At 40.0% G+C, this 72,089-nt stretch overlaps 1 protein-coding gene across 1 annotated transcript; it reads left to right on the top strand.

Annotated features, from left to right (window-relative positions):
• Nucleotides 1-27,507: 27,507 nt before the first annotated feature.
• LOC121444989 (E3 ubiquitin-protein ligase RLIM-like) lies at nucleotides 27,508-33,053 on the top strand. The gene is made up of 2 exons (XM_041646956.1): nucleotides 27,508-28,563; nucleotides 32,460-33,053. Exons 1-2 carry the CDS (start codon nucleotides 27,508-27,510, stop codon nucleotides 33,051-33,053), a joined length of 1,650 nt encoding a protein of 549 aa, XP_041502890.1.
• The last annotated feature ends 39,036 nt before the right edge of the window (nucleotides 33,054-72,089 follow it).

Genomic DNA, 72,089 nt, shown 5'->3' on the forward strand with positions numbered 1-72,089 from the left:
CAGAGATCTGTTTGTTCCTGACTTCTAGGCACTGGGATTAAAGGTGTTTGCTACCACACCTTGAAGTCACAGAGGTCAATCTCCCTCTGCCTCCCAAGTGTTGGGATTAAAGGTGTGTACTACCACACCCAACAACTCTCTTTCATTTTTTACTTTTAAGAACTTTTAACTTTTATCTTGCATACATTTTTAACACACTGTAAACCATTTAGAAATTTTCTTTGTCTTTGAATCTCTCTTTTTCTGACCACATGAGTCTTTAATTTACCAAGCAATCTCAGTAGGACTAAAGCCGTGGCTTTGCCAGCTAGTTCCAGTCCATTCCTTAGCTTTCCAGCCTCATGGCTGAGGTACTGGCTGTAGCCATGTTTACTGCCACAACTCTATGGCATTTCAAGGTCCCTGCCAGCAAGTGAGCTTCAGCAGCCTGTGCTTGCAAACCGCATGAACCGCCTGCGTAAAAGAGTCAGCGTTTGCCCTGGCAGGACAGCCCAGAAAGCCGGCATTTTTAAACGGCGCAGCTTTTTTCCTGCTATGGCTGAAAACCGAAAAGCATGCGTTCAGCTTTTCGTCAACACCATTTAAGTGTTTCGTGGCAGGACCTCTTAATGAGCTGCAGGGTTTTGCAGCTAAAGCTGAGTCAGGAAGCTTCTCTTAGATGAGAGTACTTGCTTGCCTCTAGCAAGCAGAGTGCCACAAATGCTTTAAAGCCAGACTTCACGCTGGCAGCACAGCCCCAAGAAGCTGCACTTTAAAATGACACAGCGTTTTTTCTGCTGCTGTTGCCGAATCAGGAAATCTCTCTACAGCACGCCACCAACAAACAGCAAAAATCTGTGTTAAACTCTCTCTCCCAGGCCAGACGCACAGAGGTGGTGGTGCGGCGGCCAGACCCAAGGGCGGGGACAGGCGGGCAATAAGGAGAGCAGATCGCCCTACTACAATTAAATCAAAGAGGTAGGCCTTTGGTTGGCCAGGTCACTGGCACACGGGGACCCTGGTCCTGTCCTGAAGACTCTTCAGAGGGGTGCGAGGGTTCTTGGCCTGCGGCAGGAACCAGGAAACAGAGCGAGGGCATTTTGTAAGCGGAGCCCTTGGCCAGCAAGGAAACCTGATCTGGTTTTTAAAAGACCCATTAGATAGGATCAATAGGAGGAGTTGGGCAGGCACCAAGGCAAGAATTCACCCAATAATCTGAAAAACAACATGAAAACACCAGAACCCAATGATCTTACAACAGAAGTATTTGAACAACCTAACACAGAAGAAGTGGAAAAAATTGACTTTATGAAGGCAATAGACTCCCTTAAACAACATGTAAAAAATGCCCTTATAGAAATGGATTAGAAGTATAACAAAAAGTTTGAAGAAATGAGTAAATACGTACACGATACCCTGGGAAACCAAGGAAAAACGATCAAACAGGTAATGGAAACAGTTCAAGAACTGAAAACTGAAATGAAGGCAAGGAAGAAAATACAAACTGAGGACCAGCTGGATATGGAAAATCGAGGTCAATGAGCAGAGTCTACAGAAACAAGCATAATCAATAAAATACAAGAGGTAGAAGAAAGAATCTCAGATGCTGAGGACACCATAGAGAAAATAAACGAACAGATCAAAGAAAACAGCAAAGCCATCAAATTCTCAACACAAAACATTCAGGAAATATGGGACACAATAAAAAAAAACCAAACATAAGAATAATAGGAATAGAAGAAGGAGAAGAGTCACAGCTCAAAGGCCCAGAAAATATTTTCAACAAAATTATGGAAGAAAACTTTCCCAACTTAAAGAAAGATATTCATTTAAATATTCAAGAAGCATACAGAACACCAAACAGACTGGATCAAAGAAAAACATCTCCTCGCCATATAATAATCAAAACACAAAATGTACAGGTTAAAGGAAGAATATTAAGAGCTGCAAAGGAAAAAGGGCAAGTAACTTATAAAGGTAAACTGATCAGACTTACACCTGACTTCTCTATGGAAACTATGAAAGCCAGAAGGTCCTGGATAGATGTACTGCAGAAGCTAAGAGAGGATGGATGCAAACCCAAACTACTATTCCCAGCCAAGCTATCGTTCATTATCAATGGAGAAAACAAGACATTCCAGGATAAGAACAAATTTAAACAATACGTAGCCACAAATCCAGCCCTACAGAAAGCAATAGAAGGAAAATCGCAACCTAAGGAATCCAACACTGACAACACTGCCTACAATAACCCAGGCATCTAGTGACCCTTCACCAGCACATCTCAAAGAAGGGAGACACACAATCTCTACTACCAAAAGCAATAAGAATAAATAGAGTAAACAACCATTGGTAATTAATATCACTTAATATTAATGGGCTCAATTCACTTATATAAAGGCACAGGCTAAAAGATTGGATACGAAAACAGGATCCAACATTCTGCTGTTTGCAAGAAACACATCTCAACCACAAAGACAGGCACCAACTCAGAGTAAAGGGTTGGGAAAAGGTGTTTCAAGCAAATGGTCCTAAGAAAAAAGCAGGTGTGGCCATAATAATTCCTAACAAAACTGACTTCAAACTAAAATCAATCAGAAGAGACCGAGATGGTCACTTTATACTCATAACAGGAACAATTCATCAGGATGACGTCTCAATCCTGAATATCTACGCCCCTAATATAAAAGCACCTACTTATGTAAAAGAAATTTTACTAGAACTCAAGGCAGACATCAAACCACACACACTAGTAGTAGGAGACTTCAACACACCTCTCTCTCCAAGGGACAGGTCAATCAGACAGAAACCTAATAGAGAATTAAAAGAATTATTGGAGGTAATGAAGCAAATGGACTTAACAGACATCTATAGAACATTCCACCCAAATAGGAAAGAATATACCTTCTTCTCTGCAGCTCATGGAACCTTCTCAAAAATTGACCACATACTTGGAAACAAAGGAAACCTCCACAGATACAAAAAAATATCAGTGTCCACCTGTGTCTTATCAGATCACCACGGATTAAAGTTAGAAGGCAACAACCACGCTACCCCCAAAAAACCAACAAACTCATGGAAACTGAACAGTCAACTACTGAACCACACCTGGGTCAAGGAAGAAATCAAGAAAGAAATTAAAGTCTTCCTTGAATTTAATAAAAATAAAGGGACAACATACTCAAACCTATGGGACACAATGAAAGCAGTCCTAATAGGAAAGTTCATAGCACTAAGTGCCCACTTAAAGAAAACGGAGAATGCATACATTGGGAACTTAACAACACAACTGAAAGCTCTAGAAAAAAAAGAAGCAGACGCGCCCAGGAGAAGTAGAAGACTGGAAATAATAGAACTGAGGGCTGAAATCAACAAAATAGACACACAGAAAACAGTCCAAAGAATCAATGAAACAAAAAGCTGGTTCTTGGAGAAAATCAACAAGATCGACAAACCCCTATCCAAACTAATTAAACGACAGAGAGAGAACACGCAAATAAATAAGATCAGAAATGAAAAGGGGGACATAACCACAGACACAGAGGAAATTCAGAGAGTCATTAGATCTTACTACAAAAGCCTGTATGCCACAAAACTGGAAAATACAAAAGAAATGGACATTTTTTAAAATAAGTACCATATACCAAAGCTAAACCAAGACCAGGTGAATGATCTAAATAGACCAGTTACTTGCGAAGAATTAGAAACGGTTATCAAAAACCTCCCTTCGAAAAAAAGCCCAGGACCAGATGGTTTCAATGCAGAATTCTACCAAAACTTCCAAGTAGAACTAATACCTATACTCCTTAATGTATTTCACAATATAGAAACAGAAGAGTCATTTCCAAATTCCTTTGATGAAGCTACAGTTACCCTGATACCAAAACCACACAAAGTCCCAACCAAGAAAGAGAATTACAGACCTATCTCCCTCATCAACATCGACGCAAAAATTCTCAATAAAATACTGGCAAACTGAATCCAAGAACACATAAGAAAAATTATCCATTATGATCAAGTAGGCTTCATCCCAGAGATGCAGGGCTGGTTCAACATACACAAATCTATCAATGTTATTCACCATATAAATAAACTGAAAGAAAAAAACCATATGATCATTTCATTAGATGCTGAAAAAGCATTTGACAAAATTCAACACCCCTTTATGATAAAGGTCTTGGAGAGAATAGGGATACAAGGGTCCTACCTAAATATAATAAAAGCTATTTACAGCAAGCCAACAGCTAACATTAAATTAAACGTAGAAAAACTCAAAGCCATCCCACTAAAATCAGGAACACGACAAGTATGTCCACTCTCTCCATACCTCTTCAATATAGTGCTTGAAGTTCTAGCAATAGCAATAAGACAACATAAGGAGATCAAGGGGATTCGTATTGGAAAGGAAGAAGTTAAGCTTTCGTTATTTGCAGATGATATGATAGTATACATAAGCGACCCCAAAAATTCTACCAAAGAACTCCTACAGCTGATAAACACCTTTAGTAATGTGGCAGGATACAAGATCAACTCCAAAAAATTAGTTGCCTTCCTATACACTAAGGATAAGGAAGCAGAGAGGGAAATCAGAGAAGCATCACCTTTCACGATAGCCACAAATAGCATAAAATATCTTGGGGTAACTCTGACCAAGGAAGTGAAAGATTTATTTGACAAGAACTATAAGTCTTTGAAGAAAGAAATTGAAGAAGACACCAGAAAATGGATGGACCTCCCTTGCTCTTGGATTGGGATGATCAACATAGTAAAAATGGCAATTCTACCAAAAGCAATCTATAGATTCAATGCAATCCCCACCAAAATCCCATCAGAATTCTTCACAGATCTGGAGAAAACAATAATCAACTTTATATGGAAAAACAAAAAAACCCAGGATAGCCAAAACAATCTTTTACAATAAAGGATTGTCTGGAGGCATTACCATCCCTGACTTCAAACTCTATTACAGAGCTACAGTATTGAAAACACCTTGGTATTGGCATAAAAACAGAGAATTCGACCAATGAAATCGAATAGAAGACCCTGACTTTAACCCACAAAGCTATGAACAGCTGATTTTCGATAAAGGACCTAAAAGTATACAATGGAAAAAAGAGAGCATCTTCAACAAATTGTGCTGGCAAAACTGGATGTCAATCTGTAGAAGAATGAAAATAGATCCATATCTATCACCATGCACAAAACTCAAGTCCAAATGGATTAAAGACCTCAATATCAGTCTGAACACACTGAACCTGATAGAAAAGAAAGTGGAAGTACTCTACAACACATGGGCACAGGAGACCACTTCCTACGAATAACCCCAACAGCATAGACACTAGGGGCATCATTGAATAAATGGGACCTCCTGAGGCTGAGAAGTTTCTGTAAAGCAAAGGACACTGTCACTAAGACAAAAAGGCAACCCACTTACTGGGAGAAGATTTTCACCAACCCCGCAACTGACAAAGGTCTGATCTCCAAAATATATAAAGAAATCAAGAAACTAGACCATAAAAGGCTAATCAACCCAATTATAAAATGGGGCATTGAGCTGAACAGAGAATTCTCAACAGAAGAACTTCAAATGGCCAAAAGACACTTAAGGTCATGCTCAACTTCCTTTGAAATCAGGGAAATGCAAATCAACACAACTTTAAGATACCATCTTACACCTGTCACAGTGGCTAAAATAAAAAACACCAATGATAGCCTTTGATGGAGAGGTTGTGGAGAAAGGGGTACACTCACCCATTGCTGGTGGGAATGCAAACTTGTGCAACCACTCTGGAAAGCAGTGTTTCGGTTTCTCAGGAAATTCGGGATCAACCTACCCCTGGATCCAGAAATACCACTCTTGGGTATCATACAACAAAAGTATATGCTCACCTATGTTCATGGCAGCATTGTTTGTAATAGCCAGGACCTGGAAACAACCTAGATGCCCTTCAACGGAAGAATCGATGAAGAAAGTATGGAATATATACATATTAGAGTATTACTCAGCAGTAAAAAACAAGGACTTCTTGAATTTTGCATACAAATTGATGGAAATAGAAAACACTATCCTGAGTGAGGTTAGCCAGACCCAAAAAGAGGAACATGGGATGTACTCACTCATATTTGGTTTCTAGCCATAAATAAAGGACATTGAGCTCATATTTCATGTTCCTAGAGAAGCTAAATAAGAAGGTGAATCCAAAGACAAACACATAGGCATCCTCATGAATATTAACCTTCATCAGGCGATGAAAGGAGACAGAGACAGAGACCCACATGGGAGCACCTGACAGAAATCTCAAGGTCCAAATCAGGAGCAGAAGGAGACGGAGCACGAGCAAGGAACTCAGGACCACGAGGGGTGCACCCACACACTGAGACAATGGGGATGTTCTATCAGGAACTCACCAAGGCTAGCTGGCCTAAGTCTGAAAAAGCATGGGATAAATCTGGACTAGCTGAACATAGCGGACAATGAGGAATACTGAGAACTCAAGAACAATCGCAGTGGGTTTTTGATCCTACTGCACGTACTGGCTTTGGGGGAGCCTAGGCAGTTTGGATGCTCACCTTACGAGACCTGGATAGAGGTGGGCGGTCCTTGGGCTTCCCACAGGTCAGGGAACCCTGATTGCTCTTCGAGCTGATGAGGTAGGGGGACTTGATCGGGGGAGGGGTAGGGAAATGGGAAGCGGTTGCGGGCAGGAGGCAGAAATCCTTAATAAATAAATAAATTAAAAAAATAAAATAAAATAAAAGAAAAAAAACCCTCTCTCTCCCTTATTTTTAAGCCTTCTCAGGTTTTTTAAGTGGGTTTAGTCCATCACATCGCGCGCCCTTTTTAGTAATAGGAGCGGCGGAGCTGCATTCCCAGCACCCAGGCCACCTGGCTAGCTTATGCCCAGAAATAATTACACGGACACTGTATTCTTTTAATCACTGCTTGGCCCATTTCTATCTAGCCTCTTCTAGGCTAACTCTCGCACCTGGACTAGCCCATTTCTAATCATCTGTGTAGTGCCCCTAGGTGCACTTACCGGGAAGATTCTAGACTATGTCCATCCTGGGTCGGAACTTCATCCTGTGTGTCTGCCCAGGATCCAGGAGCATGGCGTCTCTCTGAGGCGTCTGCTCCCGAGAGGAGAGCTGTGGATTCTGAGCTCACTTCCTCTTCCTCCCTGCATTCTGTTCTGTTTACTCCTCCCACCTATCTTCTAACCAATGAGGACCAAGCAGTTTCTTTTTATTTAACCAATGTCCTTCCTCCATCATTGGACTTGCTGTTTTCTTTGATCAGTGCGTTTATTTTCTCTATGTTATCTTCAGAATCTGAGATTCTTTCTTCTATCTCTTGTATTCTGCTGGTTATGCTTGTTTCTGTAGTCTCTATTCATTTACCTAGATATTCCATGTCCAGCCGGCCCTATGTTTGTGTTTTCTTCTTTGCCTCCATTTCAGTTTTCAAGTCTTGAACTGTTTCCATTATCTGCTTGATTGTTTTTCCTTGGTTTCCTAGGGTATCATTCACTGATTTACTCAATTCCTCAAACTTTCTGTTATACTTCTCATCCATTTCTATAAGGGCATTTATTACATGCTGTTTAAGGGTGTCAATCACTTTCATGAAGTCAGTTTTTTCTACTTCTTCTTGATTAAGGTGTTCATGTCCTCCTGTTGTGAGGTCGCTGTCTTCTGGTGGTTTCACGTTGTTTTTCAGATTGTTGGGTCAATTCTTGCATTGGCGTCTGCCCATCTCTTCCTCCCAATACTCCCCTATGGATGGATCTTCTTTTACAGGATCAGGTCTTCTTGCCCACTGATGTACCTTCCCAGTGATGTCACTCCCCAGTGATGGGTCTCCTGGTCTCCAGATCGGATCTCCGTGCTGCTTGGGTAGCTCGCAAACAAAGGGCCCACCCTGCTTGCTGCAGGCAGGCTATGGAGACAAAGGAACTACCACCCTCCCTTTTGCCCTCCCGATTCGGGTTCAGTCCCAGCGCCCTAGCAGGCTGAGCTGGGAGGTGCTATGCCACCAAAGAGGGGAGTGAGGGAGTGAGGGAGAAAGACAGGGGGTAGGGGGTTCTGGATGTAAGCTGGATGGGATAGGAAGAGAGAGGAGGTATCGGGCAGTATAGCCCCTGCAGCATGACCAGGAAGTCTCTGCCCTGATTCTGACCTAAATTTTTTGACAAAAACACTGTCACAGAGCAATTAAACTAATTGCCTGTCCCATTGTTCTCTGTTTAGTGTCTTGTGTGTTAGAGGTTAGATGGCTGTTTTAGATTCTCTAAAACAGCATTCTCCCTGTGTTACAGATGTGTACATGGTTTCTTGCCCCTAAAGGGAATGACACTTCTTTTTTTTTCTTCATTTTTCGGTGTCGATTCAGATGTCAAGAGTCGGACACACCAATGGGCAGTTTATTTTAGACCTATTGAAGCACGCCACCATTTTGAGAAAAGGCTTCCTGGTGATAGATAATTAACACAGTTGCATGTGTACCACAAAGCTTTAGATTTATTTCTATTGAAACTCTTTGCAAAGTGCAAGATGGGTTCCCCTGGCTGAGAAACACTTCTCATGCACCTAGGGTGGCCTCACTCATCCTGTGTGTGGTATCGCTCGATGGAACCCTTCTCATCTGGCACCTGAGATTCTCAGAAAACACAGAAATTTACTTGAATGTCCATGAGAGTAGCCACTGAATTCAACGTAAAGGTCTGAAGGAGTCAGGTGTGGCCAGGCCCTTCAGGGAGCCCAGAGGTGACCTAGGCACTGCACCCTTTGTAAAGTAGAGGTGACATCTTCCCCCCCAGAGCGATGGGTTCTATAGGCTGAGAAACTGTGCTCAAGACAAAGGCCTTGGGGGGCAGGAGAGCCTGGGAAAAGCACAATAGTCCATGACATTTATGTGTGGCCAGGCCCTACAGGGAGCACACAGGTCACCTAGGCTCTGCTCCCTTTGTAAGGTACAGGTGACATCTCTCCATAAGGATGAGGTCTGACTGAGAAGCAGTCAGTGCTCAAGACAAAGGCCTTGAGAGGGAGAGTCTGGAACCAACACAATAGTCCAGGGCATTCAAGCTAAGCTAGGTCCTCGAGATAGCTCAGGCAACTTTTCTTTTAGCTACATCAATTCCTCGACTTCTGGGTTGGGGTGGGGGTGGGGTGGGTGGAGGTGTGGGGCAGAAGTAACAAGTATCCATCGCTTCAGTTTTTTCTATGAGCTCAAGGTCCTTGGGTCCTCTGCATGCTGGCTTTAGAATTCTGACCTCTCATGACCTTGTCTTGTCATTTGGTCTTTCCATCCACACCTCATTAATCTCTCCTCCCATTTAACCATCCATCCATCCATCCATCCATCCATCCATCCATCCATCCATCCATCCATCCATCCCCAGCAGCAACAGCCTCCCCTGAAACCTACCTAAGCCAATGCATGAGAGAAGTAAAAACAGGTGTCCCTCCTCCATGAAATACAGCAGGAAAAGGAGGACAAACTTATGGAGCAAATGAAGGCAAAGACCTGGATCATAATGTTACTGTAAGGGAGTCTCTTGGACTGTTGTCTGGGATATGCCCCCACCCCGGCCCCCAGGCCAAGCTGTGTACAATGCCCATAAATCCTCAAGGTGATGGAGCTCAGGGGAAAACAACCACAAAGGGAATCAAGGCTGGGCAAGATCTGTTGCAGGGCAGCAGACTCACAACAGACTTCTTCTTTGAAGGACTGGATCAGCCCAACTTCAATCATCCCCCAAGGTCCCATGCTCCCAATTTACTCTTGTCTTTTTCTACTTTCTACTTCCCATGTAGATTAGAACTATGTAAGTCTCTCTTAGTGTCCACATTTTAATCTAAGTTCTCTGGGATTGTGGTTTGTAGGCTGGCTTTCTTTGCTTTATGTTTAATAACCACCTATGAGTGAGTTCATGTGATAATTGTCTTTCTGTGTCTGGGTTACCTCACTCAAAATAATGTTTTCTAGCTCTATCCATTTTCCTGCAAAAATTCAAGATGTCCTTATTTTTTTCTGCTGTGTAGTACTTCATTGTGTAAATGTACCTTATTTTCCTTATCCATTCTTTGGTCAAGGGGCATTTAGGTTGTTTCTAGGTTCTGGCTATGACAACAAAGCTGCTATAAACATAGTTGAACACATTCCCTTGTGGTACAATTGAACATCCTTTTGATATATACCCAAAAGTGGTATTCCTGGGTCTTGAAGAAGGTTATTTGTAGTGGCGTAAATAAATGCAGGCAGATTGTAAAGAAATATATACAGCTTTAATGAAGAAATAAACTTACAGAACCAAGGTCCCCGCGGAGCACAGGAAGCAGGAAAAGGGGCTCGCGGGCTCCCGTGCACCTGATTTATAAGTAAACATTCGCCTGAGGCAAGCCCGCCTCCTGAGGGGCTGGCTTAACCCTACATCTCCCCCTTTTGTCTAAATAAGACAGAACTAAACCAAATAAAACTATAAACAATAATAACAAATGATAAATATAACAAACAATATTGAGAACAAAAGTTTTGCTAGACATTCTATCTCAAGGAGTCTAAATAAAGTAGAGAGTAACTACAATTAAATAATCTTCAACTCCATCAAAGATCTGAGAAGGGAATAAATATTACTTAACAAATGAGAGATATCCAAAATGTGCAACAAATGACAGAGACAACTGACTACCTGGGTAATCACCCAAAGTCTCGTTTACAATGTTGAGTCAACCAACTTTGGCTAAGGCCTAACATAACTGACATACCATTATCAAATGCAAGGAACTTTCTTAGAATTATCCTACCCTGTCTTGGCAAGATAAGACAACCCTGTTTCATATCTTAGTCAGTAGTTGAGGTATGGGCCTTTCTTAACCCAAAGGCCAGTTCTGCCAAGAAGACAAGCTCCCAGTGGAGTGTCTTTGGTGCTCAACGTTCTCTCGGGAGTAGAGTGGCGTTGCCAGGAGTAATTGTGTCTCATTGGCACAGAATTCTAGGTTAGATTAAAGGCCATTTTCTACAGCTCTTCGAAGAGGCTGAAGATTATACCATCTATATAAATATAATCTCTATATATCTAAAAGACCTGATTAACCTAAAAATAAATATGACAAACATATAATTCTCAATACCTATCTAATTTGAAAACTAAGAGAATAAACAACTGTGCAATATATGAAGACAATGATCTTCACCTGTAAACAATGTCATTACATATCAAATGTAAACAATGTTATTACATAAATAGTATCAGAGGTAGAAATGTACATTGTGATATGGTAGATGTATCAATACAATGTAAGCATACTCTTATACAAAAATAGAGGTAGGAACACTCACATTCAATATTCAATATATCAATATACAAGAAACAGTACCAATATAATTTTCTAAAAACAGTAAGTCACAAATACCAATCATTCCATCAAACCAGTTAATCCCCCTTTTTTTTTTAATATACCCCTAATTCCATAAAATATCTCCCCATCCCCTCAACGCTAAACCAACCACTAAAAGATGTCCCTAACCCTGTGGGCAAACTCTGTTGGGAGAGGGGACGTCGTCCTCTTAGATTGCTTCTAGCTGACATGGGGGCAACGTTCTTCTTAGGGGCCCCTGTGAAAGCAAATGATGGTAAAATTCCCAAATTAACCTTTGACCTAAGAAAATTTTAACTAGTCTCTGAGCGTTTTGAGAAGGCCCAACCAGAGTGTTGTCAAAAATGTGCACCATTTGAAATTGTCTCCTGCAGTTGGTACCAAAAAACAGGTCTAATATAAGCCCTTAAAAAAATTCATGATGTCATAAAAACCAGATTGAGTTGATGTTGTGGGGCCCCATCTTCATGCTGGAAACTTCAAAGATTACTGTAGGAAAATTTGTTGCTTGTTATGGGAAGTTTAAACATTAACAACAAAGACATATACTGACATATAAAGAAAGACACAGATATGAGGAAAAGCAAAGAAAGTTTATCAAGTATAAAATTATTCTTATTCTGTCCCATTTCATGGCTCCTGACCTGAGATAGAAACTCTGAAATATCTCTTATCAACAGGCTTGGAATTGAAGAGGGACTGAGCCATAGTCCAACTCCAAAACCAGCTCTACACATTTATAAAGAAGTGTTCAATAAGACATATATATATATAATCAATACTTACAGAATGCATAGAATTTTATTGTTGATCCTCAGTGGGTCGTAACTATTTTCCATCCATCAGTAATTAAATATTCAGGGTCCCTTAAATTCTTTGAAGATGAGTATTTTCTTGTGGAGATAAGAACCCTGCCCCCAACCTATCTGTATTCTTTACCATCAGTATGCTCGCCATCCTTGTGAATGAATTGTTATTTATCTTTTCCAAGTGGCTTCTCCAGACTGAATCTTTATTAATTTTGACGGTATCCACAATTTTTCCTCACCTGTGGAGATAAGAGCAAAACCCCTTCCCCAACGCAGCACATCTCCTGGCTTCCATTGTCAGCACATCCTTGAAATAAACTGGTTGATTTAGTTCAATAGACTTTTCCATTATCCAATGTCTTTCTGCAGCCGTTGTTCCCTTCTCATTAGCATTGAGAAAATTCAAGGTTAACAAAGCATTATGTAACCTATTTCTGGGGGTGTTTTCCACCCCTTTCTGTTGTTCAACATATCCTTTATAGTTCGATTTGATCTTTCTATGACTGCTTGTATGGTATACCTGTAACATGCTTGATATTGTAATAATCAAAAAACCGTTTCATTTTCCTAGAGACATAAGCAGGACCATTATCTGTCTTTATTTGTGTGGGTATACCCATGATTGCCATGACTTCTAATAAATGAGTGATTACTGAATCAGCTTTTTCTGAACTTAAAGCAGTTGCCCACTGAAAGCCTGAATAAGTGTCAATGGTGTGATGAACATACTTCAATTTGCCAAATTCTGCAAAGTGGAACACATCCATCTGCCAGATTTCATTCCTATGGGTGCTCTTCAGATTAGCCCCTGCTGGCAGTGGCATTTGTTTATAGAAAGAGCAAGTAGGGCATTTCTTTACAATCTCCTTAGCTTGTTGCCATGTAATAGAAAACTCTTTCTTCAAACCTTTGCTATTAACATGATGTTTTTATGAAATTCAGAGGCTTGTAGCACACTACCAATCAATAATTGATCAATTTCTGCATTACCTTGTGTTAGAGGACCTGGCAGATCCATATGGGATCGGATGTGTGTTATGTACATAGGGCAAAGCCTGTTCCTGATCAAATCTTGAACCTGGAGAAACAATGAGGTTAGTTCTGTATCATCAGGTATAAATTCAGCAGTTTCAATATATAAAATAACTCTTTCTGCGAATTGCGAATCAGTAACTATACTAATAGGTTCTTTAAAATCTCTTAGTACCATAAAAATGGCATATAATTCTGCCCTCTGGACAGAATCATAAGGACTTTGTTCCACCTTACCCAACTCTTCTGATTTGTAACCTGCATTCCCTGATTTATTGGCATCAGTATAGAATGTACGGGCTCCAGTTATTGGGGCATCACAGACGATTCGAGGAAGGATCCAAGAAGTTCTCTTTATGAAATTAAGCCGCTTACTTTTTGGATAGTTGTTATTAGTATCTCCCAAAAAATTAACACAAGCTCTTTGCCATGGTTCATTATCTTCCCATAATTTCTTTAGTTCTTCAGCAGTGAAAGGCACTACAATTTCTGCTGGGTCTATGCCTGCTAGTTGACGAAGTCTCAGCTTGCCTTTTATAATTAACTCAGAGACTTTTTCCACATAAGTTTTCAGTTTCTTACTTGGTTTATGTGGTAAAAAGATCCATTCCAAGATAATATCATCTCTCTGCATTAAAATTCCTGTAGGAGAAATTTTTGATGGTAATATATGAGAATACAATCGAGCTCTGGATTGACTCTGTTCACATGTGCCTGTCATAATTTCTTCTCAATCATTGTCAGTTCCTTTTGTGCTTTAGCTGTTTATTCTCTGGGACTGTTTAAATCTTTATCACCATCCAAGGTTTTGTTCAAATGAATTATTAGATCAGGTGTTATCCCAATAGCTGGTCGTAGACTGGAAATGTCTCCGAACAATCTTTGAAAGCCATTAAGAGTCCGTAGGGGATCTCTCCTAATTTGTGCCTTTTGTGTCTTAATTTTTTGCAAACCTATTCTATAACCAAAATAATTAACAGGATCTCCCTTCTGAATCTTTTCAGAAGCAATTTGAATCCCCATTTTTCCATGTTTGAATCGCATAACAAAATATCGTCCATGTAATGATATATTATTGATTTGGGAAATTTCTTGCGGATCATTTGCAGTGGTTGATTCACAAAATATTGGCACAAGGAGGGGCTATTTAACATACCCTGGGGGAGGACGGCCCAGTGGTACCTCCTGGAAGGTTGAGAGTTGTTATAAGTAGGCACTGTGAAGGCAAATTTTTCTCTATCTTCTTTTTGTAAAGGTATAGTGAAAAACCAATCCTTTAAATCAATAACTCTAAGAGGCCATCCTTTGGTAATAAAGAGGGCAAAGGGATTCCAGATTGCAGAGGGTCCATAGGTTGAATAACCTTGTTGATAGCTCTGAGATCTGTCACCATTCTCCATTTACCTGATTTTTTCTTAACCACAAATACAGAATTCCAAGGGCTGGTAGATTCCTCTATATGTCCAGCATCTAATTGCTCTTGTACCAGCTGTTCTAAAGCCTGTAACTTTTCCTCAACTAAAGGCCATTGCTTTGTCCATATTGGTTTCTCAGTCAACCATTTTAGAGGCAAGGCTGTTGGTATCTCTGAAGGGACATCAATTGCTTGTTCTTGTACAGCCCGAATGGCCAGTTTTCTCCATTGGTAATATCTTTTAATATTATTCTCAGAAATATAGGCTCTAGAAGTAGCAGGAATGTTTATTTGGGTATTCCATTGTTGTAATAGGTCACAACTCCATACATTCATTGCAATATTGGCTACATATGGCCTTAATTTTCCTATTTGTCCCTCTAGCCCTATACATTCAACCCATCTCGTGCTCTGCCTTACTCGAGATAGGATTCCAATTCCCAGGAGCTGAACATTTACATTCTGAAGAGGCCAATACGGATGCCAAGATTCTGGGGTAATGATACTTACATCAGCACCTGTGTCCAGCAGGCCAGTAATAAAAATGCCATTTACACACACTCTCAGTTTAGGTCTTTGATCATTTATAGAAGTTTGCCAAAACACACGTAACTCATCTTTATGATCATTATTGTTTGCAACAGTAGGCATAGGGCTTCCTAATTGTCCTGACAAGGCACGTTCTCTGCAGAAACTGGAAATGAATGAACCATGTTTGCCATGGGGGCCTGTGAGGCCCCCCTCTCACGTTTCCCATCTGTATCAGGTTGTCTTGTCTATCTCTTGTAGACCTGCATTCATTCGTCCAATGTCTGCCTTTTCCAAATCTTCTACATAAACCTGAAGGCTGAGTCATCCTATTTCTGTTATTTCTAGAAGATGCATTATCATTATTTCTGAAAATCCGTTGTCTAAAATTCGTTTTCATATGACCCATTTTGCCACAATTAAAATATTTGGTCTTCTGGTGTCTCCTTTTACCATTGGAAATTGCTTCTTCTACCCATGCTTCAGTGCCATAACCAAATGTATCAACATTGAGTGTATGCAAGACCCATTCTTCCAAGGGCGCTGATCTGAGCTTTAAAGGCCCCAAAATCCTTTTGCATTCCACATTTGCATTTTCACAAGCTAAAGACTCAATCATTATATGTCTTGCTTTTGGGTCAGATATCCCTATTTGTACAGCCTTAGTTAGTCTTTGTAAAAGGCCACTAAAGTTTTTTCTCTGACCCTGTTTAACTCTGACAAATGATTCCATTCTCTGTCCTGGGTCTTGTACCCTGTCCCAAGCCCTTAAGGCTGCTGTAATACACATGGAGAGTGTGTTTTCATCCAAATTAGCTTGTTCCTGAGGGTCGGAAAAGAGCCCTTCACCTAGAATTTGATCTAGGGAAATGTCTATTCCCTTTGACTTTTCCTGCTGTTCTAAGAGTCTAGCCTCTTGCCTGAATAAGCGTTTCCATTTCAATTGCAGTCCACTCTCAAGGACCACAGAGCTCAGCCGAAGCCAGTCCGAGGGGGTTGCTCTGCTTGTCGTGGCCCAAGATTTTAGCATCTCTTTAACAAAAGAGGCGTGCATCCCAAAAGTCATGACAGCCTGTTTAATTTCTTTGAGATCATTCATACGGACAGGCTCCCATGTATCTTCCTTGATGACCCTAGGGTTTCTAAAACCAATCACCTTCTCTGTTGTTATTACTGGAAAGGCAGGTAGAGCTGTAGGTAGAGCTTTGTGGAAATTGTCCTGGAGGGATTTACCCACAGATGTAGTTAAAATTTGCCTTTCTACCTTTTGCTCTTCTTCATCAGAATTTAGAAATTTCTCAATCTTTTCAATTCTATTCACCATTGCCTTCTGCAATGTCTGAATCTCCTGTCCAGAATTATGTTCCAGAGCCTTCATTGAGGATTCTAAAGTATGAAGTTTGTCCATTAGAGATAACTTCTCATCTTTGTACATAATTTTTATGGCATAAACCGTGCCTTCTTGTATTGACAATCTTTCCGCCAATCTGTCATAAGTTTTAGACAAAATTCAATCGTCGCATTCAGCAGTTTTGATTCTCTCAGTTAATGTTTCAGTTCCTACAGAAAGGGACTGCTGGAGCTTATGATCTAATTCAGCTGTTCCTTCTTCCATAGTAATGAATTTCTCCTTATCATCAGCCTGTACCTTTTCTAAATTTTGTTCAGTTAACCGAGTCATGTTAAACAAAGATCTGTTTTCTTCCTGGAGAACTTCAAACTGATTCTTGAGAAGATTGTTGTCATTCTCAATAGTTTTTAAACGTTCAACCTCTGCCTCAAGTATCCTGGATTCGTCTCTTAAAGACTTTATTATATTTCTATTATCAAACCATATAGTGCCAAGGAAAACTACGAATCCCAGAAATATCCATAGATGTGGGGTGATAGACACCTCTTGTAAAATCTCCCACATAGTACACTCAAAAAGGCTGTTAAAGTCTAGAATAGTAACGTTTTCAGACATTTTGTTTATAAAAGAATTTTTTTTTTACCTGCAATGACCAGTTTCTGCCAGTGGTGGCAAAAGAGTCCACTTGAGTCCACGTGGCCTAAGTCTGAAATAAATGACTCAAAAACAAAAATTGGAGCAGACACCAGGCTGATAAAAAGCAATTGGGCTGGAAGGGGAACAGAGAGAAAGCCGCCAAAGTGAACAAGTCAAAGGGATGCATGGCGCGGATATGGCTTGCAGGGACTGCAGCGCCTTCCCGCCGCTGTCACGTGACCCGAGCACCGGGCAGAGGTGGGAGGGGAACAGAGCAGAGCTGTGTACTGATCACGCTGTTACAGAGGTGCTTGTACCAATATCGGGCAGGGCAGGGCGCACAGACTCGGCTGATTCCAAACCGCCCGGGAGGTCTAATTCTCCTGTCCCATTTGGCGACTTTCTAGCAGGCACCAGGAAAACTTGAGTCGCTCAGAATCCCAGCTGCTTCTGCAGCCATAGTTGAGCAGAAGCGAACCGGCAAGGAGCAGTGCTGAGAGGGTACAATCAGCGCGCCGAGGGAGACCTCCGGAGGGGGGGTGCAGCTGGCTCCCAGCGGTTGCCCCCAGGAGCCTCTAATTTGGGGTGGGTATCCGCAAAGCCTCACTGGGCGCCAAGTATGTAGCGGCATAAATAAATGCAGGTATATTGTAAAGAAATATATACAGCTTTAATGAAGAAATAAACTTACAGAACCGAAGTACCCACGGAGCACAGGAAGCAGGAAAAGGGGCGCGTGGGCTTCCGCGCGCCCGATTTATAAGTAAACATTCGCCTGAGGCAAGCTCACCCCCTGAGGGGCTGTCTTAACCCTACAGTTATTTCCTAATTTTCTGAGAAATTTCCACACTGACATCCAAAGGGGTTGTACCAGCTTGCATTTTCACCAGCAATGCAGAAGTGTTCCCTTTTCCCCACAACCTCTCCAGCATAAGTTGTTATCAGTGTTTTTGATTTGGGTCATTCTTACAGGTGTAAGATGGAATCTTAGATTTGTTTTGATTTGCATTTCTCTGATGACTAAGGATGTTGAGCATTTCCTTAAGTGTCTTTCAGCCATTTTAGATCCTTCTGTTGAGAGTTCCCTCTTTAGGCATGTACTCCATTTTATTTATTGGATTATGTGATCTTTTCGTGTCCAATGTCTTGAGATCTTTGTATGTTTTGGAGATCTTACCTCTGCCTGATGTGGGGTTTTTGAAGATCTTTTCCCATTCTGTAGGCTGTCATTTTGTCTTGTTAACCATGTCCTTTCTTTACAGAAGCCTTCCAGTATCAGGAGGTCCCATTTATTAATTGTTTCTCTTAGGGTCTGTGCTGCTGGGATTATATTTAGGGAGGGGTCTCCTGTGCCAGTGCGTTCAAATGTATTTCCCACTTTCTCTTCTATAAGGTTCAGTGTGGCTGGATTTATGTTGAGGTCTTTGATCCCTTTGGTCTTGAGTTTTATGCATGGTGATAGGTATGGGTCTATTTTCATTCTTCTATATATTGAAATCCAGTTATGCCAACACCACTTGTTAAATATGCCTTTTCTCTTCCATTTGGTATTTTTTGCTTTTTTTTTTTTGTAAAAAATTAGATGTATGAAGATGTGTGGATTGATACCTGGGTTTTCTATTCAGTTCCATTGGTCCTCCTGTCTGTTCTTATGCCAACAACAGGCTTTTTTCAGTACTGTAGCTCTGTAGTAGAGTTTGAAGTCAGGGATTGTGATGCCTTCAGACGTACTTTTATTGTACAGGTTTGTTTTAGCTATGCTGGGTCTTTTAGCTTTTCCATATGAAGTTGAGTACCATTCTTTCAAGGTCTGTGAAGAATTTTGCTGGAATTCTGATGGGCATTGCATTGAATCTGTAGATTACTTTTGGTAAGATTTCCATTTTTGTGATGTTAATTCTTCCTACCCAAGAACATTGGAGATCTTTCCACTTTCTAGTGTTTTCTTCGGTTTCTTTCTTCAAAGATTTAAAGTTCTTGTAATACAAGTCTTCCAGTTGTTTGGTTAGAGTTTCTCTGAGATATTTTATGCTATTTGTGGCTATTGTAAATGGTGTTGATTCTCTGATTTCTTCCCCAGCCCTTTTGTCATCTGAGTACAGGAGGGCTACTAATTTTTTTTGACTTAATCTTATATCCTGCTACATTTCTGAAAGTGTTTATGAGTCATAAGTTCCTTGGTATTACTTTTGGGATCACTTATGCAAACTATCATATCATCAGCAAACAATGAGACTTTGACTTTTTCTTTTCCAATTTGTATCCCCTTGATCTCCTCTTGATGTCTTATTGCTCTAGATAGGACCTTAAGAACTATATTGAATACATATGGAGAGAGTGGACAACATTGTCTTATTCTTGATTTCAGTGGAATCACTGGGAGCTTCATTCCATTTAGTTTGATGTTAGCTGTTGGCTTGCTGTATAGTGCCTTAATTATGTTTAGGTATGTTCCTTGTATCCCTGCTCTCTCCAAGACCTTTATTATGAAGAGATGCTATATTTTGTCAAATGCTGTTTTTGGCATCTAATAAGATGATCATGTGGTTTTTATTTTTCACCTTGTTTGTATGGTGGATTACATTGACAGATTTTAGTATGATGAACCATCCCTGCATCTGTGGGCTGAATCCAACTTGATCATGTTAGATGATGGTTCTGATGTGTTCTTGGAATTTATTTGCCAGTATTTTATTTACTATTGTTGCATCAATGTTCATGAGTGAGTTTGGTCTGTAATTCTCTTTCTTAGCAATGTCTTTCTGTGGTTTGGGTATCAGAGGAATTGTAGCCACATAAAAAGAGTTTGGCAATGTTCCCTCTGTGTCTATTGTGTGGAATAACTTGAGGAGTATCGGTATTAGGTCTTCTTTGAAAGTCTTATATAAATCTGAACTGAAACCATCTGGTCCTGGGCTCTTTTAGGTTGGTAGCCTTTTGATGACTATTTCTATTTCTTCAGCAGTTATAGATCTGTTTAATTTGCTTATCTGGTCTTGATTTAACTTTGGTAAGTGATATTTATCCAGAAAGTTGTTCATTTCCTTTAAGACATCCAATTTTGTAGAGCACAGGTTGTCAAAATATGACCAGATGATCCTCTGTATTTCTTCTGTTTCTGTTGTTATATCCCTATTTTCATTTTTTATTTTGTTAATTTGGATATTCTCTCTCTTCCTTTCTGTTAATTTGGATAAAGGTTTGTCTATTTTGTTGATTTTCTTGAAGAACCAATTCTTTGTCTCACTGATTTTTTGTATTGTTTTGTTTGTTAGTATTTGTTGACTTCAGCTTTCACTTTATTTCCTTCAGTCTAGTTCTCTTATGTGCATTTGCTTCTTTTTGTTCTAAAGTTTTCAAATGTTCTGTTAATTCACCAGTGTGGGATTTTTCCAGCTTCTTTATGTAGGCATTTAGTGCTATGAACTTTCCTCTAAACACTGCTTTCATTGTGTCCCAATCATTAGGATATGTTGTGTGGTAATTTTCATTGAATTTTAGGAAGTCTTTAATTTCCCCCTTTATTTCTTCCTTGACCCATTGATGATTCAGGTGAACACTGTTTAATTTCCATGTGTTTGTGGGTTTTCTGGAATTAGTATTGCTATTGACTTCTAGTTTTAAACCTAGGTGATCTGATAAGGTACATTGGATTATTCCATTTTTTCTTTTTTTGTATTGTGGAGGTTTGTTTTGTTACTGAGTGATGGGGGAGAGTCTTCTGGCTTGTGTTAATTTCATTGGTTAAATAAAGAGACTGCCTTAGCCCTTTAATAGGACATAAAATTAGGTAGGCGGAGTAAACAGAACAGAATGCTGGGAGAAAGAAGCTGAGTCAGTGAGTCACCATGGCTCTCCCACTCCAGACAGACACAGGTTAAGATCTTTCCTGGTAAGCACACATAGTGGTGCTACATAGATTATTAGAAATGGGTTAAGAGGCTGAAACTAATGGGCCAGGCAGTGTTTAAAAGAATTCAGTTTCCGTGTAATTATTTTGTGTAAAGCTAGCCGTGTGGGCGGCCGGGTGCCGGGAAAGCAGCCCACTGCTCTAATTTCAACAACTGAGTATTTGGTCAATTTTTTGAGAAGGTTCCATGCATTGCTGAGAAGAAGGTATATTCTTTTCTGTTTGGATGGAATATTGTATAGTTATTTGTTAAGTCCATTTGTGTCATAAGATCTCTTAGTTCTCTTATTTCTCAGTTCATTTTTTGTCTGATTGACCTGTGGTGTAGGAGGTTGTCCTTATTTGTGTTGTTTTCATTGGTTGAATAAAGAAGCTGCCTTGGCCTTTTGATAGGGCAGCCCTTAGTTGGGTGGAATAGACAGAACAGAATTCTGGAAAAAAGAAAGCAGAGTCAGAGAGAGACACTATGCTTCTCCTGCCCAAGATATACGTTGGATAGACTGATGCCAGTAGGCCACGACATTGTAGTAACGCCCAGATTAAGAGAAATGGGTTAATCAAGATGTGAGAGTTAGTCAATAAGAGGCTTGAGCTAATGGGCCAGGCAGAAATTTAATTAATACAATATCCGTGTGGTTATTTTGTGGGTTAAGCTAACCGGGCGGCGGACACTGCCCACTCCTCTTCACTACAGACCTGCTCAGTGGAGAGAGGGGAGTGTTGAAGTCTCCCACTATTAGTGTGTGGGGTTTGATATATGATTTAAGCTTTAGAAGTGTTTCTTTGACAAATGAGGGTGCCCTTATATTTGGTGCATAAATATTCAGCATTGAAATTTCCTCTTGATTGATTTTTCCTGTGACTAAACTAATATGAAATGACGTTCTTTGTCTCTTCTGACTGATTTTAGCTTGAAGTCTATCTTGTTAGATATTAGGATAGCTATACCCGCTTGTTTCTTAGGTTCATTTGATTGGTATGTTTTTTCTCAACCCTTTACTCTGAGACTCAGAGTCTCAACCCAGACTCTGAGTCTGTCTTAGACGTTGAGATGCGTTTCTTATATGCAGAAGAAGGATGGATTTGTATCCAGTCTGTTTGCCTGTGCCTTTTTATAAGTGAGTTGAGTCCATTTACATTAAGGGACAGTAATGACCATTGGTTGCTATCTCCTGTTAATTTAGTTTTCACAATTTAGTTAATTTATGCATTTTTTTAATTTTTCAGGATTTGCTGTAATGAGATCATCAATTGTCTTTGTTTTTGCTGGTGTAGCCACCTTTCCTTGGGTTGGGGTTTCCTTTTAGAATCTTTTGTAGGGCTGGGTTTGTTGCTAGGTATTGGTGAAATCTGGATTTGTCATGGAATATGTTGTTTTGTCCTTCTATGGTGATTGACAGTTTTGCTGGTTATAGTAGTCTGGGCTGGTATCTGTGGTCTCTTAATGTCTGCATACTGTTTGACCATGACCTTTTGGCTTTCACTGTCTCTATTGAGACATCAGATGTAATTCTTATAGGTCTACTTTTATATGTTACTTGAACTTTTTCCTTTGCAGCTCTTAGTATTCTTTCTTTATTCTATAGGTTTAGTTTTTTATTATTATGTGATAAGTGTAATTTATTTTGGATCCAGTCTATTTGATGTTCTGTAAGCTTCTTGTAACTTCATAGTCACATCTTTCTTTAGGTAGGGAGAGTTTTCTTATAAGATTTTGTTAAATAAATTTTCTGTGCCTTTGAGTTTAACTCCTTTTTCTTTTATACCTATTATTCTAAGATTTGGCCTTTTTATGGTGTTCCATATTTCATTGATATTTTGGATTAAGCTTTTGTTAGATTTAATGTTTTCCTTAACTGATGAGTCTCTTTCCTCTATTGTATCTTCAGTGCTTGAGATTCTTTCTTCCATCTCCTGCATTCTACTGTTCATGCTTGCATTTATGGTTGTTGATCTTTTGCTCATTATTTCTGTTTCTATAATTCCTAATCCAGACAAGTTTTAGTGAAGCAAACCATGAGTCATATTGCAAAGTTATCCTTTAGGCTATCCTTAACACAGTCTGTGGTTTGCACCAGTTAGGAAATTATCCCCAGAAGCATGGTGGAATTAGGACACTTTGCTAGCTCGGCTCTTTTTTTTTTCTTCAGAATAGGTCCTTCCAGATAATATCATCCATACCAAAAGGCACATAATCAGTGCCTTATGGAGCTATTTGACATAAATGTGGTTAGAGGACCTTTATTTTCCCTACACAACAGATGCCAGCAACATGTCCCTTCTCTTTATCCAAGCATCTATGTCAGGACATCTCTTCATCAGCATACCACCCCAAGAAAAACATGGGCTTTCCACCCTTTTCCCCTCACCATCCCCACACAAAATGTCGATTCAAGTTGAACATGGCAACTAAACACAGAAAAGAATCTTATGAGCTAAAGGTGAGGGAATCCCATGAAGGAATACCATGAAGCAGAATAGCAAAGAGTTAAAGGGAGAGGAATTTGCTGTATCCAAGCAGCCAGTCTTAATTTAAATGCACATTGATCTCTTTTTAACTTAAACTGCCAAAGCCTCTATGTTCTTTGTCCTTCCTGGTCTCTCCATTCATCCAGCCCACCAACCACCTGGTCTCAGATCTCTGCTGGCTGAGTGGGCACCCCCAGAGTACAAGGTCAAGCAATGACCCTGCTAGCTATCCACCAAGGAAGGTTTGGGTCACTGCCCTTTCAGAAATTTGCCTAACAGGTGTGGAGGGGTAGGGAAACAAAACTGGAAAAGTTTATAAAAAGAAATTTCGGGCAGTGGAGGAGGAGGGCTGTTCTGTGGCATAAAGGAAGTGTGATTATAGTGATTAGAAAGGTAGGGCGAAGGAAACTTAGAAAGCCTTACAACCACGAAGAGCCTCTTTAGGCCAGTGAACAATGAAAGGAAAAAGAAAGAAAGAAAAAAAGAATTGCTTTGAGGTTTATAAGGTGGGTTTAGATTAAACCACAGGAAGTCTGATTTTACATACAAGGAAAACTAGAGCATTCGTTAGCACATGAAGTAGTACAAGAAAGCAATAGATGTAAAAGTCTCAGAAAGCATCACTATTGCTAGCCTGCAATCCTAGCGTTCTGGGAAGGATAAGCCCTAGGTCACAAGTTTGAGGCCAGCCTAGATAGTGTAAGTGAGACACAGTCTCAAGTTTCTGCCAATGCTTTCCCCTCGCCTTGGAGGCATATTTTTCAGTTCCATGGCGTGTGTGTGTGTGTGTGTGTGTGTGTGTGTGTGTGTGTGTGAGAGAGAGAGAGAGAGAGAGAGAGAGAGAGAGAGAGAGAGAGAGAGAGAGAGAGAGAGCGAGAGAGAGACCCCAGGCTGGTTTCAACCTAACTACTTTAAATAGTCTATGCTGACCTTGAACTCTTGGCTCTCCTGCCTCTACTTATCATGTGCCAGTGTCACATCACAACAGTGTGATGCCCCACAGAGCCTTTTCCATCTTTAGGTTCTTTCTGTTTGTCTGACACAGATTTTCACTATCTAGCTCACGCTGGCCTCAAACTTCCCATCCTCCTGCTGCTATTTCCCTAGGGCTAGTACTACAGGCATGTGCCACCATACTTGGCAATATAGTGAAGTGCTTAGGCAATGTAGTGAAGATGATGCTGGATTTCCACAACTCTGATCTCTGTATGGTACACCCAGAGAATTCTCTTATGGAAAGTTCTACCTTTTAGGTATCTCTCAAATATTGTGCAAATCATATTTCTATAGTACTTTATGTTATAAATAACATAGAACTTACAGCTATACAAATGTTTTGGAAGAATATTCTAGCCCAGGCTGAAAATGTAATTGGGCTGGGCTAAAACAAAATTAAGCTCAAAGACGTAAGAACCTAGATAAAATTATGAAACTACAACACACTTTATTTTTTTTTAAATTAAGGGACTACTTGGAGGAATTATCTGGCTTGACAGAAAACACTATTGGTAAATGTGAGCAAAGTTCACTCGAAATGTAGGCTGTGCTTCTCACTATCACATCTGCAGTCATAAGAGTCCAATAAGACAGAAGGAGGGCTTCTGGGCTGTGGTGGCACATGCCTTTAATCCCAGCACTAGGGAGGCAGAGGCAGGCTTATATCTCTGAGTTTGGGGATAGCCTGGACATGGGAACAGTAAAATGCCAATAGAAACGTAGACAGTGAAGTCCGTGCTCATGAGGTTCCAAGGAGGAACAAGGACTCTACTGGGAACTAGGTTAGATGCTATTTGTCTTAAATCCTCTCAAAGAATCTGGCTGCATTCTGTGTATACCCCGAGGAGCTGCAGGGACCTGAAATCAGAAGTGATGGACTAAGTCTGGGACAGGAAATCTCAACACATCATACTAATTCTGCTGATCAACTAATTTTCAAATCACATTTGTGTATTGATGGGGGAAGCCGATTGGAAGTTGTAATTAACCAAACCAAATTAAAATAATATTCAGCTTTAATAAACAGAAGAAAGGAAACTTACAAAACCAGGGTACCAGCAATTCAGGAGAGCAGGAATACAAAGAGAGAGAGCTAGAGCACATGGATGCTTTTATTTGCTATCTGTGGACCCAGGAGACACACTAAGCAGCATGTGATTGGCTGAAGTACCCCATCATCTCCACCTTTCTCTAAACAAGATCGAACTAAACCTAATACAACTATATACAGTAGCAACAGATACCAAATACAAAATTACAAACAACAAACAATATTAAGCAAGAAACATATAACCAAGTTTTGCTAAGCATTGTATTTCAAGGAGTCTAAATAATGTAGAGGGTAACTACAATTATCTTGTCTCTTACTGGATAATTCTCACATCTTGATTAACCCATTTCTATTTCTGAGTGTAGCACCACGAGGTAGTGGCTTACCAGGAAGGATCTTAACCTGCGTCCATCTTGGAGAGGTGAGCTATGGCGTCTGTCTCACTGCCTTATTCCTCCCAGCATTCTGTTCTGTCTTCCCCACCTACCTATGTCCTGACCTATCAGGCCAAGCAGTTTTCTTTATTAATTAACCAATGAAAGCAACAGATAGATATAAGACCCACCTATATCAGTGTGTGATTTCTTTCTGGGTCTCCCAACATTGAAGTCTGCTAGGAGCAAAGAGTGGTGTGTTTAAATAGAGTTCTCTTGCCTTGTCTACCATTTATGAAACTGCTGATCCTGGACTAGCCAAGGGTCAGGCATTCAACATGTCCATCTTCTTTGGGAGCGTCTCTTCTTTGTATAGCAACAGCATCTACTCTACACACTCTGTTTTCCAAGCCTTAGGGCTATGCAGGTGCTCCCATGTTCCACCTTCTCCAGAGTTTAGGTTTCGGGCTCTGCCTACTTACCAAATTGATGAGAGGCCCCTGAACACTTTGAAGAGTGGGGAAGGGGAGCAAAGAGAGGACTGAAATCTGAGCAAGAGGCTCAGGCTCTGTGTTTTCATAATTCACCCCTCAGTGAACGTTCTGTGGGAGGAAGGGGGCTATGGAAATCAAGCGTTCCAATAGGTCTGAGTTTCTGTTTTCCATCCAGCCGGTTGTGAAATGCATGGCAGAAAGGTACCTCTAGAAGTCAAACTTCCTGCGGACCTCGGGTGACAGTAACAGTACCTTACACTTACATGGAGGTCTGGGCTAGAAACCACCATTCCCCTTAGCACCCTAATCAGATGCCAACCTGAAAGGATCAGCATGTCCATATCTGCTTTCCCTTTCTCTGTCATAGTGCCTACAGCTATCTCCCACTCGAGGGCTGTAGCAGGGTGTCCTCAGGCTCCCTGACGTAATCCTTGTTCTCATGACACCAGAGTAGTGAAGGTCAACCCCTTGGTTCTTTCTCATGATGGTACCTAGCCACTGTGATTGGGGAAGGGCACAATGAACATCCTGTGCGATGCCAACCTATCATGAAGCAGTCACTATCTCACTAAATTCCCCAGCATGATGCCAGCCTTGCAAGAAGAGTGGGTTTGTTCTACGAGTAGGACTACCAGTCCCTCTTCCCCAGGCCCACCTGGTACGCTTTGGCTGAATCATCTGCTTTCTAAATAGGACTTCTTGAGTCCTGTGGAGTAGCTGAGAAAGGGGACCTGAAATACATTCAATAGGTAATGTGGGGTGACTTTAAGAAAAGTTATCTTGAGTGGATTTCTGTTACTGCTAGGTAACAATGGGGAAGATAATGGTTCCTGGAGCTACGTCTCAGAATGGGCAGGCGCTGGGCTAAAGGCGGGTCCCTCCCAAGCATTCTGAGGCGGGCTAGAGAGCAGGAGGCAGGCATGCTGCAGAGCTTAGGCGGCCTAGCATGCAGTGGAGGCGGCAGAGCCCAACCAGTCCCCTCCTGCCCAGACCACTGAAGCCTAGTGAAGAAAACTGAAGGTCCATTTGATTGGATTTCAGTACTATGTCATAACAGACAGATAATCGCCCACTTGTTCATCAAGATGGAAAACTCAGATTTTAGCGATCAAGGAAATGACCAATCTGCAGCACAGCACAGAAGGCAAGTGGATCGCATGGATGCGGAAGAAGCTTTCCATCGATTTGTAAATAATCTGAGCGGAGAAGACTATCGACTTCTGAGAGACAACAATTTGCTAGGCACCCCAGGTCAAATTACTGGGGAGGAGCTGTTCAGAAGACTACAGCAAATTAAAGTGGGGCAGCCGTCGCTGCCACTGCCACTGCCGCTGCCGAGCTCAGAAGAAAATGGTGACTCTTCAGATGACGAGTCCAATGGTGACTCCGTAATAGATTGGCTTAGCTCTGTCAGACAAACTGGCAATACAACAAGAAGTGGTCAGAGAGGAAATCAGTCCGGGAGGGCAGTGAGCCACACTAATCCAAACAGTGGTGATTTCATATTCAGTTTAGAGACAAATGTTAACCGTAATAATGGAAGCCAAACCTCAGACAATGAAAATGAACCATCTGCTACACGTCTTAGTGTAGAAAACATGGATCGCAGCCTCCAAAGGCAAGTGGAAAATTCAGCATCTGAGACATCATCTGCCAGAACACCTAGGTCAGAACACAGTTCTGCTGAAGCATTAACAGATGTGCCATCCACCAGAGGTCGGAGGAGGGCAAGAAGCCCGAAACCAGAACACCAGCGAAGAACCAGAGCCAGAGCTGAAAGAAGTAGGTCTTCTCTGCACCCAGCAAATGAAATTCCACGAAGATCTCATCATAGCATCTCATCTCAGACTTTTGAGCAGCCTTTGGTAAACGAGATCGAGGGAAGTTCTAGAGCCCCTCACCATGGGACTTTGAGACCTGAGTTGCTAGGTAGAGGTCGTTTTGTGGCGGCTGGGTCAAGAAATTCTGCCGCTCAAGGGACAAGCTCTTCAGACACAGATACCAATGGTGAAGCGGCAGGATCTGGTCAAAGACCTCCAACCAGAGCCCTTCAAGTCAGAAGAGTTCTGCTGGCAGAAGACCAGCGGAGGGATGGCATAGCTAGCAGAACTCGGTCAAGGTCTCAGATCCGAAACAACAAGGTGGTAGGCGTAAGTCATAAACAATGCCACACCAGTTTGGAATTATGATTAATAGGGTGGTATTTATTTAAAGGGGAAAAAACTTACAGATCACCGTCAGCCCTCTGCGCAACCAGGAAGGGAGTCTAGTCACCGGAGGAGCAGGAAGTGAAGAGAGAGAGAGGAGAGGGAAGTGGCCGCTTTTTTAAAGGAAGAGAGACCACGCCCCAATGGGCTGGTATCTCAGCGGTAATAGGCTGGAGAAGTGGGAGGACCTCCCGTAACACCTCCTCCTTTTGTTTAAATAAGAGAGTTCTAAACCTACTATGAAATTATATACAATAAATACAAATATTCTATTCTAACTAGCTTAGGTCTTGTATAATAAATAACTTGGCCAAGTCATGAGAGAAAGTAACTACATTTATATAGTCTTCAACCCCATCGAAGATCTGAGAAGGGAAATAATGTTACCTGGGTAATTAGGAAGTTCAGTAAAACAACTTCCAAAACATGCAACAAATCACAGAGACAACTAGCTACCTAGGCAATTACCCAAAGTCACATTAGCAGCGTTGAAGCAACCAACTTTGGCTAAGGCCTAACATAACTGACATATCATTTTCAAAGGCAAGCAACTTTTCAAAACTATCTTACCCTGTCTTGGCAGGATATGACAGCCCTGTTTTATCCATTGATGCACGCTCTGTATCTCTGTCAGTGGTTGAGGTATGGACATTTCTTTGCCCCAAGGCCAGTTCTGCCAAAAAGAAAGGCTCCAGGTGGAGTGTCTTTGGTGCTCAACATTCTCTCTGGAATAGAGCAGTGTTGCCAGGAGCAATTGTGTCTCACTACCACAAAACTCTGAGTTAGATTAAAGGCCATTTTCTACAGCTCTTTGAAGAAGTTGAAGATTATCTATCTATACTGAGTATAATCTATATATCTAAAGAACCTGATTAGTCTAATAAATGACAAACTTAGATGACTATTTATCTATATAATTCTCAATATCTATCTAACTTAAAGACTAAGACAATAAGCGACTGTGAAACAAATGAGGACAATGACCTCCAAATATAAACAATGTACAAATATACATTGCAGTAGGTAAATATATATATCAATATACAAACATTATATAAGTATCTTAATCAGAGGTAGAAATGTACACTGCAATATGGTAAATATATACAATATATATATATATCAATACAATATATGTCAATACATGAAAATGTTTTAAACAGAGGTAGAAACATGCATGCATACAATAGTCAATATAATTTAACTTTGTATCAATATACAAGAATCTATACTAATATATTTGTCTAAAAACAGTAACTCACAATTACAAATCTATTATCCCATCATCCCTCTTTTTTTTTTCAAAATGATCCCTGAGCTTATAAAATTCCTCCCCCAACCCTCAATCGTATACTAATTATAATCAACCCCTAAATGATGTCCCTATACCCAAGGGCAAACTTTACTGGGAGAGGGGACGTCGTCCTCTAGAATTAATTCCAGCTGTCATGGGGGCGACATTCTTTCTGGGGGATCCTGTGAAAGTAAAATGATGGTTAAATTTCAAGATCAATGTCTTTTAAAATTGCCAATAGTCTCTGAGTATTTTGTGCAGGTCTGGCCAAAATGTTGTATAAGATGTGCACCATTTCAGCTAACCAAGTTGGAACTGTCTTGTGCAGCTGGTACCGAAAGCAGGACTTGTAGTAGCGCTATCAGTATCATGATGTCATATCAACCAGGTGGAGTTGTTGTTATGGGGCCCCATCTTCTTCCGGGAAACTTCAAATGTCACTTCAGGAAAACCTTATTGTTCATTATGAAAAACTTAAACATTAATCATATAGACATATATAGACATATATATATATTCAATGAAAGACATGATAGATATATTCAATGAAAAGTATGATAGATATGAAGAAAAGCAAAGATGTTTTCTAAACTCATATTTCTTTCTGTCCCACATCATGGCTCTTGACATGAGACAGAAACTCCAGAAACTCTGGGTTTTTCTCTTACTAACAGGCTTGGAATTGGAGAGGGACTGAGCCAGAGTCCAACTTCAAAACCAGCTTTATAAATTTAGAAATATGGTTTAATATTACTTACACAACCCATCCAGTTTTCTTGATATTTCCTATTGGGCAGGTATTTTTTCCATCTGTCAGTATCCAAACATCCAGGGTCCCTTGAATTTCTCAAAGATGAGTGTTTTCCTGTGGAGATAAGAACAGAACCCTGCCCCCATTCTATGTTTTTCTTACCACCTGTATGAATATCATCATTGTGGATGAGTTGTCATTTCTACTTTCCAAGAGGTTTCTCCTCTTCAAATCGAAACTTTATTAATTTTGATGGTATCCACAATTTTTCTTCTCCTGTGGAAACAAGAGCAAAACCCCTTCCCCAACGTAGCACATCTCCTGGCTTCCACTGAGAGGTCAGCACATCTTTGAAATAAATCGGTTGATTTAGTTCAGCAGACTTTTCCATTATCCAATGTCTTTCTGCTGCTGTCGTTCCTTTCTCATTAGCGTTAAGAAAATTCAAGTTTAATAAAGCATTATGTAATCTAATTCTGGGGGTATTTTCGGTCCCTTTCTGTTTGTTCAGCATATCCTTTATAGTACGATTTGATCTTTCTATAACTGCCTGACCTGTAGGATTATTTGGTATACCTGTAATGTGTTTTATATTATAATAATCAAAAAAGTGTTTCATTTTCTTAGATACATATGCTGGACCATTATCTGTCTTTATTTGCGCAGGTATACCCATGATGGCCATAACTTCCAATAAATGTGTGATTACTGAATCAGCCTTTTCTGAGCTCAGGGCAGTAGCCCATTGAAAACCTGAATACGTGTCTATGGTGTGGTGTACATATTTTAATTTACCAAATTCCATAAAGTGGAACACATCCATCTGCCAGATTTCATTTCTCTTAGTACCCTTTGGGTTACTCCCTGCAGGCAATGGTGTTTGATTATAGAAAGAACAAGTAGGACATCTCTTTATAATGTCCTTAGCTTGTTGCCAAGTAATGGAAAATTCTTTCTTTAGGCCTTTACTATTGACATGATGCTTCTTATGAAATATTATCCAGCAGGTGGCGCTGTTGCCAAGTCGCGACGAAAACAGGGTCCTGTTTCAGAGTCTGCCTAGTATTTGTTAAAAACCTGGAAAATGTAAGTTGTTCAACAAAGTAAATGTAATTAAATCAATTCCAGAGACGGAACCAGAAACCCAGAATCCAGGGGTAGAAAAGAGCAACCTGGAAGCCGCTTATGCCTCCACGTGACAGAGTGACCCTGAGGGGTTGCAGCTTTCAGCAACCGCGTGCTCTGGTTCGCGCCACTTAAGAGCTGTGCTTGCAAGGGAGATTTAAAAATGACCCTGTCTCGAAAAACCAAAAAAAAAAATGACTCAGAAAAGAGCAAACCACGCGGACAGAGACTACGCGGGCCTATGGAGTTTAAATCCACGTGGGGAGGCCAAAGCCGCAGCTGCAAGGCACAGGCGGCAGCTGAGGAAGGGAGGGCTCTCGCCAAGCCGAACTCCTGGCCAGCAGCCGAGCGGGGAAAGGAGAGGTTCTAAAACCAATCGTTGGGTGCCAACTGTAGGCGTAAGTCATAAACAATGCCACACCAGTTTGGAATTATGATTAATAGGGTGGTATTTATTTAAAGGGGAAAAAACTTACAGATCACCGTCAGCCCTCTGCACAACCAGGAAGGGAGTCTAGTCACCAGAGGAGCAGGAAGTGAAGAGAGAGAGAGAGGAGAGGGAAGTGGCCGCTTTTTTAAAGGAAGAGAGACCACGCCCCAATGGGCTGGTATCTCAGCTGCGATAGGCTCGAGGAGTGGGAGGACCTCCCGTAACACAAGGTCACTTATGAAAGTGAACCTGGAGGTTTTATAGGCACCTTTACACTTTCTGAATGTGCAGCTGGGAGAACCTCCGTGAGTGCTCCCAGGTTTTCCACTCTTACAATCTCCAATAGTGGATCAAGGGAAACTACATCTCTTCCGATTCAAACCAGGTTAAGGCAGAGAACAACAGCTTTTGGTGAGCTTCCATGGAGTGGAAGAGGGAGCTCTGGTGGTAACAACTCTGCTTCTGTCCCCAGCTACAACCCTGGCTCCAGTTCCATTGATGAATATTCAGAAAGTATCTCACAGATGTTTGAAGGAGGTATTGAAGCAACCCAACTTTACCCCTTTAATGACAACCACCTAACTAGAGGACCCACCAATGTCCAGATTGATAACTTGGCAACGAGAAGTTTTGGTAAAAACAATGCATTGAAGACATGTACTATTTGCATTACTGAATATACGGAAGGCGACAAACTTTGTGTGCTACCTTGCTCCCATGAGTACCACGTCCACTGCATCGACTGCTGGTTATCTGAGAATAACACCTGTCCCATTTGTCACAGGGTTGTCTTTTCTTCCTGGAACAAACATAGGGTTGTTTAATGAGAACAGAACTCTCGAAGCTATGTTGCTGGAATAGTGACTGGCAAATGGAATTCGCTTCCTTTATCTCCATGTTTTTGCGCAGAGCTTTAATATAAAGTCACAACCTGCATCGAGTCATTGCTTTCTGAGGGAATCATGTCTTTTCTCTAGTTGCTCTTTCAGAATAGAAAGAATATTTCAGACGTGACGTGCATGTGGACACTTTTGAATAGCACTCCTATCTCTTGGGTTCTGTAGGATGAATACAAGAATTTTAGTGGGAGTTGCTTTTTTATTTGACCAAGTCCATGACTATTATATATGACTAGTGTTGCAGACATTAAAGACAAGGTTGTTCGTATAGGTGTCAGGTGTCCAAAGTATACTCTCTCAACCTTTGTAACAGGCAGAGAGCACACATGTGAGGGTGTCTACTTTTCCCCTTCAGTACAGTTCACTATGTTTATGATCAATAACAGTGTTGTAATTAAGTTACCTAGTAAATGGTTTTCAGAATACTGTTTTTTTATTGATAATCTTTTTTTTATTGAGAAAAGGAGAAAAAAACAAGTTTCCACCTCCTCCCAGCCTCCCATTTCCCTCCCCCTCCTCCCACCCTTCTCCCCCTCCCCCTACTCCTTTCCCCCTCCCTCTCCAGTCCAAAGAGTAGAAAACTGTTTTTAAATGTACATTGCTGTATCATGCTTCACTTGGCAAGGTCTGAGGAAAGAGTATTTCCCAGTCACACTTTAAGCAAATAAAAACAGCTGTGACCTCAAAGAAAAACAGAAAACTTACCGCGATACTTGGATCCATTGTCAAAAGTAATATCATTGGTTTCAGTGACTAAAGCTAAATAAGCTGTTTCCAGCAATGCCTGTATAGCAGTGTTGAGAAAAACCAAAATTTATATTTAGAATTCCAGGAGGCCAAGCTGTTTCTGGCTCGTGGATGCATCATGGAAAAACATTGTTCATCTTTTCAGACCAAACTTTCTAGTTACTCAGGAAGATTAATAAGACATGGAACCTTTTTTGTATGACTTCAATCCTTTTTCCATTTCCCACTTTAGGACTCTGTAAAATGTTTCTCTCAATGTTCTCTCTGCATATTCGGAAGAACAAGTACGCTGAGAGTATTCCTGAGGTAAAGCCATTACAGCTGCTGCCTCCTTCTGTCCCTGACATTTCTCTTTCCAGGAATGCGTCCTCATGAATTGTTCCCTGAGTATTCTTTCCTTTCTTTCTTTCTTTCTTTCTTTCTTTCTTTCTTTCTTTCTTTCTTTCTTTCTTTCTTTCTTTCTTTCTTTCTTTCTTTCTTTCTTTGTTTCTTTCTTTCTTAAAAATTTCTACCTCCTCCTTTCCTTCCATTTCCCTCTTACTCCCCCTACTTCTCTTCCCCCTCCCTCTCCAGTACTAAGAGAAATCAGAGTTCCCTGCCTAGTAGGAAGTCCAAGGCCCTCCCCTCTCCACCCAGGTCTAGTAATGTGTGCATCCAAACAGACTAGGTGCCCAAAAAGCTAGTACATGCAGTAGAATGAAAACCCAGTGCCTTTATCATTATCCTCTCAGCCCTCATTGACAGCCACATTCAGAGTCCTGTGTGATCACATGCTTATTCTGTCCCAGTCCAGCTGGCCTTGGTGAGCTTCCATTATATCAGTCACACCATCTCAGTGGGTGGCCACACACCTCGCGCTCCTGACTTTCTTGCTCATGTTCTCCCTCCTTCTGCTCTTCATCTGAACCTGGGGTGGTCAGTCCAGTGCTCAAATGTGGGTCTCTGTCTCTATCCCCATCCATCGCTGGATGAAGGTTCTATGGTGATATGCAAGATATTCATCAGTGTGGCTATGGGAGAAGGCCAGTTCAGGCACCCTCTCCTCTGCTGTCCAAAGAACTACCTGGGGACAACTCCTTGGACACCTGGGAACCCCTCTAGAGCCAAGTCTCTTGCCAACCCTAAAATGGCTCCCTTAATATAAGATATCTACTTCCCTGATCCCATACCCACCCTTCCTCCATTTCAACCATTTCATTCCCCCAATCTCTCCCGAATCCTCTCCTTGTCCCATCTTTCTCCACATCTCCTATTCCCTTCAACCTACCCCCACCCCTGAGCTCCCAACTTTTGCCTGACACTATTGTCTACTTCCAGTATCCAGGAGGATATCTAAAGGTTTTTCGTTGGTTCACTTTATTATTTATCTTCTCTAGGATCATGAATAATAGGCTCAAAGGCCTTTATTTATGGCTAGAATCCACTTATGAGTGGGTACATACCATATTCATCTTTTGGGGTCTGGGTTATCTCACTTAATAAAGTGTTTTCCATTTCCGTCCATTTGCATGCAAATTTCAAGATGCCATTTATTTTTACAGCTGAGTAAAACTCTAAAGTGTATATGTGCCACACCTTCTTTATCCATTCTTCTATTGAGGGGCACCTAGGTTGTTTTAAGGTTCTGGCTCTAACAAATAGTGCTACTATCAACACAGTTGAACAAACGTTTTGTAGTATGACTGGGCATCTTTTGGGTATATTCCCAAGAGTGGAATTGCTGGGTCTTGAGGTAGGTTGACTCCCAGTTTCCTGGGAAACCACCACACTGATTCCCAAAGTGGTTGCACAAGTTTGCATTCCTACCAACGATGGATGAGTGCTCCCCTTACTCCACATCCTCTCCAGCAAAGGCTATCATTGGTGTTTTTGATTTCAGCTATTCTGACAGGTGTAAGATGGTATCTCAAAGTTGTTTTGATTTGCATTTTTCTGAGTGCTAAGGAGGTTGAGTGTCCTTTGGCCATTTGAACTTCTTCTGTTGAGAATTCTCTGTTCAGTTCAGTACCCCATTTTTTTTTAAATTGGGTTATTTTGAGTTTTAATGTCTAGTTTCTTGAGTTCTTTATATATTTTGGAGATCAGACCTTTGTCTGATGCAAGGTTGGTGAAGAACTTCTCCATTAAGTAGGTTGCCATTTTGTCTTAATGACAGTGTCCTTTGCATTACAGAAGCTTCTCAGTTTAAAGAGGTCCCATTTGTTCATTATGCTCTTATTGTCTGCGCTACTGGGTTTATACGTAGGAAGTTGTCTCCCACGCCCATGTGTTGTAGAGTACTTCCCACTTTCTCTTCATTGTGGTCAGATTAATATTGAGGTCTTTAATCCATTTAGACTTGAGTTTTGTGCATGGTGATAGATATGGATCTATTTTCATTCTTCTACAGGTTGACATCCAGGTATGCCAGCACCTTTTGTTAAAGATGCTTTCTTTCTTCCATTGTATAATTTTAGCTCCTTTGTCAAAAATCAGGTGTTTATCGTTTCGTGGATTAAATTCCAGGTCTTCTATTCGATTCTATTAGTCAACATGTCTATTTTTATGCCAATACCAAGCTGTCTTCATTACTCAGCTCTGTAATAGACTTTGAAGTCAGGGATGGTAATGCTTTTGGAAGTACTTGTATTGTATAGGATTGTTTTTGATAACCTGGGTTTTTTATTTTTCCATATAAAGTTGATTATTGTCCTCTCAAGGTCTGCGAAGAATTTTGTTGGGATTTTGATGGGGATTGCATTGAATCTATAGATTGCTTTTGGTAGAATTGCCATTTTTACTATGTTGATCCTCCCAATCCAAGAGTATGAGAGATCCTTCCATTTTCTGGTATCCTCTCCAATTTCTTTCTTCAAAGACATAAAGTTCTTGTCAAATAGATCTTTGACTTCCTTGGTTAGAGTTACCCCAAGATACTTTATGCTGTTTGTGGCTATCATGAAAGGTGAAGCTTCTCTGATTTCCCTCTCTGCCTCTTTTTTCTTTGTGTATAGGAGGGCAACTGATTTTTTGGAGTTGATCTTGTATCCTGCCACATTACTAAAGGTGTTTATCAGCTCAAGGAGTTCTTTGGTAGAGTTTTTGTGGTTTCTTATGTACACTATCATATCATCTGCAAATAACGAAAGTTTGACTTCTTCCTTTCCAATTTGAATCCCCTTGATCTCCTTATGCTGTCTCATTGCTACTGCTAGAATTTCAAGCACAATATTAAAGAGGTATGGAGAGAGTGGACAGCTTTCTCTTGTTCCTGATTTTAGTGGAATGGCTTTGAGTTTATCTCCATTTAATTTGATGTTCGCTGTCGGCTTGCTGTATATTGCTTTTATTTTATTTAGGTACGCATCTTGTATCCCTATTCTCTCCAATACTTTTTATCGTAAAGGGGTGTTGAATTTTTAAAAAGCTTTTTCTGCATCTAATGGAAGGATCATATGTTTTTTTTCTTTCAGTTTATATATATGATGGATTACATTGACAGATTTTTGTTTCTTGAACCAGCCCTACATCTCTGGGATGAAGCCTACTTGATCATAGTGGATAATTTTTTGATGTGTTCTTGGATTCAGTTTGCCAGTATTTTATTGAGAATTTTTTGCATTGATGTTCATGAGTGAGATTGGTCTGTAATTCTTTTACTTCTTTGAGTCTGTGTGGTTTTGGTATTAGAGTAACTGTAGCTTCATAAAAGGAGTTGGCAATGACTCTTCTCTTTCTGTTTTGTGAAACACATTAAGGTGTATAGTTATTAGCTCTTCTTGGAAGTTCTGTTAGAATTCTGCAATGAAACCATCTGGTCCTGGGCTTTTTTTGGTAGGGAGGTTTCTGATGACAGCTTCTAAATCCTTGCAACTTACAGGTCTATTTAAATTGTTCACCTGGTCTTGATTTAATTTTGGTATATGGTACTTATCTACAAAAAAATGTCCATTTCTTTTACATTTTCCAATTTTGTTGCATACCGGATTTCTTAGCAAGATCTAATGATTCTCCATATTTCCTCTGTGTCTGAGTTTATGTCCATCTTTTTGTTTCTGATTTTGTTAATTTGTGTGTTCTCTCTCTGCCTTTTGATTAGTTTGGATAGGGGTTTGTCAATTTTGTTGATTCTCTCCAAGAACAAGGTTTTTTTCCCCCATTGATTCTTTGGAATGTTTTCTGTTTCAATTTTGTTGATTGCAGCTGTCAGTTTGTTTATTTTCAGTCTTCTACTCCTCTTGGGTGATTCTGCCTCTTTTTTGCTCTAGAGCTTTCAGGTATTCTTTTAAGCCTCTAATGTGACCTTTCTCCATTTTCTTTATGTGGGCACTTAGTGCTATGAACTTTTCTCTTAGCACTCTTTTCATCGTGTCCTATGGGTATCTTGTGTCTTTATTTTTGTTGAATTCAAGGAATATTTTAATTTCTTTTTCTATTTCTTCCTTGACCCAGGGGTGGTTCAGTAGTTGACTGTTCAGTTCCCACGAGTTTGTAGGGTTTCTGGTGGTAGAATTGTTGTTGAATTCTAACTTTATTCCATGGTGATCCAATAGTACACAGGCGGTTATTACAATTTCTTTGTATCTATGGATGTTTGCTTTGTTACCGATTATGTGATCAATTTTTGAGAATGTCCCATGAGATGTTGAGAAGAAGGTATATTCTTTTCTGTTTGGGTGGAATGTTCTATAGATGTCTGTTAAGTCCATTTGGTACATTACATCTGTTAGTTCTCTTATTTCTCTGTTAAGTTTCTGTCTGGTTGACCTGTCCATTGGTGAGGGAGGAGTGTTGAAATCTTCTCCTATTATAGTGTGGGGTTTGATGTATGCTTTGAGTTCTAGTAATGTTTCTTTTACATATGTGGGTGCTTTTATATTAGGGGCATACATATTCAGGATTGATACTTACTCCTGATGAATTGTTCTGGTTATGAGTATAAATTATCCTTCACCATCTCTTTTGATTGATTTTAGTTTGAAATCTATTTTGTTAGATATTAGTATAGCTACTTCCATTTGCTTCTTTGGTTCATTTGATTGAAAAACTTTTTCCCAACACTTTCCTCTGAGGTAATGTCTGTCTTTGAGGCTGAGGTGTGTTTCTTTTAAATAACAGAATGTGGGATCCTGTTTTCATATCCATTCTCTTAACCTGTGCTTTTTTATAGGTGAATTGAGTCCATTGATATTAAGTGAAATTCATGACCAGTGGTTGTTAACTCCATGTTTTTTTGTGGTAGTGTTTGTGTGTTTCCCTTCTTTGAGTTGTGCTGGTGGATGGTTCTCGGATGCCTGTGTTATTGTGGGTGTTGGCTTCCTTGGTTTGTGGTTTTCCTGCTAGTATTTTCTGGAAGGCTAGGTTTGTGGCTACGTATTGTTTAAATCTGTTTTTGTCCTGCAATATCTTGTTTTCTCCATTGATGGTGAATGCAAGCTTTGCTGGGTATAGTAGTCTGGGCTTGCATCCATGGTTTCTTAGTGTCTGAAGCACATCTATCCAAGACTTTCTGGCTTTCATGGTTTCCATTGTGAAGTCAGTTGTAATTCTGATAGGTTTCCCTTTATATTTTACTTGGCCCTTTTCCCTTGCAGATCTTAATATTCTTTCTTTATTCTGTATGTTTTGTGTTTTGATTATGATATGGCGAGGGGATTTTTGTTGTTGTTGTTTTTGCTCTAGTCTATTTGGTGTTCTTTATGCATCTTGTACCTTCATAGGAATATCCTTCTTTAGTTTGGAAAAGTTTTCTTCTATAATTTTGTTGAATATATTTTCTGGGCCTTTGAGCTGTAATTCTTTTCCTTCTTCTACCCCTTTTATTCTTAGGTTTGGTCTTTTTATGGTGTCCCAGATTTCCTGGATGTTTTGTGTTAAGAATATGTTGGATATGTTATTTACTTTAATCAATGTGTTTATTTCCACTATAGTGTCTTTAGCAACTGAGATTCTTTCTTCTATCTCTTGTATTCTGTTGGTTATACTTGTCTCTGAAGGTTCTGTTTGTTTACCCAGATTTTCCATATCCAGCCTTCTCTCGGTTTGTGTTTCCTTCATTGTTTCCATTTCATTTTTCAAGTCTTGAATTGTTTCCATTACCTGTTTTATTGTTTATTCTTGTTTTTTGTGGGTATATTTGAGAGATTTATTCATTTCTTCTCCCATTTTGTTTGTCTTCTCTGTTACTTTAAAGCAGTTTTTCACATCCTTTTAAGGTCCTCTATTATTTTCATAATGTTATGTTTAAAGTTGATTCCTCCTCCTTCTTCTGCAATAGGACATTCAAGTCTTCTTATTGAGTGATCCCTGTATTCTGGTGTTGTCATGTTGTCTTTCATGTTGTTGGAGGAATACTTGCATTGGTGCCTGCCCATCTCTTCCTTCAAATTCAGCCAGGAGAGTCTTGGCGTCTTGGTCTTATCTTTGCTGTGACTGACTCTCTTGGTGGATCTCCTTTGTGTAGGAGTAGGAACTGTTTCTGGGCCAAGGACCCCACAGATAATTGTGCAGGCTTGTTGGAGGTAGGGTTGTGTGGAACAAAGAAGCCCCTGCAGCAGGAGCTGGGGTGCGCTGCACTTTCTTCTGGGGAACTGCCAGGTCGGTGGGCAGACACTCACCCCTCTGAGTGGATAGCCTCAGTGCAGCATCAGGAACTGTTCCTGGGCCAAGGACTTCACAGACAATAGGGCAGGCTTAGGGGAGGCAGGGTCGTGTGGAACAAAGAAGCCACTACAGCAGGAGATGGAGGGGCCCTGTGCTCTATTCCCAGACCATCTGTCCTGGGATGCCACACACTCACCCTTCTCGGTGGATCTCCTCAGACCAAGAACAGTGACTTTTGGAAGTCCAAGAACCCTGCAGACAAAAGGGCAAACTTGGGAGGGGGCAGCAGGGTTGTGTGAAACAAAGAAGACCTTGCAGCAGGAGCTGGAGGGGACCTGTGCTCCATTCCAAGATGGTCTGCCCTGGGATGGCACATACTTACCCATCTGAATGGATCTTCCTAGGTATCTTTTACTCAAGCCAGAAAAATGCTTTCCATACTCAAGCAAGCAGTGACATATGAATATGATTATGTTCCTACTGATTTAGGGACAATTGAAGTTATCACAATGGTTGAAGAATTGTAGAACGAAGTTCAACCTATTTCAGACAGAGAGGTCACCCATTTCAAGGAAACTGCTGAGGTTAGCTCAGTTGCCTGTGACTTCAGCACCATACTAATGCTGTCTATCACAAGAGCTATATTTTGGAATGATTTAAGAGACCTCACAGAGAAGATCAGGGACTATGGCTGGAGCTCAGTCATTTAGCTTTTGTCCAGCATAGTAAAGTCTTGAGACTCAACACCCAACATTGAAAAATTGTCAGCCATGCCTAGTGGAACTGTAGTCTCAAACAGATCTCATTGCTTTTCTCTTCTATTTGCAGTGGTACTTTCTTCTCCTTCTCCTTCTCCTTCTCCTTCTCCTTCTCCTTCTCCTTCTCCTTCTCCTTCTCCTTCTCCTTCTCCTTCTCCTTCTCCTTCTCCTTCTCCTTCTCCTTCTCCTTCTCCTTCTCCTTCTCCTTCTCCTTCTCCTTCTCCTTCTCCTTCTCCTTCTCCTTCTCCTTCTCCTTCTCCTTCTCCTTCTCCTTCTCCTTCTCCTTCTCCTTCTCCTTCTCCTTCTCCTTCTCCTTCTCCTTCTCCTTCTCCTTCTCCTTCTCCTTCTCCTTCTCCTTCTCCTTCTCCTTCTCCTTCTTCTTCTTCTTCTTCTTCTTCTTCTTCTTCTTCTTCTTCTTCTTCTTCTTCTTCTTCTTCTTCTTCATCATCATTTGCTCCTCCTCCTCTTCCTCCTGCTCCTTATTATTCTCTCCTACATTACATCTGGCCCGCATTTACCCCTCTCTCCACTCCTCCAAGTTCTCCCCCACCTCCCATGTCCTCCAGATCCACTACTCCTCTGTTTCCCTTCAGAAAAGAGCAGCCCTTCCAGGGTTATCAACTGAACATGGAAGAATAATTTACAATTAGACCAGGTACATAGTCTCATTATCAAATCGGGCTGAAGGAACCTAATAGGATGAAAATAAGATGCAAGCAGTTTCAAGTTTACAGGTAGATCCAGTTCTAAAATAAAATGTTTTCATATTTTCCTTCAATACAAACCCTACTTTCCCAAGCATCAATGATATAAATGGTGACTTGGTTACAAGTTCCATCCACAAGAACACATTTAGCCTTAAATGTTGAGGAATGCTGAATCTTTGCAGAAGAAAATGGCAGAATATAGTTGAAGAAAAACCAATAGCTAAAGTCAAAAGAAAACTGAATAATTATTTAAGAATTTCCATCTAATGTAAATGTTTGAAGTCACACACGTTTAATAGGGGCTGATGAGGATGGGAGGTCTATGATAATTTCAGTGCTCTTGGGCTCCTTGATAAGCTACAGAACTTGCTGTTCCTGGTGCCTTAATTTGAATTTACTGCTCACCTTCTTCTGGTGTTTTAGTATTAGCTTAACAGTACTCAATGGTTGTCTAGATTCCTTGTTAGAGAATATAAAGAAGATGACATAGGTGAACATCTCTTGCCTCTTGCCCAGTGTTACATCCATTATTAGACACATGGAAACCACTGAATGAACTCTATCTGACTCCTATATACTGTAGGAATAGAAATCTTGAACAAACAGCATTTCTAAAGAGGTAGTTAAAGAACTTTGTTTATACTGTAAGTCAGTAATGACTACTTTTCATTTTCCATTTACAAAGTCAATACTGAAAGTTTCTTAAAAGTATTTATTTTGAAAAGCAGACATTGGATAAGCTCTAGTAACCCCATAAAGCAATGAATCTTGAATCACAATGTTCAAATTCTTATCACTTCCATATCCATAATGGCCTAGCCTTGTGTGTATGTGTGTGTGTGTGTGTGTGTGTGTGTGTGTGTGTGTGTGTGTGTTTGGTTTGGAATTTTAGATTCTAGAAATTACAGCCGGGGCCCCATAGATGATAAACAGACAGTGAACTATAACACAGCTCTATAGCCTAATGTTTCAATCATTACATAGGTTTAACTTATTTTTATTTAGGTACAGATTGTTCCACGGGTGCCCATGGTAGACTGTTGGCTAGAGACAAGAAACGTGAGGAACACTTCTGCTGAGATAAAAAGATGATAAAATGATAAAATTGGCAAAACATTAATGATAGGAATTTTGAAAGATAGTGTTTTAGAAGCTGATTCTTACGACCTGCCCTCCAAGTCTTATGGTGAAGACTTAAGCCCCATTGTGCCAGAGTAGGTCTGTGCTTAAAGAGAGGGTTGTGATAATTGAGTTGTAATGGGATCACTTGAGTGGGCTCTTACCTAGCATGAGTGGTATCCTTAATAAGAGGAAGAAATTTGAAGACAGATATGAGCAAAGAAAATACTGTTAAGAAGCACAGGGATAAAATGGCTATCTGCAGGTCAAGGAGAGACACCTCTGAAGAAATCCCCTCTATCAACATCTTGATCTTTGTGATCTATTTTTTCCGAATTGTAAGACAGAAACTATTTCTCTTGTTTAAAGACACTGAGTATTTGGTATTTCATTAGGCTAGCACTAGCACATTAATAAATTGTCTGAAGATAGATTTTTACAAGATGCTTTACCCATTGTTTGTTAGTTTCTTAGTCAGGGTCTTTCTATGGAGGCTAAATTGGTCTCTCAACCTGAGATTACAGGTGTGTGCCACCATCTATCCTCTCTGAGCCCATGGTAATTTTATTTAATGAATGCAAATGCAACACATCTTTACATAGTTAACAAATTGGTATGAACAAATGTAACACATCTTGGCCTCTTCAAGCTAATAATCCACAACAAAATGGGACTGAAGATGAGGGGAAAAGCACAGGCAAAGTATCTGAGGGTCTTCTATTTGGCTGGATTTCAGTATCTAGGACGCATCTACTACTGTCTGAGGTCTGAAAGTACAAAGGGGAACTCAGTCATGTTCTGGGCATCATTTGGGATCTAGTGGTGGAACCGAGACACACATAAACTTTCATGGACCCATAGGTATTGTGGAGTGGAATGGGCCTGGATTGGTTAGACTTCCACCAAAGTGACTAAATACCTGAGAGAAACAACTGGAAAGAAGGATTTGTTTCAGCCTCCAGTTTCAGAAGGCTCATTCCATGGTCACTTGGCCTCATGCAATTAGGCAGAGCATCATGGACAATGTAGCAGAAGTAGAATGTTCACTTCATGACAAATAGGGAGCCCAGCAAAGGGGATAGCCTTCAAAGGTGTGGCCCTAAGTGACCAAGACTACACCTTTATAAAGGCATGTCCCCAGATAGGCATCACTTGGTAAGGTTTCCATAATCTCCCAATTGATAGCTTGAAACAAAGAGTTCAAAATACACATAACGGGGCACTGCACACTCAAACTGTAACATTCAGTCCTCAGCGTGTAAAAACCCATGGCCAGCTCCAGAGATGAAATGCATTTATGTTGCGGGAACTCCTTATGTTCCTTCAGCCAATAGCCTTTAAGATAATAGCCCACTTTTGCGTGGTCTCTTTTGCTTTAAAAAGGAGCGGTAGCCATGTGCTCACTCTCTTGCTTCCGGCTCCGCTTCCGGCTACTAGACTCCTTTCCTGATTGTGCAGAGGGCTGTTGTCTGGGACGGTGATATGTACGTTTTCCCCCTTTAAATAACCATTTTATTTTTTTTTTATTTTTTATTTTTTTTTGGTTTTTCGAGACAGGGTTTCTCTGTGGTTTTGGAGCCTGTCCTGGAACTAGCTCTTGTAGACCAGGCTGGTCTCGAACTCACAGAGATCCGCCTGCCTCTGCCTCCCGAGTGCTGGGATTAAAGGCGTGCGCCACCACCACCCGGCCTAATAACCATTTTATTAATCATAATTCCTAACTGGTGTGGGATTGCTTGTGACTCACACCATCATCTGGCACCCAAAGTTTGGTTTTAGAACACCCTGGCTCGGGTGGCTTCCACCAGCTCGGCTTGGCACGAGCCCTCCCTCAGTTGAGGCCTGTGTGTGGAGCCATCAATTCAATATAGAATATCATGCAGTGACTTTTCTTGCTGCAATTCTTTATATTTTCTCTTTACATGCCTTGGATTGGCTTCAAGTGTCCACACACCCTATCATTTGCCTCCCCACGTGGATTTAAACTCCATGCCTCCTGGACTCCATGGGCCCAGACATTCTCTGCCTGCTTGGTCTGTTCTTTTCTGAGCAGTTTTTAAACCCCCATCAGTGCAACGCTTAAGCAGTGAAAGTCAGAGTACAAGTGGTTGTCGAATGCTGCAACCACTCGGGGCGACTCTTTGTCACATGGAGGCATACACAGCTTCAGGTTGCTCTTCTCTACCTCTGGATTCTGGGTTCTGGTTCCATGCATGGAATTGATTTAATTACATTTACTTTGTTGAGCAACTCATGTTTCCCAGTTTTTAACAAATACTAAGGCGGACACTGAAACAAGACCCTGTTTCTGTCACCTCTGCATTGGTTCTAGTTGTAACTGGGCAACAGCACCACCTGCTGGATAATAGGTAATAAGTCAGTTTTGATACCCATGCAACTTTCAATGCTTTCTTTACTAATAAAATGGATTATAGCATGAGAGGTTTATTTGACCATAGGGATACCTCAATTTACTGGTTACTATGTTTCAATTTTCCTCTCCATATACTATCATTAAGGAAGAATATGACACTCCTAAGAACGATACAATCTTTACAGACTAATAATGTACAGCTAGTTGAACGGGTTAAAATTATTGAAAATCAGAGGTTATCTGAACAAGTGGATACTATGATAAGCAAAATTGACTTCATATCCAAGGGTACTAGGAAACTTGGCATCTGAATTGGCCACTTCAAGAGGTAGATGTTCAGTTCCTGCGAACTGAAACCCTATCTACTGTAAAACAAAGCATGAGATGGGTTGAATGCATAGGGCCTGAAGGGCAAATAGGAAGACTAACACGATATACAGCCAATATTGCAACGAATTTATGGGTCCATGACCTGCTACAGCAATGGAAAACCCAGATTAATATTTCTGCAGTCCCAGGAACTCATAATTCTGAGAAGGATATAATGAGGTATTATAGAAAAAGGTCACCAACCATTCAGGCTATACAAGAACATACAGTAATTAGCAAACCTTTAGAGGTACGAACAGACCTACCTTTAAAATGGTTAACTGAGAAGCCAATATGGATCAAGCAGTGGCCTCTAGCTGAAGCTAAATTACAGGCTTTGGAACAGCTGGTACATGAGCAACTACATGCTCACCATATTGAAGAATCAACCAGCCCTTGGAATTCTCCTGTGTTTGTTGTAAAAAAGATATCTGGTAAATGGAGAATGGTGACAGATCTAAGAGCTGTCAACAAGGTAATTCAATCTATGGGTCCTCTACAATCTGGAATTCCTTTGCCTTCTCTATTTCCAAAAAGATGGCCTCTTATAATTATTGATTTGAAAGATTGTTTTTTCACTATATCTTTACAAGAAAAGGATAGAGAAAAAATTGCCTTCACAGTGCCTACTTATAAAAAATCTCAGCCTAATAGGAGATACCAATGGACTGTCCTCCCACAGGGGATGGTCAATAGTCCCACATTGTGCCAATATTTTGTAAGTCAGCCATTGGACACAATTTGTGAGCAATTTCCTAAGTCTATAAATTATCATTACGTGGATGACATTTTGTTATCTGCTTCAAATAAAGATACTTTAAACAGGATGTTTGAAGAAGTAAAGAAAGTCTTGCCTAAATGGGGATTTAAAATTGCTCCTCAAAAGATTCAAAGAAGAGATTATGTTAATTACCTAGGTTACATAATAGGTTTACAGAAAATTAGAACACAAAAGGCACAAATTAAGAGAGACTGGTTATGGACTCTTAATAACTTTCAAAGATTTTTAGGAGACATTTCCAGTCTAGGACCAGCTGTTGGGATAACATCTGAACTAATAGTTCATTAAAAGAAAACCTTAAATGGTGATAAAGATTTGAATAATACCAGAGAATTAACAGCTGAGGCAGAAAAGGAACTGACAATAGTGGAGGAAAAAATTACAGGAAGCATAAGTGGATAGGGTGAACCCAAATCTTAGTTATATCCTGGCCATATTGCCTTCCAGAATTTCTCCTACAGGGATTTTAATGCAGAGGGAAGATATCATTTTAGAATAGATATTAATGCCACATAAACCAAGTAAAAATTAAAAACTTATGTGAAAAACATCTCTGAATTAATTATAAAAGGTTCCTAATTACCAGAATATAAAGCATTGTGGGATTTCTAATATCTCTGCCTTCACCCTTAGCTTCATTCTTTTCTTCATTAGGGGCTCCCTGATGGGAAACTGACCCTACTAAGCAATGCACAGTCTCACAGATTTTCCTCCAAAATGAGATGGTAGCCTCCAGGATGTCTGGATTAGTTCCTTTTGATTTTTCCCTTGATCCAAATATCAAAGAGAATAACTGTAAGAAGAAATACCTTTATTTTAGCTCACAGCTTTGAGATTTCACTTCACAGTCCTTGGCTCCACAGATTCTGGGCATATGCCAAGGCAGAGCATTCTAACTAGTGCCATGACCTTGGGACCAAGCAGTCAATGCCTAGGTCTATGTAGAACACTGCATATTTTAACCATAATAATACCTGAAGCATGGGGCAATGACGGTGACATACCTCACATCTGGAAAACTCATTGCAGAGTTGAGCTGAATCTTGAGGACATATGGAGGGTATTTTCAGGGGAATTGGTGGAAGATGGGAAGGATGCTTTAGGTATTTGAGTATTAGGGCTGCTATTTGAGTGAGAGAGTTTTATAATTGTTCTTTGGGTGGATTGGGTTGAGTGGAATTGGCAGCACCAAGGTGCAATTGGTAGTCTCTGCTGGAACCCTGTTCTTGGTGACTAGAGCCAGCTATTCAAAGCTTCTTTGGGCAAACCAAGGGCTTTGTTTGGTGATAATGAGGAACCACTAGCAAGAAGAAAGAGAAAAAGACAAGGAAAATCAATGAGTGAGGACAAAAGGAGAAAAGGCCACAACCCCATGATGGAGGCTGGAGCCTTTATGCTAGGAAGCTGGAGCAGGGAGCACAGCCATAGTAGGCTCTTTATATATTTATCTATCAATTTAGCTTTGAGGTTCTTTCTGTGAAAACTGAAGCTGGTCTCTTAGGAGTCTTAAAACTTTAATTAGACCCAGAAGGTCCTAGAACCAAGTCCCATAATGCCATAAATCTAATGCAAGAAGGTAGGTATGACAACCTGAGTCACACTGTGAGGACAGGTAGCCTTTATCCAACAAAGTAGAAAGCATGTGGTACCAATGACCAAAGCACCTGCTTTCACTAAGATTTGTTAGCATTGTCCTCACCTAAACTGTAGACTTATGAAAGCAGACATACATTCATATGTATCCTGAGTCTCTTTAATCTCTATTGTTTTGCTTACAAACAATGTAGGGATGAGGCAGGCAGGCTTGTTTTTCATCCTGCCCAGCTCCTCCTCCTCCTCTTCCTTCTTCTTCTTTTCCCTTTGCCTTTTTTTCTTCAGTGAAGAACCAAGGTCCTGGAATGGTGCCACTTACTTTCAGGGTGCATCTTCCTTTCTTAGTTAACCTTCACTGACAATGCTGTCACAGACATGCTCACAGATATTTCTCCTAGTTAATCACAAAGTCAATTGAGCCTACAAGAGAAAATATCCATCACACATCCTCACCCCAGAAGCCATCTGAGAACAATCCCAAAATTCTAGAAATACTTTCACTGGGATTAGCAGGCCTTTTTTGGACACCAAATAGTCTTATAAGTTCCTATAGCTACTTCTTCCAACAAGAATCTAGGGTGTTTCCTGGGACTTTCTGCTTCACTTTAGGCCATGAATACCTGAGCATCAAGTGTGAGAAATGTGGAAAAACCCAGGATCATTTATTAAGGTACTAGATATAAGCCTTCTCATCCAACTGAAAATAACCACCATCTAGGGAACTGCGGCAAGCTTACACCCAAAATATCCACACAGAAACTGCATTCATTAAAACACTGCTTTGCCCACCAGCTCTAGTTTCTTATTGGCTAATTCTTATACTTTATTTAAGCTATTTCTATTAATCTGTGTATTGCCACATGACTGTTGCCTACTGGCAAGATTCTAACCAGTGTCCATCTCAAGCAGGAGATCCATGGCGTCTGCTACTCTGCCCTTCTTCCCTGCATTCAGTTCTTTCTTCTCTGCCTACCTAAGTTCTGCCTTATCAGTCCAAAAGCAGTTTCTTCATTCATTTAACCAAGGAAAGCAACACATGAACATAAGAACCTGCTACAACATTTCCCCTTTTCTGTTTAAAAAAAAAAGAAATTCTTTAACTTTTGTTTTATGTAATTTTACTATGTTAAAGTTAACAGTTATCAAGGAAGAATTAGAGTTAATATATTTACATCTATTTTCTCTTTTATCATAACTAAGGAAAGTTATAAATATAATTATAAATTCTTCAACTCCATCAAAGGCTCCAGAAGGATAGACTGTTACCCAAGTAAACAGGAAGTGCATTGCAAGCAACTTCCAAAACTCTAGAATTGACAGAGACATCTCGTTGCCTGTACAGTCACCCAAAGTTCTTCTGTACTATTGGGGTATTCTTCTTCAGCCTACAGGCCCATAGTATCCAGCAGATTTTGTTAGGGGTTTTCTGTCTTACCCAATTCCCACAGTCATTAAGTCCCAAAGAAATCATACAGAGGTCTATATTAATGATAAACTGTTTGGCCCATTAGCTCAGGCTTCTTATTAACACTTATAACTTATATTAACCCATTATTCTTATCAATGTTAGTCACATGGCAGTGTATTATTTTCAACAGGGCAATCATATCTTCCTTCTTCTGTGTTTGGGACAGGACTGGAGAGGAATGGGATTCCTCCTTTTCAGAATTCTCCTGTTCTCATTGACCTGCTTCTACTTCTTGTCTGGTTGTCCCACTTACACTTTCTGCCTGGCTACTGGCCAATCAGTGTTTATTTAAAACATAATTGACAAAATATAGACAATTTTCCTGCACCAAGTAGACTTTTCCATGAAGTAGGAAATTTCAAAGACAGTTCTTCTGTGTCTTCTGTGTCTACAATTGACAGAGACATCTCGTTGCCTGTACAGTCACCCAAAGTTCTTCTGTGTCCTGCAGAATGTCTCACAGACTCTTTCATGAAGCAGGAACCCTGAAGGTCTATCTCACCTTTAGACAAGTTCAGCAGTCATCTGTCTGTGGGTAATGCATGTTTAGTGAGGCAGTCCAGGCAAGAGAAGTTTCTTGCCAAAATGGCTAGGGAGCCTTTTCAATGTCCATCTTCTTTTCCAAAGTAGCTAGGTGCTGCCAAGGGAAGATATGTCTCACTGTCATGAAAAGTCCTAATTTTTTTAAAATATTTAAATGCCATATTCTGAAGGTCTTTGAAAGATTTGAAGAATAACTAACTGAAATATAAATCGCTATATCTATAAAATCTGACATGACTACAAGCATGACTATTAAACATGACTCTCTATTAACCTATATTTCTTAATTATGCATTATATTTTTAAATGAGTTACATAATCACAATACCTTAATATAGATCAGAAATACATATAGTTATAAGAAAATTGACCTTAAATTTTTATCAATAAAGCAAGATCTATACCATTGCAAACTTTTCATACCTATATCATATCCCCCTTTAAATGTAAACAAAGAGTTATAAATAATATTTTGGAATATGAGTACAGTTTCTTCTCTCCAAACTTCTTCCTGCTCTATGGGGTGCTGTTAGTCAGGTCTTTCATGGTGTATCCTGTGTAGTAGATTCATCTCAGTCAGCAGTTAAACAAAGTAATTTTTGAGGGTGTTCACAGCAACCTTTCATGGGGGCACGGTCTGTCACAACATGTTGGTCTACAAGCAATCAATAGGTTCTCATCTTCTGTAAAACAAAAGAAGAACCTCATTTCCAAAGCACCATATCCTTCCACTCAAATTCTGAAGTCAAGATACCTTTATAATATTCATGTTGGGTTAGCTTAGCTGCCCATACAATGAAATGTCTCTCTGTACTTAGCTCCTTCGCAGTCAAAAAATTCAAAGGAAATACAATAATATACAGAATCCAGACTCTCTGTGAATTTTCCATTTTTACCTGGCTTGTTTTTACCCTATTTTTTACATTGTCTCTTTAAATACTTTACCTTTTTCAAGGTTTAGCTTTATTTTGTGATTCTGTATACTGTTTTTCTTCTCTCTCCCAAGCCTACAAATATTTATCCAACACTGTGACCCATTCTTAGCTCTTTTATGTCTGAATCTGTCCTTATTGCATTGTCTGTAACTGTCTACTGCCCAGGAACACTTTTACTTTGCACTTTTAAAATGCTAAGTGCTTCATTAAAACATAAGTTGTGCCATTAGTATGGGTAATATGGTAACCTGTATGCCTGTCCACTCTAAAATAAAGCTGTGCTGTTATTATGGTCAATGCAGAAGTTCCTGTTAGCTCTGCACAGTCCAGCATGGCAGAGCTGATTGCATCTCTGAGCCATGCACACTGACCAACATCCAGTTACATAGCTGGTCCAAGTTGCCATCAAGCAAGCTGGAACAATCTGTTCACAAACCCCATGTAAATGCTCTGTTTCCTGCAAGAGTCAGAGGTCACACTAGGAGCATAGCTCAGAAAGCTGGCATTTAAAAACCGCCACTTTTTTCCTGCTGTAGCTGATTTGCAAGGAAAATCTCTCTGCAGTACGCAAACAGCAAACAGCAAAAAGCTGCATTAAACTCTATATATTTTTGTTCCTAGAATTCCTTTTTAAAGCCCTCTTAGGTTTTACATGGAGTTAGTTGACCATGTTGAAAATGCCAATTGTTACATGAAGAGAGGGTCCCTTTGTTTGTCCCGGCTACCTGGCTAGCTTACACAAAAAATAACCACACAGAAACTATATTCACCAAAATACTGCTTGGCCCATTAGCTCTAATTGCTTATTGGCTAATTCTTACAACCTTATTGAACCCAATTCTATTAATCTGTGTATTGCACACATGACTGTGGCTTAAAAGTGTTTGAGTGAACTCACTCTCTGTGTTGTTCTTTATGTACTTGCTACAAAAACCCATCCAATACTTATTCCCAGACCTGATTACAGTTTCAGATTTTTTTTTCCTAGAAAACAATGTTGAGAGTATGGTGAAGATAAGGCAATTATCTTCTCCTGATTACACAGGAGTCTAGTAAAACTGCCTAAAGGGACTGGGCCTTCAATACTGAGGATATCTGGAAGCCACGGCAGTGTATAACTTTAATATCAGAACTGGGCGAACAAGAAAGGGGGCATCTCCATAAGTTTGTTTGGGCCCAGCTTAGTCTACATGATGAGTTTCAGGCTAGACATAATGCCAGCCACTCAGTATCTTTGAGCCTTAGCTTCCTCCTGTCTAAAATGTAGGTAAGAGGTGTGTATGCCTTAGAGTGGCAGGATTGCATCCACATGTGTTTCCAGTTGTGCTGATGTACACCAGCAGGGCCTGCTGGAGTGGGAGGCAGGAAGCTCAGAAGTCCATGCGTGTTTGAGTTTTAGTTATCTTAGGATTTGCCCGTGGCAAGTCTACAGAAACAGTGCTTTGCACTGTTGCTCTCACAGATCCTATCAGCCTAGCCACTTGAATACAGCAGAAAAATATAAGGTCGGAAGCTAAATCACATACAGCCCCAAATTCTTGACACACATACTCCATCAGGACACCCTTGAGGACACCGATTGCCAGATGCTGTTCATCACTTGGTTCTTGGTTCAGCCAAGGCTCCATGTGGCCTGAGTGGTGGGACTCTTCTGGATGGTGAGCTGTGGACAATATTCTTTTCTGCACTTTACTCCTACCCTGCTATCATTGAAGTTCATCAGTCATAGCCCAAGGGACCTTTTCTCTCAGTGCAGCCTCTTGTTCTTTTTTTTTTTTTCAGTTCATGTGACCAGAGCTGTGAGTGGCCAACTGCCCATCGATAATATCTGGGATGCTTAGTACAGGCGCTGCCTCCTGAGTGAGTGCTTTTGGACAGAACGAGTGGGCAAAATGATTCAGTGATATTTACTGCCAAATCTGGATTGTTCCCCAAGAATTTCTTCAGAACTAACTGAGCAGTTTTAAAAATACAGATTGGCTGGCTTGTCCTCTGGGACTCTGATTCAACAAAGTTGGAGTGAACTCACAAGGGAAGAAGGCTGATGCCCAGGCAGACTTTACAAGAGTTGACTATATAAATGTCTCCCCTCCAACAGAAACTACCAGACTTTGATGAACACTGGATAAGCCTGGAAGAGTGGGACTTGTGTTAAACCGTGGCTTTGGAGCCCCATCCCACTATTTCTTCTGCTATGGTAGCTCTGGGGTAAGCCAGAGGAACTTGAGCATTTAACCAGAATTTAACCTAGGTAACTCAGGACTAGCAGAAATGGTTGTTTGCTTTGTAATCATTCCTGCCTATACAATTCAATGATCTCTTGAAAAAAGGTTTGTCTAGCCCATTTTGTATTTATGTATCTTGTTCACATTAAAGTGCATCTAGTTCAGAAATTATTGAAATATTCTCTTACTCTTTTGCTGGTACATAATTAAAAACTGTTGCTAAGTGAAAGGCAGTTCAGCTCATTAATTTATTGAAGCTCTAGCTATTGCTTCAGAAGAATTAACCCGCAAAACTACTTAAGACAACATTTATTATTGTATAATGTCTGTGGGTCAGGAATTTGAGCATGACTTAGTTGGTTGTCTTTAGCTCAGAATTTTATTTAAGACACAGGCCATGGCATAGGGGCTGATCTGATAGTTCAACCTGGGGAGTATGCTGGCTAGTTTTCTGTCAACTTGTCACAAACTAGTGTTGTCTGAAAGTAGAGATCTTCAATTGAGGAAATGCCTCCTAAAGATCCTTCTGTTGGGCATTTTCTTGACTAGTAATTGATGGGGAGGCCCAGCCCATTGTGAGTGGTACCATCCTTAGTCTGGTGGTCCTGGCGTATATAAGAAAGCAGGCTAAGCAAGTCCTGACGAGCAAGCCAGTTAAGAAACACTCCTACATGGCTCCTGCTTCAGTTCCTGCTTTCAGGTTTCTGCCCTGTTTTGAGTTCTTCCCCTGACATACTTCAGGCATGGAGTATATGTAGAAGTGTACATCAAACAAACCCATTCCTCCCCAACCTGCTTTTGGTCACTGTGTTTTATCATAACAATAAAAACCCTAACTAAGAAAGGAAGAAACTTTTTCCAAACTCACTTAACCTGATTGCTAGGTGGATGTAGGGATTTTTGTTTTTTCTTTGTTTGTTGTTTTGTTTCTTTATGGCTATTGACAAGAAACATCAGTTCCTCACCATATGGGATTCTCTGCGGAGTGACTCCAGCTCATAACATGACAGTTGGCTTCCTTCAGTGTGAGTAAAGGAAAGAGAGAGATAGAGAGAGATGGGAAAAGAGGAAGGAAAGAAGGAGAGAGACAGTCTAGGGTTCAGTGTGGAGTATTTGTATACCTGGTAAAAATCATGGTACTTTTTGACTTGAAATCCCTTTACACTTTCCTTTTGTCTTACTCTGTTAATTAGAAGCAGATTGTTAGGTCCAACTCACACTCAAGAGCAAGAGATTAAGTACTGAATAGCAAGAGATACAAAACACTAAGTGATGTCTCAGTAGGTGCCTACTGCAGGGCTCATATTTTAAAGTAAAATGTATGCCATAGTTAATTTACTTAAAGTGGATGAAATTGAATAATGTGTGCTGTTAAGAGCATGTAAAACAAATATAATTTTTGTCAAGTACATTTAAATATAATGTTCCAGTGTGTTTTGTTTGAAGGATGAATGTTTATAAAAATGTCAAACACAATTTGTATGTGATATAATACAATAGAAAAAAACTTCTTTTCTAATGTGATGTTCGAGATTCTTGTATTTTGCCAACTAAAAATAAATTTGCTTATATTCATGTTAGTACTTTGCTTCTACATGATGGCATTAGGAGGAAATTCTCTATATTTCTCTATATTTGTTTCACAAATAACATAGCAAAAATGTTTATTTCATTTCCCCAATAAATATGGATAAATTGCCTATAGCTGTCACTATGTTTTCAGTTTTACCACTGATTAATAAACTCTATAGACAACTTAATGTTGTTGTAAGGAGGCCACTTGTTTGTTCCTGGCTGCTCAGCAGCTCAGCCCCAAAATAACCACACAGAAACTGTATTATTTAAATCACTGCTTGGCCTATTAGCTCTAGCTTCTTATTGGCTACCTATTATATCTTAATTTAACCCATTTCTCTTCATCTGTGTATCACCACTTGGCTGTGGTTTACTGGCTAAAGTTCCAGCATTTGTCTCTGGCAGGGTTACATGGCTTCTCTCTGACTTCACTCTTTTTTTATCTCAGCATTCAGTTTAGTTTTCCCTGCCTAGTTCTGTTCACCTATAGCTCTGCTATAGGCCCAAAGCAGTTTCTTTATTCATTAATGGTAATAACAGCATACAGAGGGGGAATCCTTCATCATAGTTTTTGTTATAGAAAAATTAAAATTGCTGCAGGATCCCTGGCAGCAGTAGGCAGCAGGAATGCTGTAAGTCCCCAAGCAGTGGTAATGGGCCATGTGGTGGCAGGAATCAGGCCCTGGGAGCAGCCAGTCCCAGGCAGAGATGGCTTCTGGTTCCTGAGGTCGCTGGTCCCAGACAAGGAGACACATGGGAGGCAGGCAAGAGACAGAGACATGGATAGGCACGGCATGCAGAATGAGGTCAAATATTCATTCAAGGGGTTATGGAAGAAGAAGGGAAAAGGGGAGAAGAGAAGAGAGAGACAGAGAGAGAGGAGAGAGAGAGAAAAGTGGGGGAAGCAGAGGCGTGGGGAGAGAGGCAGAAGCTAAGCTGCCTCTCCAAGAGGAGGATGGAAAAGAGAGGAAGCTCAGGCTGGAAGCTGAAGATCAGTCTGCCTCAGTGAATGGGGGAGGGAGTTGATGTGGCTTGTCTCTTAAAGAGGCAGAACAATCATTACAGTTTTTTTTTAAATCAGATTGTTGTTGTGTAAGAATCTTATTAGGTCTGGCATTGTGGTACACACCTTGAATCCCAGCGCTGGGAAGGCAGAGAGGCAGCAACAACTCTATGAGTTCAAGGTCAGCCTGGTCTACACAGTGAGTTTCAAGACAGCTAGAACTACATAGTGAGAACTTGTCTCAAAAGAAAAAAAATAACAATCTTTTAAAGGATAGATGGTGGTAAACACCTGTAATCTCAGGATGGTTGGCCAATTTAGCTTCCATAGCAAGACCCTGACTAAAAAAACCAACAAACAATGGGTAAAAGAATCTTGAAAAAAATGTAACTTCAGACAATTTATTAATGTGTTAGTGCTAGCCTAATGAAATACCAAATACTCAGTGTCTTTAAACAAGAGAAATAGTTTCTGTCTTACAATTCTGAAAAAACAGATCACAAAGATCAAGATGTTGATAAAGGTGATTTCTTCAGAGGTGTCTCTCCTTGGCCTGCAGATAGCCATTTTATCCCTGTGCTTCCTAACAGTATTTTCTTTGCTCACATCTGTCTTCAAATTTCTTCCTCTTATTAAGGATACCACTCATGCTAGGTAAGAGCCCACTCAAGTGATCCCATTACAACTTAGTTATCACAACCTTTCCCCAAACACAGACCTACTCTGGCACAATGGGGCTTAAGTCTTCACCATAATACTTGGTGGCCAGGTCATAAGAATAAGCCTCTGAAACACTGTCTTTCAGAGTTCCTATCAGTATTTTTTCCAATCTTTATAATTTTATCATCTTTTTATCTCAACAGAAGTGTTCCTCATGTTTCTTGTCTCTAGCCAACAGTCTACCATAGGCACAAATGGAACAGTCTGTAACTAAATAAAAATAATTTAATCCTATGTAATGATTGAAACATTAGGCTATAGAGCTCTGTTATAGCTCTGTGTTTGTTTATCATGTATGGGGCTCTGGCTGTAATTTCAAGAACCTAAAATTCCAAACCAAACACAGACACACAGACACACACACAGACATACACACATAAGGCTAGGCTATTATGGATAAAAAAGTGATAAGAGTTTAAACATTGTGATCAAGGAATCATTGCTTTGTGGGTTTACTAGAGGTTATCAAATGTCCTCTTTTCAAAATACATACCTTTAAGAAACTTTCAGTATTGACTTTTTAAATGGAAAATGAAAAGTAGTCATTACTGATTTACAGTTTAAATCAAATTTACGAACTACCATTTTAGAAATGCTGTTTGATCTAGATTTCTATTCCTACTCTAGATAGGAGTCACATAGAGTTCATTTAGTGGTTTCCATGTGTCTAATAATCGATGTAACACTGGGCAAGAGGCAAGAGATGTTCACCTATGTCATCTTCTTTAGATTCTCTAACAAGGAATCCAGCCAATCATTGAGTTCTGTTAAGCTAATACTAAAACACCAGCAGAAGATGAGCAGTAAATTCAAATTAAGGCACCAGGAACAGCAAGTTCTGTAGCTTATCAAGGAGCCAAGAGCCCTGAGCCCTACCCTTGAAATTATCATAGACCTCCCATCTTCATCAGCCCCAATTAAACATGTGTGACTTCAAGCATTTACATTAGATGGAAATTCTTAAATAATATTCAGTTTTCTTTTTACTTTAGCTATTGGTTTTTCTTCAATTATATTCTGCCATTTTCTTCTGCAAAGATTCAGCATTCCTCAACATTTAAGGCTAAATGTGTTCTTGTGGATGGAACTTGTAACCAAGTCACCATTTATATCATTGATGCTTGGGAAAGTAGGGTTTGACTTGAAGGAAAAATATGAACACATTTTATTTTAGAAATTGATCTACCTGTAAACTTGAAACTGCTTGCATCTTATTTTCATCCTATTGGGTTGCTTGATCCAGCTTTGATAATGAGAGTATGTACCTGGTCTAACTGTAACTTCTTCTGCCATTTTTGGTTGATATCCCTGGAAGGGCTGTTCTTTTCTGAATGGAAACAGAGGAGTGGATCTGTAGGACAGGAGTGGTAGGGGAGAACTGAGAGGAGTGGAGAGAGTGGAAAATGTGCTCCAGATGTAATGTGGGAGAGAATAATAATGAGGAGGAAGAGGAAGAAGGAGGAGGAGCAGGAGAAGGAGGAGGAGGAGGAAAAGGAAAAGGAGGCACATAGAAGAGAAAAGCAATGAGATCTGTTTGAGACTACATTTCCACTAGGCATGGCTGACAATTTTTCAGTTTTAGATGCTGGGTATCAAGACTGGAGCCTTTCCTCTGCTGGGCTAAAGCTGAATGACTGAGCTACAGCCATAGTCCCTGATCTTCTCTTTGAGGTCTCTTAAATCATTCCAGCATATAGCTGTTATGATAGACAGCTATTAGCATGGTGCTGAAGTCATAGGCATCTGAGCTAACCTCAGCACTTTTCTTGAAATGGGTGATTTCTCTATCTGAAATGGGTTAAACTTGGTCCTACAATTTTTCAACCATTGTGATAACTGCAATTGTCCCTAAATCAGTAGGAACATAATCATATTCATATGTCACTGCTCACTTGAGTTCATGGAAAGCACTTTCTGGCTTTAGTAAAAGATACCTATATTAGTTACTTTTCTATTGTTATGCTAAAATGTCATGAGTAAGAGCACTTAGAGAAAAAAACATAGGATTATTTGGGAATATGTTCCCAGAGATGACTTGCTCTAGGATAATGCTTCTGTACACTATAAATATTTGTCATTCATATTGGTTTAATGAAACGCTGATTGGCTAATAGCCAGGTAGGAAATATAGGTGGGTAACAAGGCCAAGAGAATTCTGGAAAAAGGAAAAGCCAGACACAGTCACCACCCAGATGTAGAGGAAGCAAAATGAGAATGCCTCACTGAATAAGCTACCAAGCCACATGACTAAACACAGATAAGACTTACAGGTTAATTTAAGATATAAGAGCTAGCTAGAAATATGCCTGGGCTATTGGCCAAACAGTATACTAATTAATATAGTTTCTGTGTGATTATTCAGGTCTAGGTAGCCAGGAAGCAAAAACGCAGTCTCCACTAGCAAGGGTGGAGTGAAGACATGGTGGCAACTGCAGCAGCCGGCAGCTCATACATTGAACCACAGGTGTGAAGCAGACAGAACAGTCTAGGCAGAAGTGGCAAGAGTCTTTGAAACCTCAAAACCTTATTCCAGTAACATACTTTTCCCTCAGCAAGGCCACACATCCCAAGTCTGCTAAAATGGTGCCATCAACTGGGACCAAAGTATTCAAATGCCTGAGCCTGTGGTGGACATCTCATTTTAATTGCCAGAATACCGTAGCTTCCTAAAGAAAGCAGTTTGGTTTTTTTTTAAAGATAAGAAGAAAGAAAACTTCTAAAAGTAAGACCAGATTTCCCAACAAATAATTTTTTGTTTGATTTGTCTTTTTGCCTGTAGCCCCTTAAATTTTCTCAGTTGAAATTTGGGAGATTTATGATTTGTTCTTTTTGCATTATTTTTTAAAGATATGATTCATGGTAGGCAGAGGGAAATCACATTTCAGAAGGTAGAAATTTAAAATAGTAAAACTTATCACCCAAATTATCCTAACAGAGTTACTAAGCTCACAAGATAAGCCTTTCTCAGATAGCCCCTACTGCCAAAATATTATCTTTGCTGTGCCCCACTAAAACCATCCATCTTCTTCTGTGCTGAACACTTGATGGGTGCAGGGCATTATTTACTGGGACCATATGCTATTGTATTCACTTGTCAGATATGCAGAAGATCATGTTATTCGAGGTCTTGGGAATGTGGCAGGTGTAGCAGAGAAAGCGTAGGCAGAATTGTCCAACAAAGAGAAAGCAAAATCAGGCATGCTTGGGAGTATTTCACAGAGCCAAGCCAAGAAAGGTGAAGGCCTTCCTAGAAGCTCTGCAACCATAGAAACTGGTGTTATTTAGTCACATTTTCTTGAATGCACTATTTAATGATGATGTTAGTTAAAAGGTTGTGGGGAGGAAGACTCTCAGTCCGAGCTCAAACTCTCAACCCTATGAGATAAGGCTTAATTGGTCTGAAAGATATGGAGAAATAGAGTGGCCCTCAGTACAGTCACAGTTACTAAGAAGGTAAATTGAAAACGGAAGAAGTACAGAAATACATGAAGCTATATAAACCCAGAGTTTGATTATTCTCTCTGATTAAATATTTAATAGAAGGTTTATACCAAGAATTACTTAAGCCTCCAGGATCAGAAATGTTCTTTCCCTTTCCCCAGACCAAATGGTGCCTAGTGATACAAATGAGATTTGTGATTGTCTTTCATTAAAATGTATTTGCCTTGCTCTTTATAAAATCTTGCTGGAGCAGGCATTTAGAGTCACTCGAAGTGTCTTTGCTTTAAAAGAAAACATGAACAGAATTTGCTGCCTAATTAATACAGCTTTGAAGGACTTTCCCCAGAAATTCACACTAGAAAATATTTTCTGGATCAAAGTCACTGCTGAAGCACCACTGCCTGTCCGCAGCTCAAGTGTTTTCAGCTTTGCTTGGTTCCTAATTTATCTGGCTTTGCCTTCTCTAAGATAATAAGCTCTGGTGCATTGTTGACTTGCTAAAAGGAAAAACTCCTGTGCTGTTATCTAGACAACCAATCTAATGCAGTCACTATTTTCTCTCAGGGCTATAACACCCCCTGCATTGTGTGTGTGTGTGTGTGTGTGTGTGTGTGTGTGTGTGTGTGTGTGTGTGTGTGCCCCTGCAAGCGTGTGCCATCTGACCAGAGTTTTAAGGACAAGAAGAGCTAAAAGAAATACCAAACCACAGTTTAATGAACTGTCTCTTGCTTCAGATTTAGAGCATGCAAACTTTGTTATAGTTTTCAAAACCTCAAAAAGAAAGTGAGCGGAGTTCATATGTTTTGCCACCAGCAGGCGCCAGATATACATGGAGAAACTGAAAGCATATCCAATCTGTCGCAGGATAGCTATGAATCTTGTCCAAGAAGATAGAGATGACATCATGTACAATGTTAATACATGTATATATACCAATGTATGTATATATGTGTTTGATTATACATATTAACATGTGCACATATATATTACCATATCAATATACATACTCATAAATATATTGTAAATTCATACAATACACAGATATAAATGTATACACATGTTTGTATGTACACATATATTATATACATATACACACACAGATAAACTTAAGGAATTTTAAAAAGCAGCTTTCCTTTTGCAAGTGTGATAAAAAATACTAATTTTTACTAATGTTGAGCTTCTTATTTGTATTTTGTATTTTCTGGTTTGGATTATAACAAAGAGTTTGAATTTGATTGGGCATATTTTGATACCAGTATCTCAGGTAGGAAGGGACTGCTTTACTTCATAGAGAAATAAGAGGAATAAGGACAATGACTCATTGCTATCCTACATTTACTGTGCACCAGACACTGTGCAATGTGACAAATTCCACATCTCATTTATCTCTCAGACAATATTTTTAGAAGGTCCCCACTATTTTTATTTTACCATTTAACCAATAAAAATACTCAGTCATAGAGGTTAGGTATTGTGCCAAAGGAGATTGTAATAGAGAGAAGAGACACCACAAATAAGCATTATTTGAACACAGTCTGGACTTTAATGGGATACCACATCACATTATAAATTTTCGTCATCCTACAAATTCTCTACTGCCTTTAGTCCCAGCACTTGGGAGAGAGGCGGGCAGATGGCTTTGAGTTTGAGGCCAGCCTGGTCTACGGAGTGAGTTCTAGGACAGCCAAGAAACCCTGTCATGAAAAAACAACAACAACAAAGCAAACAAAAGAAAACAAAAGTGAAGAATCAGAAAGATGGCCTGGACTGTACATGACTGGGCTTTGGATTAAAATCAGACTGGTCCTATGCATGATTCTTGTTTGTAATTACAGCTTGCAATTAAATGGGACAAAAATTCAAAGAAACAAATAAAACAGGACTTAAAACTCTGTGTGGTTGGTGATAGTGTGTATTGGGAGAGTGTCTCTTTCCAGAAGTGTAAAAGTATATGGGAGTGGGGCTTAAACTGTCTATACCAGTCAGGGTTCTCTAGAGGAGAACTGAGAGAATGTATATAGCAGTAACTTAGAGGCTATTGTTTAGCTAGTCCAACAAGTGCTGTTTTCTGACAGAAGTTCCAAGAATCTAATAGTTCAGCCCACGAGGATGGATGTCTCAGCTGGTCTTGAATATACATCGACATATGGAAGAAGTAGGCTCCAATATCAGTGAAGGAAAGCCTCGGCATCTGGATAGATAGGCTTGCTTGTACTCACAAGCAAGTGAAGGCCAACAAGCAAAGGGCAAAAGCTTTCTTCCCCCACGACCCTTATATATAGGTGAGGCCCAGATTTAGGGTGGGTCTTCCTACTGCAAATAATCTGATTTAGAAAAATCCCTCACAGGTGTGTGCAGCTCCTTGGGTTTTTAGTTCATTCCAGATGTAAACAAGTTGAAAACCAAGAATAGCTGTCACACCGTCATTTAGATTCTGTCAAAGAGTTCAGAAATATAGTGCCTCAGCCATCAGGGAGATTCAGTCTTTAGTACTAGAAACAGAAGTATTGACACCTTAGCAAAGCAGATGACTCCATCCAGTGTGAGACACCAAAACAGAGAGACAAACAACAAACAAAACCATACCTTGTGGCCTGTATCAATGCTGGAAAGAAATATCAGAGGGACAAAGGCAGGGACAGATGTCTTTCTTGAATACTAATGACAAAGGCTTACAGGAATAAAGGAATTGACAATAAAGCTCCCAGTTATGTTTGTGACTGAAGATTAAAAGTAATTGTAACAACCCATAGTACCCAGGAGTTCTATACTGGAAAAAGCAACTATCACCAACCCCCTTCCCTCAATTTTTAAGTCTTTTAGAAAAATCATACATAGTTTTGATTGTTTTATTTTTTGCATTTAACCCTAAACTACCAAAGGAGAGTTTATCTTGCTTGATGGTATTTTATTGATTTACTTATTTTTGGTTTTCAAGACTGTTTTTTAAGCCTTTGCTGACCTGGAACTAACTTTGTAGACCAGGCTGCCTCAAATTCATAGAGATCTACCTGCCTCTGCCCAGCATAAGTCCAAATCAGTTTCTCTGAATGTGAGTGACAGTTGTACATCTGGGACAGACTGGGGGGGGGGAGTCACTGGCAGTGGCACCAGGATTTATCCGTACTGCTTGTACTGGATCTTTGAAACCCATTCTCTTTGGGTGGATACCTTGCTCAGCCTAGGTATAGTAGGGAGTGCCTTGGTCCTTTCTCAAAGCAATGTGCTTTACCCTCTGAGGTATGGATGAGGGTAGGGTGGGGGGAAGGTGGAGGGAATTGGAGGAAAAGAGGGAGAGGGAACTGGTATTGATATGTAAAATAAAAAAGATAATTTGTTTTCTTTTTAAAAAATGAATCAAGTTAGAAAAATAATAAAATGTGTGAAGAGAGAATGAAAAAATTCTTATTAATGATTTTTGTTGAACTTTGAAATTTCATTTTTATTATTTTTAATCATATGAGTGTATGCGTGTCTGTTTGGGGAGTAGATATGTGTGGATGAATGTAGTTGCCTATGGAGGCCAGAAGAGGCTCCTTGATTCCCTGCAGTTGGAGTTACAGACAGTTGCAAAGCCATCTGACATGGATGCTCAGAATCAAACCACAACCCCCTGCTAGAGGTATGTGCCTTTCATGACTAATCTCTCCAGCCCCTGTTTACTGATATTTTAATTTCAGGTATTTCCTATTTGTTTGTTGTAGGAAATATGATGATTATTACACTTTCCTATGTTGTATATATCTTTTTTTCAGAGAGTTAAAGATTACTTCCCTTTTCACTAGTTTAGTGCTGTTGTGTATATTTGTGTGTGTGTGTGTGTGTGTGTGTGTGTGTGTGTGTGTGCATGTTTATCTTTGCATCTTCCTATCATTAGTAGTCTGACCTAAAAGGAGCCTTGCTGGCTAGTTTTATGTCAACTTGACACAAGCTAGAGTCATCTGAGAAGAGAAAGCCTCAATTTAAAAAATTCTTCAGGGCATAGCACCTCCCTGCTCAGCCTGCTTGGACCTGGGACTGAACCCGAATCGGGAGGGCAAAGGGGAGGGCGGTAGCTCCTTTGTCTCCATAGCCTGCCTGCAGCAAGCAGGGTGGGCCCTTTGTTTGCGAGCTACCCAAGCAGCACAGAGATCCGGAGATCCGATCTGGACACCAGGAGAAACATCACTGGGGAGTGACATCACTGGGAAGGTACATCAGTGGGCAAGAAGACCTGATCCTGTAAAAGAAGATCCATAGGGGAGTATTGGGAGGAAGAGATGGGCAGACGCCAATGCAAGAATTCACCCAACAATCTGAAAAACAACACGAAACCACCAGAAGACAGCGACCTCACAACAGGAGGACATGAACACCTTAATCAAGAAGAAGTAGAAAAAACTGACTTCATGAAAGAGATTGACACCCTTAAACAGCACATAAAAATGCCCTTATAGAAATGGAGGAGAAGTATAACAGAAAGTTTGAGGAATTGAGTAAATCAGTGAATGATACCCTAGGAAACCAAGGAAAAACAATCAAGCAGATAATGGAAACAGTTCATGACTTGAAAACTGAAATGGAGGCAAAGAAGAAAACACAAACAGGGGGCCGGCTGGACATGGAATATCTAGGTAAACGAATAGAGACTACAGAAACAAGCATAACCAGCAGAAAACAAGAGATAGAAGAAAGAATCTCAAATTCTGAAGATAACATAGAGAAAACAAATGCACTGATCAAAGAAAACAGCAAGTCCAAAAACTCACATCACAAAACATTCAGGAAATATGGGACACAATAAAAAGACCAAACCTAAGAATAATTGGAGTAGAAGAAGGAGAAGAAGGGCAGCTCAACGGTCCAGAAAATATACTTAATAAAATTATAGAAGAAAACTTTCCCAACCTGAAGAAAGATGTACCTATGAAGGTTCAAGAAGCATACAGAACACGAAATAGGCTGGATCAAAAAAAAACATCCCCGTGCCATATAAAAATCAAAACACAAAATATACAGAATAAAGAAAGAATATTAAGAGCCACAAAGGAAAAAGGCCAAGTTACTTATAAAGGTAAACCTATCAGACTTACACCTGACTTCTCTATGGAAACCATGAAAGCCAGAAGGTCCTGGATAGATGTACTGCAAAAACTAAGAGACCATGGATGCAAGCCCAGACTACTATATCCAGCCAAGCTTTCGTTCACTATAAGTGGAGAAAACAAAATTTTCCAGGATAAAAACAAATTTAAACAATACGTAGCCACAAATCCAGCCTTACAGAAAATAATAGAAGGAAAATCCCTAACCAAGGAGTCCAACAATGACCACAATAACTCAGACATCTAGAGACCCTTCACCAGCGCAACTCAAAGAAGGGAAACACACAAACCCTACTACTAAAAAAGTGACCGGAGTTAACAACCACTGGTCATAAATATCACTTAATGTCAATGGAATCAACTCACCTATAAAAAGGCACAGGCTAAGAGATTGGATACGAAAACAGGATCCAACATTCTGCTGTCTATAAGAAACACACCTCAACCACAAAGACAGGCACCTACTTAGAGTAAAGGGCTGGGAAAAGGCTTATCAAGCAAATGGACCTAAGAAACAAGCAGGTGTGGCCATACTAATTTCTAACAAAGTTGACTTCAAACTTAAATCAATCAGAAGACATGGAGAGGGACATTTTATACTCATAACAGGAACAATTCATCAGGAAGGAGTCTCAATCCTGAATATCTATGCCCCTAATATAAAAGCACCCACGTACGTAAAAGAAACATTACTAAAACTCAAGGCAGCCATCAAACCGCACACACTAATAGTAGGAGACTTCAACACTCCTCTCTCACCAATGGACAGGTCAATCAGACAGAAACCTAATAGAGAAATTAGAGAATTAATGGAGGTAATGAAGCAAATGGACTTAACAGATATCTATAGATTATTCCAACCAAATAGGAAAGAATATACCTTCTTCTCTGCAGCTCATGGATCCTTCTCGAAAATTGACCCCATATTCGGTAACAAAGCTAACTTACACAGTTACAAAAAATATTAGTAACCACCTGTGTCTTATCAGATCACCATGGATTAAAGTTAGAATTCAACAACAATGCTACCCCCAGAAAGCCTACAAACTCATGGACACTGAACAGTCAACTACTGAACCATACCTGGATTAAGGAAGAAATAAAGAAAGAAATTAAAGTCTTCCTTGAATTCAATGAAAATAAAGAAACAACATACTTGAACTTATGGGACACTATGAAAGCAGTCCTAAGAGGAAAGTTCATAACACTAAGTGCCCACCTAAAGAAAACAGAGAAAGCACATATTGGAGACTTAACAGCCCACCTGAAAGCTCTAGAAAAAAAAGAAGCAGACTCACCTAGGAGGAGTAGAAGACTGGAAATAATCAAAGCGAGGGCTGAAATCAAGAAAATAGAAACACAGAAAACAATCAAAAGAATCAATGAAACAAAAAGCTGGTTCCTGGAGAAAATCAACAAGATTGATAAACCACTATCCAAACTAATCAAACGACAGAGAGAGAATACGCAAATTAATAAGATCAGAAATGAAAAGGGGGACATAACCACAGACACAGAGGAAATTCAGAGAGTCATTAGATTTGACTACAAAAGCCTGTATGCCACAAAACTGGAAAATGTAAAAGAAATGGACACTTTTTTAGATAAATACCATTTACTAAAATTAAACCAGGACCAGGCGAACAATCTAAACAGACCTGTCAGTCGCGAAGAATTAGAAGCTATTATCAAAAACCTCCCTACCAAAAAAAGCCCAGGACCAGATGGTTTCAATGCAGAATTCTACCAGAACTTCCAAGAAGACCTAATACCTATACTCCTTAATGTATTCCACAATATAGAAACAGAAGGGTCATTACCAAATTACTTTTATGAAGCTACAGTTACTCTGATACCAAAACCACACAAAGACTCAACCAGGAAAGAGAATTACCGGCCAATCTCACTCATGAATATCGACGCAAAAATCCTCAACAAAATACTAGCAAACCAAATCCAAGAACACATCCGAAAAATTATCCATTATAATCAAGTAGGCTTCATTCCTGAGATGCAGGGCTTGTTCAACATATGAAAAACTATCAATGTAATCCAGCATATAATTAAACTGAAAGAAAAAAACCATTTGATCATTTCATTAGATGCTGAAAAAGCGTTTGACAAAATTCAACATTCATTTATGTTAAACGTCCTGGAGAGATTAGGGATACAAGTGTCATACCTAAATGTAATAAAAGCTATATACAGCATATCGACAGCTAACATCAAATTAAACAGTGAGAAACTCAAAGCCATCCCGCTTAACTCAGGAACACGACAAGGCTGTCCACTCTCACCATACCTCTTCAATATAGTGCTTGAAGTTCTAGCAATAGCAATAAGACAACATAAGGGGATCAAGGGGATTCGAATTGGAAAGGAAGAAGTTAAACTTTCGTTATTTGCAGATGATATGATAGTGTACATAAGCGATCCCAAAAACTCAACCAAAGAACTTTTACAGCTGATAAACAGCTTTAGTAATGTGGCAGGATTCAAGATCAACTCCAAAAAATCAGTCGCCCTCTTATACACAAAGGATATGGAAGCAGAGAGGGAAATCAGAGAAGCTTCACCATTCACGATAGCCACAAACAGCATAAAATATCTTGGGGTAAATCTAACCAAGGAAGTGAAAGATCTATTTGACAAGAACTTTAAGGCATTGAAGAAAGAAATTGAAGAGGATACCAGAAAATGGATGGACCTCCCTTGCTCTTGGATTGGGAGGATCAACATAGTAAAAATGGCAATTCTACCAAAGGCAATTTATAGATTCAATGCAATCCCCATCAAGATCCCATCAAAATTCTTCACAGATCTGGAGAGGACAATAATCAACTTTATATCGAAAAACAAAAAACCCAGGATAGCCAAAACAATCCTATACAATTAAGGATCTTCTGGAGGCATTACTATCCCTGACTTCAAACTCTATTACAGAGCTACAGTAATGAAAACAGTGTGGTACTGGCATAAAAACAGAGAAGTCGACCAATGGAATCGTATAGAAGACCCGGATTTTATGCCACAAACCTATGAACACCTCATTTTCGATAAAGGAGCTAAAAGTATACAATGGAAGAAAGAAAGCATCTTCAACAAATGGTGCTGGCACAACTGGATGTCAACCTGTAGAAGAATGAAAATAGACCCATATCTCTCACCATGCACAAAACTCAAGTCCAAATGGAATAAAGACCTCACTATCAGTCAGAACACATTGAACCTGATAGAAGAGAAAGTGGGAAATACCCTACAGCAGATGGGCACAGGAGATCGCTTCCTATGTGTAACCCCAACAGCACAGACATTAAGGGCAACATTGAATAAACGGGACCTACTAAAACTGAGAAGCTTCTGTAAAGCAAAGGACACTGTCACCAAGACAAAAAGGCAACCTACTGACTGGGAGAAGATCTTCACCAACCCCGCAACAGACAAAGGTCTGATCTCCAAAATATATAGAGAACTCAGGAAACTAGACTTTAAAATGCTAATTAACCCAATTAAAAAATGGGGCACTGAACTGAACAGAGAATTCTCAACAGAGGAAGTTCAAATGGCCAAAAGACACTTAAGGTCATGCTCAACCTCCTTAGCGATCACGGAAATACAAATCAAAACAACTTTGAGATATCATCTTACACCTGTCAGAATGGCCAAAATAAAAAACTCCAATGATAGCCTTTGCTGGAGAGGCTGTGGAGGAAGGGGTACCCTCATCCATTGCTGGTGGGAATGCAATCTTGTGCAACCACTTTGGAAATCGGTGTTTGGGTTTCTCAGGAAATTCGGGATCAACCTACCCCTGGACCCAGCAATACCACTCCTGGGAATGTACCCAAGAGATGCCCTATCATATGACAAGAGCATTTGTTCAACTATGTTCATAGCAGTATTATTTGTAATAGCCAGAACCTGGAAACAACCTAGATGCCCTTCAATGTAAGAATGGATGAAGAAAGTGTGGAATATCTACACATTAGAGTACTACGCTGCGGTAAAAAACAATGACTTCTCGAATTTTGCATGCAAATGGATGGAAATAGAAAACACTATCCTGAGTGAGGTAACCCAGACCCAAAAAGATGATAATGGGATGTACTCACTTATAATTGGTTTCTAGCCATAAACAAGGGTCACGGAGTCTACAATTGGTGATCCCAAAGAAGCTAAGTAAGAAGGTGAACCAAAGGAAAAATATATAGTTGTCCTCTTGGCTATGGGAAGTAGACAAAATTGCCGAGGAGAAAATTGAGATCTTGGGGGTGGGGTGGGATGGGGGTAAGGGGAGATGGGGAGAGAAAAGTGAGAAGTGGAGGATGGGGGGAACTTGGGGAAACATTTTTTTTTATTCACAAGGTGACATTACAGATGTTATTTTGAATAATACTGCATCCTACCTTGTAGGATTCTATCAAAAATCCTCAAACATTCCATTCTGTCTTTGAAGTACCTCCAAAATATGCTGCTATAAACAAAAATGACTTAAACCTTTTATATTTGGTGCTGGTGGCTAGGGAACTGCATTGCTCCAGTCTAGGTTGTGGGCCCCTGTCTTAACATTAGAATTAGAAACTGAATCCTAAGCTATGTTTTTCAATCCAATCACTAGAAATCAACTGACCCCATCACTGCTGCCCAGACATGGACTATGAAAACAACCTGAAAAAAAGAGGAGACCTAGCTGTTGACAGCCATCCAGGTACATTGAAGAAGGCTCTCATTGCTGCCTGAACTCTCTAAGACTCAACACAAGATGAGGAAGCTCTAAAGAAGAGTTGAAAGCTGAAGTGCAGTAATGGTACCTTCCTTCACTGAATAAGGTAGTAAGGGCATTCACCTTCAACAGGATGGTACATGACATTTCTCCTCTCTGTGCAAGGGTTTTCCAACTCATACCCTTGCCCTATACAGGTCTCACAAAGCGCCAGTGTTTCCACTCTCCTCAAGTTATCTTATTCCTTTTACTACACTGATGAAAATGGTAGACCTCCCTCCTAGGACAAAGCCTACTGCAGACCTTCCCCATTTTCCTAAGGTGGTCTCAAGTATTCATTTTGTGGCAAAGACCCTCAAACTTTACCTTTGAATAAAGAGGCCCCATATTAAATATTCCTTACACCACTCACACTGTAACAGTGAGAGTCAGATTTGCCCATATTCAGTCCAGTGTAGTGAAAGGGGGAACTATGATTGCAAACTTCAACCACAAAAATTACAAAGATCCCATTTTTTGCCAAGAGGTGTCTGGGCTATTCCACACCGATGAATAAGAGCTCAGAATTGCAACCAAAGGGGTTGCAAATCATCCACTCTGCATTTAATTGAGCTACAGGTCTAGCCACTGACCCTGGGAGGCCCTAGAGCATCCCCTTCCTTTCATGGACACATTTCACTTGACACTTGGACTCATATTACCTTAGTGCCAATCCCAGGGGCTAAGATTGCTAAGAAAACACTTTTGTAACCATGGGACCTCACTAAATTCTAGGTAGAGGGAAAAATATAAAAAGCTAAAACTAATAATTATGCCATCTGCCTAGAATGTAGCTGTCAGAAATGCAAAATTTTCTCATCTTTTATGTAAATGAAAACTGTGCTTGTTTCCCAACTGCCCAAGCACAAATAATTACACAGAAAATATATTAATTACAATTCCACGTAGCCTATTAGCTCAGGCTTCTTATTAACTAACTCTTACATCTTAAATTAACCCATTTTTATTAATCTATGTATCACCATATGGCTGTGGCCTATTGGAAAAGTTCTGGTGTAGTTCTACTTCAGTAGCTACATGTCCTCTTCTGGACTCCACCTAATTTCTTTTTATATCTCTTCCAGCCTGGCTATATTCTGCCCTGCCATAGGTCAAAGCAGATTTATTCATTAACCAAAAAAAAAAGAAAAGCATATACAGAAGGACATTGCACATCACTTACATTGATGGATAAACACAGATCAATATAACCCCGAGGAAGCATCAAAGTTTACACAACCACTCATCATGTTGAAAGAGTGTTGTAATTGCTTCTTGTACTCTTCCCAACAGTTGATGTAATATATGGATCATGGAAGTTGGGAGAACAGTAGGACTCAAATGATGCTGAACCAAACCACTCAAGTAAAACTAGCATTTCCCTTCTGCACAATGGGGTGATTGGATCTTGCTATTTGGTCAAACATAGTCAGGCACTTTTTCTCTAAGCAAGACAGTTCAAAATGACCTCAGAAGTTGTTTCCCCTCTGAATATAATGTGGGCTTCCCAAGATGTTCCTATTCTCAAGGCATCTCACACCGTGCCTTTTTGGTGACTGGTTATCAGAAGATCCCTTTGATTAAAGTAGCTGTCAGGCCTTTCTGCTATTATAAATAACACCCAAGGCCATCCCTCTTTGTTTAAGGAAATTCATAAGAATAACTGATTTTTAAACTAAAGTTATCTCAGAATTTCCATTTTTCTCAAGGTGACCAAGATCAAAGTATCCTCAGATCACCCCCTATAAGCATGTGGGCCTCAGAATTATCCCCATAATGGAGATCTTTCCCCTCTAACTACGTCCACTATGAAAATACATGTGTGACCAAAGGGACTTCATCTTGCTCTGCTTTGAGGTGACAGAGCCTGAGACTTAGGTCATCTTTGCTTCATTAAAGTCACCAGAATGAAGAGGTCTCATCCTTGATACACACACCAGTGTAGCTGATGAGAACTGGAGCCTGCCAATCATGACTGATAGATGATGCTCAGATTACTGCCAGGCTTGCCACAGTGTGCCTGAAGATGTGAATCTTCTAAACGGTGATGAAGTCCTTCCTCCACTGCACAAGGTAGACTAGGATACTCCCTTTTGCCTAAGTGGTTTGTGACTTCGCTTCTCTCTGTAAGTCTGCCAAAGTCTTCCATTCCTAACCACCATCTATTTCTGTCAA

The sequence above is a fragment of the Microtus oregoni genome, unplaced genomic scaffold (assembly GCF_018167655.1).
Source record: "Microtus oregoni isolate MIOR12 unplaced genomic scaffold, Mior012 000152F_000, whole genome shotgun sequence".
NCBI lineage: Eukaryota > Metazoa > Chordata > Mammalia > Rodentia > Cricetidae > Microtus > Microtus oregoni.

Excerpts from the sequence above, each read along its gene's own strand:
- LOC121444989 (XM_041646956.1), top strand. The coding sequence starts at position 27,508 with ATGGAAAACTCAGATTTTAGCGATCAAGGAAATGACCAATCTGCAGCA. Across the intron at positions 28,564-32,459 it reads CTCAGATCCGAAACAACAAG|GTCACTTATGAAAGTGAACC; the intron begins GTGGTAGGCGTA and ends CCGTAACACAAG.